General features: G+C 37.6%; 1 protein-coding gene and 1 long non-coding RNA gene across 6 annotated transcripts; one reads left to right on the forward strand and one right to left on the reverse strand.

Moving 5' to 3' along the window:
- Positions 1–7275: 7275 nt before the first annotated feature.
- LOC148860735 (putative folate-biopterin transporter 7) lies at positions 7276–27376 on the reverse strand. The gene is made up of 2 exons (XM_088941101.1): positions 27019–27376; positions 7276–8571 (listed from the first exon to the last, which is right to left on the reverse strand). Exons 1-2 carry the CDS (start codon positions 27266–27268, stop codon positions 7547–7549), a joined length of 1275 nt encoding a protein of 424 aa, XP_088797227.1. The 5' UTR covers positions 27269–27376; the 3' UTR covers positions 7276–7546.
- A 14819-nt stretch (positions 27377–42195) lies between these two features.
- LOC148860736 (uncharacterized) lies at positions 42196–47288 on the forward strand. Of its 5 annotated transcripts, none has more exons than XR_016112348.1 (9): positions 42293–42660; positions 42815–42924; positions 43037–43101; positions 45200–45270; positions 45377–45447; positions 45539–45669; positions 46249–46642; positions 46742–46812; positions 46920–47288. It is a non-coding gene; the product is annotated as an uncharacterized LOC148860736 (long non-coding RNA). The 5 variants fall into 5 exon arrangements; XR_016112349.1 differs by having other exon boundaries at positions 46295–46642; XR_016112347.1 differs by lacking the exon at positions 43037–43101 and having other exon boundaries at positions 42196–42660.
- The last annotated feature ends 24801 nt before the right edge of the window (positions 47289–72089 follow it).

Here is a 72089-nt window from a genome sequence, read left to right on the forward strand (position 1 = left end):
GCTGGCCAGTTGGTTGCACAGGCTGATCTACAAGTGGTGCCACACTCCTTTGGGCCTGGCTGCACGCTCCAACTCGGTCAAGCGTTGTTGGAGCTCCCAGATATCTGCGTCCCTATCATCTGGGACCACGGCGTGCATGGCCTTTTCTTTCTTGGGCTGCATTGGGTAGTCTTTAATCGAACTGGACTCAATGGTAGAGACCACCTGGGGCGACATCCGTTTACCAAGGCTTTCCTTTCCAGAATCCATGTAGTCTGATGAGTCATACTACGGTTTTCAGGTTCATGAGAATGAGCAGAGGAGACAGACCTTCTTGCCGTGTCTCACTTTTCTTGATCGGGCCGTGCTCCCTTCTTGTTCGACCAGCGCGTTTTGGGTTCCTCGGGGCGAGGATCGGCCTTTGTATGCGTCGGGGCAATAGGGGGGACGGTCTAAGTGGGAGGTGTCACAGACCCCAGGTACTGCATCTTTAACACTGAAACGGTGTGACCCTAGTGAGAAAGGAAACCACTTGCGAAAAATACCATGATTTGTTTGAAGCTGATCGAATAAATAGTAGTGGTGGCATCAGAAGTGGAGAGAGGTCCGGTGGAGTAACAACGTTAGAGACGGAGTAGCAATGTTGGAGATGAAGGAGGGATATGAACAATGCAACAGTGTTGGAGAAGTACGGAGTAGCAGTGTTGAAGATGTGAACGGAGGGAGGGATATGAACAGTGTAGCAATATTAGAGAAGGGGAGAGGTCTGTTGGAGTAATGATGTGAGAGACGGAGTAACAATGTTGATAGTTTGGTAGTGGCACAAGTGATGAGGCAGCGAACAGGGTTGGCCGGAAGAAAAATAGAAATCAAGGAAAATGGGAGGGACAAAGGTCTTGCTATGGATACTAGTTCAAGTAGTAGAGGAAGTGAAGAAGAAGAGGGAAAAAAGGAAAGAGGGAGAGGAGGAAAAAGAGGAGAGAGAGAGAAATGAGGGGAGATTGGAACTCACCTCGGCGATGCCACTATTTTTGAGTTTGAAGGGAGGAAGACAATGTATAGTATAATAAATCATGAAAAAGAGGAGAGAGAGAGAGAGAGAGAGAGAGAGAGAGAGAGAGAGAGAGAGAGAGAGAAATGAGGAGAGATTGGAACTCAACTCGTCCACGCCACTCGTTTAGTTTGAAGGAAGACGATGAGCAGTATAATAAATCAAATGAAAAACTTAGTGAGATATGGGAGGCCCTTAATTACACAGATTTGAAGGCTCTTGGACCAAACAGACTTCAAGCCATCTTTTATAAGAAATTTTGGCATATAATTAAAGATAGTGTATCATAGATGGTCAAATATTTTTTCCATAGTGGTAGAATGAGCAAATAAATGAATCAAACTCTAATCACTTTGATACCCAAAATGGAAAACCTTGAATGTACAACAGACCACTATTGGCCCATAAGCCTATGCAATGTGTCATACAAAATCATCGCAAGGATTCTAGTGAAGATCATCTCTCCTTAGCAAAGCACTTTCGTCTCTAACAGGCAAATCAATGATAACATCTTCATAAAGCATGAAATATTTAATAGAGTGAGAAAGAAAAAGGGTAAGAAAGCCTAGATGGGGTGTAAAATAGACATGGAGAAAGCCTGTGATAGGCTTGAATGGAATTTCATTGAAAATTGTATAAAAAAATTACACTTTAGTGAAACTTGGATAAATTGGGTGATGTAGTGCATATCCACAATGACATACAAGTTGATTGTCATTGGTATCCTGGGACTAAAATTTGAGGCACGTAAAGGTCTCAGATAGGGTAACCCCCTCTCACCCTTCATCTTTATCCTGTGTGTTGAATGCTTATCAAGGAAGTTAAATAAATGAATGGAAGATAGGAAGACAGATCTAGACTTCTCCTTTGGTAAAAATGGCCCTCAAATCCCTATTATCCACTTTGTAGATGATTTCATGGTTTATTATAGGGCTACACTGGATGGACAAAATGAGATCTTGGAAATTTTAGACCAATATGAGAAAGCCTTGGGACAAAAAGTTAATTTTAATAAATCTGAAGTTTTCTTCTCTAGCAATCTCCCTTCCAGACTCTAGAGGGTTATCTCAAGGAAATTAAAAATTCCTAAAGCCTCTAAAAAGTAAAAATACCTAGGGGCTCCCATCATTGCTAGAAGAAGAATTAAGGAGTGTTTCCTAAACTATTAGTCAAAAAATGAAAAATAGAATTAAGGGTAGGAAAGCTAACACCATGTCCAAAGTGAACAAATTTATGCTAATTAAATCAATTGCAAGTGCTATGCCATTCTTTCAAATGTCCTACTTTCCATTACCAGAGTCAACCCTAAAGAAAATTTATGGCAATATATTTTAAGGGGATGGAATAGAGAAAAGGAAACTTTCTTGGATCAGCTGGAAAAATGTTTGGAAGCCCTACAACATGTGAGCAGAGAAACTTTATCTTCGAACACACTTTCCGAGAAGCCAACATGCTTCTTGCAAACCTTGGGTTTGAGGATCATCCTAACTTGACTCTTTTGCACTTCTAGACTGGTGATTGAGTAAATTAGGTTGGAGGATCTGCTGGGTTGAGCCTTTGTTAGGCCTTGGCGTTCCCAATGTTTACCAAAGAAAAAAAAAGATAAACAAGACATTTTTGGGTGTCTCTAAGATTTCTAAATTATTGGAAGATGGATGAGGCTGCTTTCTTGCGACCCTGATTTGTGAACTGATTAGTAGGGTGATTTTCATTATCTTTATGAATAACTTCGAATCTTTTTTGTCTACCCTCATAGTGAATTGTCTCTATTTGGTAAAACAATTAATACAATGGATGAACCAATAAATCTTTTCTTTTCTTTTGTTCTTGTTGAAAGAAAAGTGGAAACAATTCTTCCTATTGGACAAATTGGGCTTCTTCTCTAGATGACCTTCCCATTTGTACCATAGGCTCAGTTTGGAAGGAGTACAAACACAAATAAGTAGAGTGCAAAACCTTGTATTTTGTATTATTTTGTGTGTATTTATACTGTACATATTTGTATTTGTACTCTTTCCAAAATAAGCCATATGGATTAATGATGTGGCCAGTTTTGAGTGGTTCATAGGTTGAGGAAACTCACTTTCCTCATCTTCATTTCTTTGGCTATTAGGTCTATATGCTCACAAAGATTACATTATGTAATAGTATAGATTTTCTTTTTCACTTTTTGGTCTTCTTTTTTTCTTTTTGCTTCATGGGACTAGAAAACGGGTGGTAGCCCATTCCTTATGTCCAAACCCCCCAACCTTGGTGGCAACAAGAACTTACCAAAAAATCAGAATTTGCTCCACATAGAAAACACTTCACACTAACCTCACAGCACATCCCATCATGTATTGGAAATATCTCCCTATGAATAACAACACACAGGTATGGGAGATGTTCGATATGTGGTTAGGATGTATTGTGAGGCTGGTGTAAGGAGCACTCTATGAAGGATAGATCCAGACTCCTTGTTGGTGTTTGGAACTAATATCGTTTCTTTGAAAAATGACACCACATTAGTGCTGCGGCTAAAATCTGTTTTTCTAGGCAACACATGATGTTTGGTCATGTGTTTTTCTAAAAAAACGCTTTCTTAGATCATGCACTGGAAATTGGGAAAATGTGTGATATGAGAAAACACCTTTTTTGGTGTATTCTTGTTTTTTTATTGTTGTTAGCAACAATATGCTGACAAGAAATTGAAGAACACCTATATGGCAACAACAATAATGGTGCCAAAATAAAAAGAAGAAAAACATTTTCTAAAAAAATGACATGCTAATGTAGTAGTTGTTTTCTCAAAACACAAACACACACACACACACACACACACACCCTCAGGAAACAATATTGGTTCCAATTACCAACTGCATCACAATCAATTGGTATTATGGAAATTTAGTGTTTTTTTTTGTTTATTTGAAAAGCTGCCAAAAAAAGGTGCTTAATTTGGCCATCTCTAAAACTTGTGGCATTGACATGATTTCAAAGTCGTTTAAACTTCCTTATTGAATGATGCTGGCAATCACTTTTAGCTTACCCACTTTGCAATTACCTAAAAGTATTATTAAAATTTCTCTCCTAAAGTATCTCCATTTCCTAAATTATTGCTTTGAATTAAACCTCATGTCTTCTCCCAAAACACTCTGTTAATTTAACCTATCAATTTTTACTATTACTTTCTCTCTCCATGTCATTACACACATCCTCTCATTTATTTTTCTCCCACTCCCCCTCTCACTCTTCCATTAATTATTTTTAATAAACTAGTATGTGTGCACGTGCTTTGCACATGGCAATTCTAGATGATGATAATGATAGTAATAATATATCTATTTTTTTTATAAATTTTATGTATTTTTATTTTTTGTTTATATATACATATATATTTATTTTTTTTATTATTAATTGGATGTGGATTGAAAATCCAAATATGATTACATAAACACCACATCCAAATATGTGATAATCGGATCTAGTTGTGAAGTTTGAAGTATCATTGATTGGCCTGTTTGCTTGGCTAGATTCTTCTTTTTGTAATATTTAATCTTTTTTGTGTACATTTTTTATTCATTTATCAAAAAAATGTAAGATTTAAATAAGGGGAATTGAACGGGGTGAAAAGTAGTAGTTCAATTTACAATTTAAACCTCATAATTAAATAGAGACTAAATTAAAAAATGAGTATTTTAGTCAAAAGAAAGTTCCATAATCTTATTTATATTTTTTAATAGTACTATAAATATAGAATTATAGATGTATTCAATTTTTTCTATAAGTTTTTTTTTTGTATTTTTGCGTGTAAAAATAATTCTAATATGTCATACTTACTTTTTGTTTAATATGATAAATATATGATATTATACATGTGCCTAAATGTTTTTAATAGTACTATAAATATAGAATTATAGATGTATTCAATTTTTCTATAAGTTTTTTTTTGTATTTTTGCGTGCAAAAATAATTCCAATATGTCACACTTACCTTTAATTTAATATGATAAATATATGATATTATACATGTGCCTAAATGTTTTTTTTAGAAAAATTTATGTATTTTTTCGTTTTTGTTTTTTTATATTTTATTAACTTTTATTATTTATTTATGAAATTAAAGGTTAACATGCTTGACCCAAAATTTGAATTATTGATCTTTGCCAAACAGTAAAATAATTTCATTTTTGGTTAGTTTTGAATTATGTATTTCATTTTCATTACCAATAAAAATAATTCTTGTTTATTATGCGTATCTTTTTTAATTTGATTAATAAAATTACCATAAATGTGCATGTTTTTTTTTACATTTTTTTGTAAGTTTCTATATTTATTTGTATTTGAAAAATTTTATTAACTTACTATGACTTTGTTGGTTGATCAATTTGATTCATATGGTTGAATTTCTTAGCCACCTCTCGGATTAAAAATGGTTTTGTTTTTGAGTTAGTTTTAAAATATATGGATTTATATTGTTAAAAAATATTGACATAGATCTAATTTAGTAATAGAAAATGGGAGTTAATAATTTAAGTATATAAGACTTAATGAGAGAGATTAAATGAGGTGAAAAGTAATAATTGAAATTACATTTTCAACATTACCATTAGAGATGGACTAAATACAAAATTGTGGGTATTTTAGCAGCCATTAAAGATGACATTGAAGATGTAATAAAATGGCTTTTATACCCTTTCTCAAACAAAGAAGTAGAGGGTAATTTTAGTCCAATATATATGTATGCATGTATGTATGTATATGTATATGTATATATAAATCTCTATTTCTCTCATCACATCAATCCATTTTATCTCTTCTTCTCCCCTCTCTCATCCATTATTATTTTAAAATAAATATATTGCACCAAAAAATAGTTATTTATTAAGTTGACCTAATTTACTTAATATAATTTAATTAGATAAATTAGTTAATTTATTAAATTTAACTTAATTGACCTAACATGATAAATCTAATTTAATTAAATAAATTTGCTTAGTCAAATTAAACTTACTTGGTAACACAGCTTAACTTAGTTAATTGGGATGATTATTGGATATATAGCTTCCCTAACTTGATTGGGTCAAGGATGGAGACTACTTTGGCGGGGACAAGGATGGGGGATAGGGAATTATTGGGATAGGTGCTTGAGGATGGGGAATGAAGTCCTTATCCTGAAAGGGAATGACGGGACAAATTAGATAAATTTTGAAAATAATTTTGTATAATTATAAAAATTTCACTGCATATATTAGACAAATTTCTATCTTATCTTGGTGAATAATGACGATAGTTAAGTACAAACCAATTTAGATTACTGAACTTGTCTCTATTTTAAGCAAATCCTTTTCCTAAAGCAAGCTTTTAATTAAAAAAAAAGGGATTCAGGTCCTCAATGTGGAACCTATCTCCATTGGAGATGGAGGTGGACTTATTTTGAAACTGGGGACGATGATGGTTAGTATGGTCCTCACCCTAAACTCATCTCCTTTGACATTCCTAAATTCCACCATGTCAATATATAAAATTAATAAAAAAATAAATATGTAGTAGAAGTAAAAAAAAAAATAATTAATATATAATACCAACACATAAAATTAATCACAATAAAATAATACTAAGATAAATTAAGAAAAATAAAAAAACTGTTAATAAATAATACTCAAACAAGTTAATTAGTAACTACATATGCATAATATTTCTTTAGATGTTTTAAGTTAGCAAAGAATAAAAAATTCTCTAGCAAAAATTAATACAAATGAAAGTTCATTTAAATTCAATTTAGAATAATAAATAATTAACAATAGTTTATCTAACCATTGTAAAAATTAATAAGCACTAATAGAAAAATTAATACAAGCTTATCTGACAATACATAAACCAAAAATAATGCTTGGGTAGGAATCAATTTGGCTTTGCCCAATTAAAATTGTCACAAGGGTCCTTCAACTTGGATTTTGTGTAACAAAGCCCATGCATTGCATGGGCCTCTGCTAGATTATTAGATATGTCAATTTACTTAATATAGCTCAATTACCTATGCTACTTTAGTTTATATTAAAGTAAAAAACACAGATTAATTATACCTATAAATGGTTAATTTAATTTATATATTGATTTAGTTTAGATTGATTAAAAGTGGTTGATATTACTAAATACTTGTCATATACATGGGGTGACTATGGGATATGGTCTGGCGGGCTAGGCCAGCTTGGTTGCGCTTAGCACCTACTATAAGGGGCAAAACCAAGGCAAATCAGGCCTACAAACTTATATATATTTTATGTTTTATATAAAAAATTTTTATCGTATAATACATAGGTTCTGATATGGACATGGAAATTGTTGTTATCATCGTTGACATTAGCTCAATTTTCCATGTACAACACATTTGCACTTCTACTATTGTTAGAGAGAAATATTTAAATAATCTATGAAATACCAATCAGGAAGTAAGACAGCATTGTTTTATAGACCTTGAGGTTCATCTTCAACTCCATAAGTGCAATGCCTTTGGTAACTCTGAGAAGTGATCATTCTATGAAACACCAATCAGAATGCATGAACTCCAACACAAAGGTAGCAGTGTAAAGATGACTTGTATCAGAATGGCCTCCGGTAGATTTGAGAAGTCATTCTCTGAGATGCCAAGGAGTATCATGAGTGCAATGCCAAGGGTCCGGCAGATGAAGTAAGCAAGTTCGATAGAAGACATGACAAAGGCCATAAGAGATCCCTCACAACCTTGTGGGCAGAGCTTTGTCAAGATGATACTAAATGGAAGCCACCGGAAGCCGGATAGGACATCTGACAACCCTAAGAAGATAACCACATACAATGAATCCTCTATGCCTATTTTCTTATAGAACCCATTCACGAACAACACATTAGAGAACTTGAATAAAGCCATTATGACCTGAACAATTGAAATTAGTTCTCCTGGTGGTACTGACTGCAATCGTTGATTATAACTATATGTTATGCTCCATAGAAGAGTAGCTGCTTCTCCAAACAGACTAGAGTATACCAACACCGATGGGTCAAGCTTTAAATGCTGTGTTTGGTGGAAAAACATGGTGCCTTTGAAGCTTGGAACAATGGCATATGATGTTGCATACCATGCAATTGCATATAAAATCTTGGGTTCACACAATGCAATTGATAACTCTAAGAATTTTTCTTGGATACCAGAATCAGGTGCACTCTTGGGGAGGTCAAGTGAGGATTCATGGACAGTGAATGTTGTGAGGAGCTGAACAGATAAAAGGAGGCCAAATGCAACGAACATCCTTTTAGGGGAGTAGTGTTTGATACCTCTGATGCTAAGGAAGTTACCAAAGGCTCCACCCACAGAACTAGCCACTATGACAAATGACTGAAGTCCATTAGATGGTGATGACTGTGACATTTGTCTTCCAACCTCAGTAACAAGGGCTTCATGAACAACTTCAACAATTGATGCACCAAGGTTGCTGACGCATAAAAGGAGAGTAATGGTGAAGATTGATATGCCTGATGAGGGATAGCAAGCTATAGATAGCCATGAAATTGCCTGCAAAAGAACTGTACTAGCAAAATGAATGAAGTTATATATTATGATGAAATTAATAATCACAGATTTGTTTGGGTAAAGCTATGTTTGAATTTGGAGAAGAAAGTGAAATAGGATTATTAGGGCTGCAAATGGTTACCAATCCAATAAGGGTGATCCCGATTCAATCCATTTATAATTAGATTGAATACGGATTTACCTAGTTCAAATCCAATACGGATTTACATTTGTGCTTATATCTAATATAAACATTTATTAACAAAGTTATTTTGAATGTTGCATGTTTAACAAAGTCATAGGTTCAAATACTATAAAACTCGAATTTGGATCAAGGCATATCTTACTCTATCCATTCCATTTGCAACTTTAAAGAATACTTCCTTCCTCTACATCATGGTATTGATGAATGACCAGATCTCTCATATAAGCATCTCCTAATGATAGTTCAAAAAATGAGTGTGGCAGAATGCAAATGTTAGATGGATTGGTAAAACTATATAGGTTTGTCCTGTGTGTAGAAGACAATTTATAGCACTAGTTAGGTAAATGTGATCGGTTACAAGTTGAAGTAAAAAAAAAAAAAAAAAAAAAAAAAACTTAATCAAGTACCCATAATTTAACAATAGATATGGCGCTGAATGGAATGGAATGACGGAACGTACATGATTTGTATAGCACACCATGTACAAGGCTTAGATGATGATGATGATGATGATGTTGATGATGATGATGATGAAGTGGTATAACAATAGTTTTTAATTTTTTTTTCCTCCAAAACTTGCGATATTCCTAGGGAATAGAGGAAGGGACCTGAGGTGGGGAGGTTTCGCCGCTGCTACAAGTCTTTGAGTTTGAACCAAGGTTCAAAGTATTGGAAAGGAAATTTTAAGAGGTGTATCGAGATATGCCTTAGATACACAGGTGTATCAATAACACTAAATATAAGAATCCACCAATGAGTATAGGGACTCAATGAGGTATACATACATTAAATTAATATATTTTAGTGGTTTTATAAAGAAATACATTGTAGTCAATTATAATTTCATTAAGATGCATTGCCACAACTTCTAACTATAATTTATAAATTATAATTCTCAAGTTTCAAGGGATGGGAAAAACCTAATTATCCTATCCAACCATCAACATGCATTGCCACAACTTTTAACTAAAACTATAATTAATAATTATTTCTTATTTAAATAATTAATATTTATTTTTTATTTTAAAAGATTATAAAAAATAAAAATAAATAAACATTGTACAATATATTCAAAAAAATAATTATTAAAAACCACTCTAGAAGCTGCATATTATGGACTCCGTATCAGGTGTGATTAGTTTTAAACTCAGGTTTCAAATCAAGTTTCTGACTCTTCCAATTATTGTCTTAGAGCACTAGGTTCAGTTCATACTAAACTTGATAAAATTTGAAGATATGATGATCAAATCGGCTAAAACTAGTATAGTTGATTTGACCTAGCTGTTAGCAACTAGTTTTTCTTGGTTCCTCACCATACCCCCTTTGAAGACCCCAATACTAGAAAACATAACCAAATCAACTTGAGACTTATTTCAGTGCAATCCATACAGAATCAATTAACTAATAAACTAAACCTCAATTAACAAGGACACTAAGATCAACATTTGAGACTGCAATTAAACATGATCCCTAGTCTTAGGAAGCTATAACTTAGTTATAGGCTAAATTTTGTGTCCAAACTCCAAAGATTAATTGTTTATCATGTGAATTTCCTCTCTGATAGTACCTATATACTCAATGTTCAAACCTTGACCCCATAAATTCAAAGACAACACATTCATTGACTCAAAATGAATAGAGGTAGACAATTATGTTCAACAAATCATTTCTCAAATATGAACCTTACACCCAAGCCCTCATATTCATTCACACCTATACACCAAATTTCATTCCAAAATTCTCTTGTATGACCCATCGTCAAGCTAAGATTCTCATCTCATTAACTAGAACACATAAGTCATAGATGTCTATCATCCAAGCCTCTTATTTGACCAATCAAACCTCATCATCATGCCTAAGCACCCAAATTTCATGACTTAATTCATTCATTTAATTGTTAAATAAGCAAGATTCCATTTCAGACCTTCTTGTCAATTGATAAATCATAACTTAAGACCATGATATGAACTAGATCATTTAATCCACATCTTTAGTCCTAAATCCATTTTTTCCATCAGATTCAAAACATTCAAAAATGCCTACTCACCTATTCTTAATCCACAATTCTCTCGTTAATTAGAGTATACCATTTATAGATCTCCACCATCCATGCCATATTTGACCAATCAAACATCACCACTATTTTTAAAGACCTAGCAAACCTTGTATATCAAATTTCATGACCTAATTCATCCATTTGACCATTAAATAAATGTGGTTCTATTTCAAGCCTCTTCATTGATTGGTGAGCCACAAGCTAAAATCCTATATCCAAACTGAATCTTTTAATCCAAACCTCCAATCAAATATCAATCAGTTCCGTAAGATTCAGGATGTCCAAAAACATCCAACCACCAAATTTCATTCCAAAATTCCTTCATTTGACCTATGACTAAACAAAGATCGTTTCAACCAATCTTGTTTATTAAAGATTATCACCCATATATGTCTATCATTCCATACTTATTTGACCAATTAGACCTTAAAACTAAGTTCTGAGACCCAATAAACCTAGAACATCAACCTTATTTGACCAATTCACCCGTCTGACTGTTAAACTAAAATAATTCCATTTTGACGTATGCCAGATTAAATTGTTACTTTATTTTTCCTAACCTAAGACCTCAAAAGTGTAATAGATGATGTTAGATACATACTTAACCTGTTCAAACACTTGGACAAATAAAATTAATCCTAATAGACTTAAAAACACAAATACTCAAATAAAGCCCCCACTTAAACTTAAGCAAAGATAAGATAGCATTCATTAGTGAGACAAATTTATGTTTTATGCCCTAGAATCCCCAAGTACGAGAATGCATAGGCAAGCACACGGCAAAATCCCATTAGACATACAAAATGCATGAAAATCAACCCCAAAATCAGGAGAATCATTGCAACAAGAAAGAAAGTTTGATTGTAAACTATTTTCATTGTAAATCTTTAAACTTTTTCAAGAAAAAAGCTTTCTTGAACCCTTTTCTATGATTGGATGAGATTTAGACCTAGCTTTCCTTCCTTTCCCTATAAATAAAGACTAAGCTTAATCCCAAGAAAGGGGCAAGCAATAAAGGAGAGATTCTAGAAGAATCTTTAGGCTCTGAAGAGACCTCATTTGATAGAAATCCCCAAGCACTTGAACCTTAAACTTCAAATCTGCCCCTTGTTCTTTAGACTGAAGATTTGCAACCAAAAGCTCCATAGCTCGTTCAAGCATCATTCTCACTTGTTTCAATTGCTGGAAAACTCTTACCAAGGTTAGACATAATAAGTAAGCCTCTTACTCCATTATTTAGCTCAAATTTGTGATTCTTGTTTTTTAGATTAGTCTGGATTGTTTGAAGTTTCAAAACATTGGAGAAGCTACATACTCAACTTCTTCCAGATTAAGATAAAGAGGTTAAGAGGTGAGGGTATTAGGGAAATTAGTACCTTAGACCCAATAACATCACCTTAAATTAGTTATAGGATATTTTAGAAGCATATTTCCAAATTACAAGAATTTTTAGCAATTTCTCTACTATTAGTTTTTGTTAAAAATTGAACCTAAACCATTCTTATATTAGGCTGTTACAGTAACTTGGAGAGAGGGATAACTAACACCTTCCCTTTCCCAATCCTTTTGGTTCCAACATCTATAGAGTGTCTTTTCCATGGAGAAATGGACTCACTATTTCAAAGACAAATCAAAATTTTGAAGAGGTTGGCTAAGCTGAGTTGTTGAGAGAAAACTGGTTTGGGCCAGGCAGGAAAGTAAGAAAGCAAAGGGAAGTTAGAGAGTTGAAAGGTTAAAGAGAAAAGATTACATCGATAGGCATACCTTTAAATATCCAAGTGCTATGGTGCACTTGGTCACATTTCTTGCGGGGATGCTTAGCGTTTGGATGAGGAGACCAACCATCAAGGTCTTTGGATAATCCCACATTCCTTAGTAGGGATACTTATTGGTGAGGTAGAGATGTTGCGTGCCCCACTCTTGTCCAAGGTTTTTTCCTGCTGGTACATCAACTAACTTTGATGTGTGACACGTTAGCTTGTTGATGTAGCTAAGGAGATTGGGCGACTCTAGGATATGGCGCAACAATTAATGGGTCAACACATGACCCTTACAACACAAAAGGCTTGTCTTGGTCGCACATGGCCTGGATGTTGCACATGTTTCTTCCATTGCCAAACCTAACCTCTTGAAAGTTGGTACTAGAGCAATAACCCATCCAATCTGGAACAATCATCACAACAAGTAGATACGTCATGGTGTGCGGTCCCTCGACATGCCTATTCAACAGGGTTGAACAAGAAAAAAGCATCAAGCCTGGAAAGAGGCCATATATCGTGTCCCCATTCCAATTACCCCAAAGAAGTGCTCATAAGGGGGTAGACACATTGGCCATCATCGAGAGGTCATATTGTGGTGGTTTGAGAGGGAGAGTGCCATGCTTCTTCAAGAACGTTAGTTACTGTTCATTTTGGTGAGGTGTGGGTGGTGCATGTACATCATGGTTTCATGATGAATGAACCATTGTTCCATATATTGTTAGAGGAACTATTATGGTGAGGAAAATAGTCTAGAATTAGTTGGTGTCAATGGTTCCTTAAGGAATATCACTGAGGTGGCTGCATTTACACAAAAGGGTTATAGGTTGAAGCCACAATATTGGAATGATAGGAATGTGGATACACTAGACATTGGAGCATGGTGACATGGCACTGGATCATGCATCGGAGGACATGCTCAGAATACACAAGCAGAACATTCGCAAGAACAACACACATCACATAGGCGGGTGCATGTTCGACAACATCATGGGTAAAAGTTTTCATCACTCAACACACAATGCGATCAGATCCTTGAGGTAGAAAATATTGGGACCCCCTTGAAGCGAAGAAGGTAGCTTGAATTGGTGAAATGAAGTGTAGTTTTGAGGGCCCACAATGCATAAGCCCTGGTTAGGTTTGAGTAACCCGAACACAGTGAGGGGAAGTTTGTAGGCTAGCATGGTGAATCTGTTTCCTAGGAAGTGACACCATCAATAGGTAAAGACCTACCACTACATGTTTGGTAGCACCACTAAAAAGTTACAAAGAAGTAGGTCGAGCCTTGAGGTAAAGAGAACATGGGCCCGACCTCCGCGAAGCAACACACACACACACACACACATAGAGGGCATAGTCATTGCACGGTTTAAGTAGCATAAACATAATGGGTGAAGTCCAGGCAGGTCGGCATGGTGAAATGGTTCCATGCCCTTACATGGACACCAGCATAGGTGAGACCCGGGTTGAGGAAGCCCTGACTACGAAAAGGTGTAGCTAATTGGAGCACACATGGATGAGGGGGGGGGGGGCACAGACACCCAACCATAAAGGAGACATTGTCGAGACGGCAACGGATTGAGTGGGGGAGCCTGTCATGGCCTAGCGCAGGCTTAGTGTTACCTACACTTTGTGGGCTTCTGTTGAGTAACATTATCATAAATATTGTCAGTATGATTTTCCAAAAAATTTTTGTATCCTTCTAGCAGACCATCAAAAGGTTAACATACTCTTTGAGGAGGGGTGATCGACCTCCTTGTGTGCCTACCCTTGGCACTTCCAAGACCAACATTCCTCATGGGTACACAATCACTCATGGGGATAGTGCATGGACCAAAACTATACAATGCACATGAAGGGGAGGCTTTGTACGTGGGTCTTGCCCAAGCATGTCCCTACACTTTGCCAGTTTCGTGTCTAAGCTAATCGAGCTACACCATTTCCCACAGTGCATGGAAGTGTTTGCATGAACCAACGGTTGCCTAGCACGTCATTGGCACAATCCTCCTTTGGCACTTAAGCAGCGCCTTCCGTAGACTAACAAAAGCCAATATAGAGCCCCAACCATGCACAATGAGGTCATGATCCAGTTCCATTGACCTTGGTGGAACCATTAATGTGTCGACTTTTGACCCTTACAACACTAAAGGCTTGTCCTAGCTACATATGGCCTAGGCACTGCACATGTTTCTTCCATTACCAAACCTAACCCCATGACAATGTGGCAGCTTAACCACTACGGTATGGCCCTAATAGTTTATATTTAACTTTTTTATTTTTCTTAAACAAGTTGTACAAGAATTTTTTTTTATGTAAGTACTATAGAATTATGGTTTCCTAGTTTATTTTCTTTGGAGAAAGAGTTGGAGATCACAAAACTTGGAGAGGAGCAAGTTCTATGTGTAGAGGAAAGTTCAATGTAGTTTGCAGTTTGTTCAGATTGGATTTGGCCAACCACACTCTCAAACATATTATTGGTCTTCAACCCTAGGATGGAGTTTAGATATGCCCTCCATGCCCAAAATAAAGATATAGGGAGATAAGGATCCCCTTGACAAAGTCCCTAAGAAGGATAAAGGTGACCTTTCGGCATACCACTCACTAGATTCAAAAAAGAAACAGAAGAGGTACAATAATAGAGTAGACCACTCCAATGTTCAGAAAATCAAGAGCTCTCATCACATGGATTATATACTTCCACTCAATTCTATCATAAGCTTTAAGCATATCTACCTTAATGGCCACAAAACCAGTCCCCCTCTTATTATGGTTCATATAATGCAAAGTTTAATGAGTTATGACTATATTATCCATAATATGCCTACCCGGAACAAAAGCATTTTGGAAAGGAGGGATATATTTGTCCAAGAGGGGCCTTAACCTATTAGCTAAATTTTTTTAAACTACTTTATACACAACATCACATTAATTGATGGGCCAAAAATCTTTCACTTGAGAGCAATCAAGTTTTATTTTTGACTGAGAGTAATATGAGTATAATTAAATTTCCTAAAAAAATCTATCATTACACAAAAGAATCTTGAACAAAAGAGACAAGGAAAATTTCATCTCTTCCCAAAACAACTTAAACACATAGGCTGGGAACCCATCAAGTCTAGGGGCTTTAATATTCCCTATACTGAACAAAACATCTTTCACTTCTTCTTCTTTAGGGATTTAGGTAAGGCACCTATTCTCTCATTTAGAAATAATAAGATTAAATAAGACCACAACTTCCTCCATCCCCTAAGTTCCTTGAGAAGTAAATAGATCTTTAAAGTAATTAACAATGAGTTGACTGATTTGATGTTTGGAAACCCACTAACCTTTGTTATATTTTAATCAATAAATTCAATTTTTCCTTTTTTGAATAGAAGTAAAGGAATGAAAAAACAAAGTGTTCTGATCACCAACCTTTGTCTAGGTTTGTCTTGATATCTATCTCTAATATAATTCCTTACACTTCAATTGCTCATTCTCCAATCAAGACAAACCATGGACTAGGGAAGGATCGGTCGTACATTTTCCAATTTCCTCGATCTCTCTCTCAAATTTGTCCAATTTAGCATTAAATTTCTAAAAGTAAACCTTATTCCAATTCCTCAAATTCCTCGAAAGACTTCTCAACTTCTTATCAATTCTAAAAGTTGCATAGCCTCGAACTAAAGAGTTTTACCCATCAAATATCAATTTCTTACAATCTTGCCTCAAAAGCCACATTTAGAAAAATCTAAAAGCCTTGGGATTGCTAATTAGTTGAGGTGAAAGATAAAAAATTAAGGCATGATGGTTTGAGCCCCATTTTGGTCATAGATCAAGACTTGCATTAGGATAAACCACAAGATAATCTAGGAATACTAAGACTCTTTCCAATGTTCTAGTTACAGGACTATTCCCTTGGATAAATCTGTGCCAAGTAAATCTTCCCTTATTATTCCTCATTTGCTATCAATCCTAATCCCTAATCAAATTAATGAAAGCAAGTGTAACTTGAACTCAACTTGACTTAATCCACTACATCATAAGGCCATCTTCATCAAGCCTCCCAAATTCATTTAGGTCTCCAATAAATATCATAAAATAATGCAAACCCACAAGATAGTCATACACATGGGTCTAGAAATCTTGACATTTACTATGATTGGATTCACCATATAAAGAAAACAAAATTCAAGGAATAGACACATGATGAGAATCAACTCTAGGGGGTATTTGTTTTTTGGATTTTGAGAGGGGGGAGGGGAAAGTTGGTCAATGGGATTTTGGTTCCCATAGATCAAGATACCCTTGTTCTTTCTTTAGATTTATGTGGGATTCATGGAAATTTTATTTACTCTGAGTATCACTTACCCAAGTAAATGATACACGTTTCTTAGGTGGGTAAGTAACTTTCCCACCTAATGAGAAAGTTACCTATACTTGTGTGGGACAGAACTACCCCTTTTAAATAATTGATTTTCATAGCTAAAACATTCATTGTCTTATTTACCTGGGAAAGAGGAGAACATGGGTAAATATACTTACCCAGGTAAGTCATTCTAGGAAACACTTATTTGGGTAAGTGCATTTACCTGGTTAAGTAGCTTCTCAAAAAACAAATGGGGCCTAAGCATTATACCTCAATGACACTTAACAAAAATGGAGATATTAAAATCACTTTCCAAACAACCAACAAACCACCAACAAAGCCAATAGGGGGAATCTTAGTTTTGCTAAGAACAATAAGATCTAGGTTACACCTAGCAACTAAGTCCTTCAATCCTCAAACTACTAAGGGGTGACTACCCACCCTCTCGATAGTTCCAACTACAAATCCTCATGGGCCCTTGTAGCTGTTTAGGGCTAGCCAGCCACCACCCAAAACCAAACACATCGAGAGCAATATATAGCACCTTAATTGAATATCAAAAGTGTCTCCAATAGATCCCCTACTACCATCCTAAACACGTTCTTTGTTTGTTAAGCAAGACAAAAACAAAAATAGATAAAAAGTTTTTAACAAGAACACAACTATAAGAAGTTACTCCACCATAATTAGTACTGCTATTCTTGAAAAAGGTCTTACTCGACCCTTCACCTATTTCCTAGATCTGAATACCTGATTCCATTTGTTGACGCTTTACAGACCCACTGCTTAAGTCATGAACTTTTGGAAGATCTAACTTTCTATCAACCATGTCAGATTTCTAATGGATATAGGAAAATCTCCTATCCAAGTACTTAGACTCACTTTTTAAGATTTCTAATTCCCTGTCCAAACTTCTCGCCACCACTAGCAAGATGTTATCATTGCTCTCCTCTTTCCAGTCATGTCTCTCCCAATTCCTAAAACAACTTTTTGAAGCACTACCATCTTCCTCATCTCCTTGTATTACTTGCTCTTGAGCTCTACCAAATTCCCTATGTTAGAGTTGGTAGTATAAGGGTAGCTTAGTCATTTGTTATTTAATTAAAGGTGAATTGTCTATTTTGTATGTGTTTAAGTTGTGTGTCCCATACTTAATGAGGGAAAGAGTTTTCTTTTGTATTCTAATGCACAAATTATGGATAAAAGGTGGGTCGACTAAGATTGAGAGACTGTTCTCTCTGGCCGAACCCTTTCTTTCTCTCCTCTCTTATTTCTCTTCTTCTTCTTTCTTTCTTTCTTACTTCAGACCTAGGACTGAACTAGTGTTAATTGAACCATTAGCATGGATCCAGGGCACTAGAAATCAATTTTCTTCCTCTCTTTTCTCCTTGGATTGCCATTTCAGACTTGAGATTTTGAAATATCTCATCAACCAATTGGAGGATCGATAAGAGGCCAAAAAGGACTGGTTGTTTTTCCTTCTAGGAGGTAACTATGCCTCTAGTTGTTGTTGTGGTGTTCATCTTAGTGTTTTGCTAGAAACCCTCTACTCAATGACTTGAAGAAGGCTGGTTTGTGGACAGGTGTGAATAAAATTCTATAGTCGGTTGATAGCATGGTGTTTTTCTCCCTCTCTTGGATTGAATTTCAACTATGTGGTAGTGCTGATTGGTAGGTATGCATAGGGACTACTTTTTTCTATTTATGACTGAATGTGTGTGACAATAGTAGGGCTTTTGGTGTTGAATCCTATGATAGTGAGTGTCTCATCAATAGTTGTTTAATTGTGGTGTGGTGTGTGGTGTAGTGAGTGCTGAATAGTGAAGGGTGATTTCTTTGTGGTTAATTTTATTTTTATTTACAATGACAACAATCAAAGAGGGTAATGATAAAAAATGGGTGTTATGATTTTCCCTAGTTATCTAAATGTACAAATGACCATTATCAAATTAAATGGTGAGAACTATGTACCATGGGATAAATAAGTGGAAGTGTTTTTGAGAGCCAAGAAGAAGGTGGAACATGTGTAGAAGGAGAAACCCTCATCTAAATCTTAGGAGTATAGTGAATGGGAACAGGATGATGCACAAATTATGACTTGGTTGTGGAATAGCACTTAGCCTAAATTTAGTGTGAATTTTATGTTCTTGGATACAATAGAGAAGATTTGGGACCATGCTAAAAAACTTTATTTTGACCAAGATAACACCACTAGAGTATACCAACTTTATTAGATGTATTTTAACTTAAAGCTGAGAAATTAGTGCCTAGAGGAGTATTATGCTAGTATTAGAAACCTTCACAATGAACTTAATGTGTATCACACTATGATTTCAAATGTTAACATTTAGCAATTATGACGACAATAACTTGAATTGACAAGGTTTTTAGTGGGATTGAAATTTGAATATGAACCTATTAGGGCAAAAATACTAGGCATATCTACTTTTCCCTCTCTTAAGGAGGTGTTTGCCTAGTCCCTAAGGATTTTTATTGAATGCTCAGAGCATTCCACCCTCTTAGACAAGTTTGTTTTTGTGGTGGCGAGGGGGGGAGGTCATGGAAATAGAGGTGGAGGTGGATGTGGATTTTCCAGGGAACCGAGGTGGTCCTATGTTTAACCGTACTGGTGCTCAAGGTGGAGGTCGAGATTCGAGGGGAGGTCATGGTAGAGGACGGAGTAATGGTCCTAGGAGGTGTACATATTGTGGATTAAAGGGACATACTATTAACTCATGTTATGGCTTCCATGATCCACCCAATACTTGGGCCAATTATGCTGTGACTAGTGGTGGTGGCATAGTTATTGAAACCAACAAGTTGATCAAACACCCTCCACATCTACTAGTGCTTTTAGGAAGGAAATGGTGAGTGTCTCTCGTGATGAGTGTGAGAAATTTCTTTAGACATCCTCTCAGTAGAACATAATTACTCTTGTTCATTCAGGTATGGCTTGCTTGGCATCTAAACCTTCACATTGGATTATTGACTCTGGAATCTCTGATCATATGATTAGGACTCCATGTGTGTAGTCTTCTCTTTCCCAGTCTTCCACATCCCAAGCAATTACCCCCACTAATGGTTCTACTTCTCCCATTTGTGGTGTTGGTGATATTGACCACATCTTTATCTTTATCCTCTATTTTATATGTACATAAATTTCCTTTTAACATGTCTATTACTAGATTGACTAAATATCTTAAATGTTCTATAAATTTTTACCCCTCCTCTTGTATGATTCAAGATGTCAAGACGAAGATGAAGATTGGTGGAGGCCATGAAGCAGGTGGATTGTATTACCTTGATAGTGGTGGTTTGAAATTAGCACTTCAGTCTTCTCCCACTCCTATCCAGTAGCATTGTAAATTTGGTTATCCGTCTCTCAAGGCCCTAAAAATACTTGTTTTGTCATTATGTCATATTTCTTCTTTGGATTGTGAGTCGTGTTAGTTTGGAAAACATAATAGAACCTCTTTTAGTCCTAGGGTTGATAGTCATGTTTTAAGTCCTTTTTCATTAATTCATTCAGATGTTTAGGGTTGTACTATGGTTACAAGTACTTTGTAATTTTTGTTGATGATTATTCAAGGATGATGTGGCTTTATCCTATGAAAGATAGAAGTGAATTATTCTCTAATTTCAAAAATTCCATGCTGAAATTTGTACCCAATTTGGTGTCCATATTAAGATTCTTCATTCAGATAATGAAAAGGAATATTGTTAAACACCATTTCAATAATACATAGAACAACACAGTGTAATTCATCAAACTTCTTGTTCTTACACCCCACAATAGAATGGTGTCACTGAATGGAAGACCGACACTTGAAGTGATGTTGTCCTTACATCATGTTTTCTGATCAATCGAATGTTTATGTCTATCCTTGGAAGTCAGTCACCTTTCTTGGTTTTGTTTCCTACTCTATCTTCATTCCCTCTTACTCCTAGAGTTTTTGGTTATATCTATTTTGTTCATAATTTAGGGCTTAGGTTGGACAAATTAGATGAACATGCTACAAAATGCATCTTTCTTAGCTATTGCAGAACCTAAAACGAGTATAAATGTTACAACCCTAGCTTTCGTTGTTCATTTGTGTGTTCAGATGTTACTTTTTTAAATCTATCCTCTTCTCTTTTAGTTCTAATGTTCCCCATCCTCGTCTTGTGTTTCCTCTTCCTATTCTAGTTGACGACTCCATTCTTACAATTCTTGTTGTGTATCAGCCATCGTCTTCTCAAGTGCACGTTACTACTGAAAGACCACCAATTATGCAAGTGTGTACTCACATAGGGTACTAGCTCCTCCTCTAGTTCATTCCTCATTGATAGATCTAGTAGTTGTTCCTCCTTCCAATCTTGATCTTTTCATTATATTGCGAAAAATTAAACGTACTTATACTTCTCATCCTATTTCCCATTATGTTTTGGTTGCTCACCTTTCTACTTCTTGCCGACAGTTTATATCTCTATTATCTTCTATGTTCATTCCTAGAATGTCCAGGAAGCCATTATCTCTTCAGGGTGGAATTAAGCAATGGAAGAGAAATTATCTACACCTGTAAACAATAACACATAGGAGCTTACCACTCTCCCTCCTAGTAAGCATGTTATCATATGCAAGTGAATGTATACAGTAAAATATCTCCTAGGTGGCAGGGTGGATCAGTTGAAGGCTTGATTTGTAGCAAAAGGTTACTCTTAGTTGTATGGTGTTGACTACATGGAATTTTTTTCTCATGTGGGTAAGTTGAAATATTTTTTGAGAATAGAAGTTGCAAGATCAAGACATGGTATTAACTTGTACCAAAGAAAGTATATCCTTGATTCTCTCAAAGAGACATGATTGCTAGGTGCCAAACCGGCTAAAATACATTTGGAATCAAATGTTAAGTTAAATATTGATGCAGGTGAAGAGTTTGAAGATCCTAGGAGGTATAAAAGGTTGGTGAGTGAGTTTAACTACCTACTAACTATTACTTGGCCAAGTATATCATTTGTAGAGAGTATGGTGAGCCAGTTTGTGCAATTCTAAGGATTGTTAGATACTTGAAGGGATCTCCAGGTTATGGACTATTATATAAGAATGGGGGTATTCTTGAGATAGAGGGGTACACAAATGCTAATTGGGCTAGATCTGTTTCTGACAGGAGATCTGTTACAAGGTATTGTACCTTCCTTGTGGGAAATCTGGTAACTTGAAAGAGCAATAAACAAACTTTAGTAGCAAGTAGTGTTGAAGCTAAATATAAGGACATGACACATACTACATGTAAATTAGTGTAGGTTGAATGGATTAATGGATTAGATCATGCCTTGTTAGAATATATATATATATATATATATATATATTATCAATAAATAATGTATTATTTATCGGACGTTGGAGCACAAAGTTATGACTTCTAAAAGTTTGTATACACATTTAGTGTGTGACTCGTGACTTAGTCACTAGGTCAAATAGGTCAACGTTCCAACTACTAAGGTTGAACGATTTTTGACAAATTCATGGGTGTACACGGGGCTCGGAATTATAGCTGTGTGATGGTTCACATGGTACAATTGGTTGAGTCAATAGCAAGTTGAAAACACTACCAAAACCCAGTAAGGTTCAGAAGAGATATTCTTGATTTTACATGGAAAACCTTTATTAGCATCTATTAACTTCAAGAAATAATGAATATGGGTAGGGGTTTTCAATATATGGTCTAGACCACTAAATCAAACTAAATCAAAATGAAATTGGCAGTTTGTTATGGTCTAGCCTTAAACGGTTTGGTTTGGTATGAGAATTCCTCAAACTAATTTTTTTGGTTTGGTCCAATTTTCAAAATTTTAGAAGCTAAACCAAATTGCAAACAACATTAACTAACATGCGTTTAACATTTCATACATTATTATTTGTTTGTTTCAATATTTAACATGTAATTTGATGCCCAAGGAGCTATTTATATTTGAGAAAGTGTAAATATAGTTTATATAATAGTAATAGGTGGCATTTGTTAACATTTTCAATTTTCAATTTGAATAATATTTGTTATTTAAGCAGATATTTGTGTTATTTGGGCTTTTTAATTAGACTAACCCTATAGAGTAACCCAAATTGTATTAAAAACTGGACCAAACTATAATAGAACAATTTGATTTGGTTTCGTTTTTGTACTAAAATGGTTTGGTTTGGACTAAAAATTTCTTAAACCATAATTCACAGGTCTGGTTTGGTTGGGACCATGAGCACCCCTAATTATGAAGCCCCGTGGAAAAAAAAAAGCAATAAATACAAACCTTCTGGGGCATTAATCAGATGAGGTGGTCTCAACTATCTTTTCACCAAAGAAAATTGCAACACCCATGCCAAAAAATTCCAAACAAAGAATCATGGTTACTATAATTCATAGAAAGTTGAAAAATAACATAAAATGGCTTTACCTACGAAAGATGGCTAAAAAAGAGGAATAATAAGAGGGCTAAATAACTCACCATTAACTCCCTCTCCTCTTTCTCATTAACTCACTTAATTATCTTTTCTCATTAATTATGCTATTAACTCTATCCTTTCTATAACCCACCAATTAATTCTCTCTCATCCTCATCTTCAATACTTCATTAAATTGCCTAAAATTTATTAACTTTATCTATATCTATATCCATTTCAGTTTAACTATAATTTTATATACATTAGATATATTTCTATTAAATTGTAATTATCAATAAAAAATATTTATATTGAAATAGAGTTATTCAATGATATATTGCTAGGCTAAATAATATGCTTCAATTTAAAAGATAATTAATTTTTAAGTTAATATCTTTTATATTTTAGAATAAATGCTATTTAAACCAATTAACAAATAAAACTAGTGTTTTAAAAATTAGTTTGGAGGTTGAATAGATTTTTCTTCTAGGTCGCGAGTCAATGGTTCAACCAGGTTGGACAAATCAAACCATGACACATCATCCATCTATATATCTATAATATGATATAATATAATTACATTTTTTGTGTGCATATATTATTTTAGGTTCAATCTGTACTTTTTATTTTAGTTTTTTAACTTTTTATAAATAGAAGAGCCAGGAATTAAAATTTGAATCACAAAATGAGTTCTTTTTTTGTATAGTGGGTTGCAAAGATCATGAAAAGTTACTCAAAATAAAAAATATCACCCTAATCAGACAATTAGGCACAAAGACCCCTAGAAGTTTTCAATACATTGTATATAGTAACCCATGACCCAATGGCTAGATCAAATGGGTCAATGGTTCAACCACCTACGTTGAACCCAAAATTAGAAATAGGGTCAAGTGATGGTTCAAATGCTTTAACCGTCTGAGTCAACGATGAGTTGTAAACATTAAACACAACATCTTAGAAATTATAATCCATTTGTATTCCATTTGAGATAATAAAAATCAATTAACCATAGTAAAAATAATTTATTAAATTACTTAAACAAGATAAAAATGATTTTTTATTATTATTGATAAAAATATTTTTATTAATATAATAAAAAACAAATAAATTAATAAAATTAATAAGATAAAATTAAAATCTAATATCCATTTAAAATTAATACAATCAATACAAAATTATCTAACAATTATTAGTTTTATAATTAATTTTGAAAAATGAACTTAAATTCCATTGATAAATAAAAAAACTAATATAACTAATTAAATTGAATAAGGATTAATAAAAAGAAAAAATAATAAAAATATTAACATTAAATATAGTTTAATTAATTTAAAACCAACCTAAATTCTATTTACAAGTTGGAAAATTGTAAAAACCTCCTTGGGTTTTCTAACAATCCTATGAACCTCATTATATATGTTTTGACCTTAATAAAAACTTCCCATACTATTTTGAAATAAGGTGCAGATACTTTCCTTCCCTTAGCACTCAAAATAGAAAATGTTGATGTAATGTATTAATTTCATTAAATACCAAGTTTATTCATAAATAATTACGAACAAAAAAATATTTTTACCTAAAAATAATACAAAAACAATTAATTACTAACCATAATTCTTTAAAAATAAAAAAAATGTCTAGTATTAAGGTACGAAAAATAATATAGATTTATCTAGATCACAGGAAATTAGCCACTCATTAAAGTGCAACTTACATTGTGATTGATAAACTAGACATAACCCAAAAAATGCTTGAATTGGACTTAGATGAGCATTTTTTAATTGAAATAATAAAGTACCTTCCTCAAATTTTCTTAATAAAACCCCTTCATTGCATGGGTCCCGACTAGTAAATTGCTATGAAAAGAAACCTGACTTATCTGATGTGTATTATCTGAGAAATGTGAGAGGGGAAGTTGCCATTGAAAAAGCAGCATATATAGCAGTAGAAGTGCATTCTTCCCATCCAGATGAGCTAGAAATAAAATCATGCACACCGGGCTGGGTTATCTATCATGAATGAATACACGCACCAATGTTAAATACAGATATGGCCCATAGTGAATATACTAGCATGTTTACTTGTGATAGGTAGCCCAACTCGATGTGCATGATTTAATATCCGGCCAATCCGCACTGCTTTCTTTAACCATTTTTAATTTCTTCTGTTATTTTTAACAAAAAATAAATAAAAAATATAGAAAAGGAGAAACACAGCGGGAAGAACATTGAAGGGTGCTGAAGATGTTGGTTTAGAGTGAAGGAATATATCATTTTTGTTATTTAAAATTGATTGTTAGGTCTGCAGTTTTGATCATGCAATTAAAAAATTATTAATAATAAGCTAGTGGTGTTGACCACTTCATTGAAACTGTATAATGACTTGATAGTGGAGAGTTTTAAATACATAACCAATAACCAATGAAACAATAAGCTTTAAATAATAACCAACTTGCTTGAGAGTGGTTGGCCTGTCATGAGCATGAGGCCATTATCGAGAAGTTTTTGAGTTAGAAAGAGAAATAATATATTGTAAGAACGTTGAATGCAAAGTGAATGAAACCGCTACAATTCTTTTTTTAGTATTTAATCATACGTCTGCATCTCCCTATGTCTTTTTAGGCGATTCTTTACGTTCCTATAATGGGTATTTTAGGGTATGATTTGATTAAAAAATATAAAAGCGTAGCTTGGTACAGGCCAATATGTTCCAATTGGCATATCAGCCGATATCTATATTTAGAACTTGCGGAAATACATTAAGGTCCCGTTTGTTTTTCGGTAAGTTATTTATCTGGGTAAATATAGTTACCTAGGTAAGTTTTTCCTAACCTGGGTAAGTGTATTTACTCATGTATTTAATTTTTCATGTAAATAAGTCAATGACCATTTAGCCATAAAAATCCATTATTACTAGAGTATTTTTGTCCCATTCAAGAATTGCCAATTTTTCCCTTAGGTGGGAAAGTTATTTACCCACCGGGTAAGTGATACCCAAGAAAATAAACTTTACCTGATCCCCACATAAGAACGCCCCCTAAGTAATTCTTCTCCAAAATCGGTGGTAGCAGTAACAATTTAGCTAACTTAGCTTCTACTGTTGTACAAGGAAAAGGAATTTGTCCCCTTCCTATTGACAACCAAACATCTCTGAGAAAATAACTTTCTTTTCCGAAAGTTTCTTTCACTTTATTTTCCTCACCAACGCCTCCCACCCCCACAAGTGGTTTCAACATTTCAACACTATCCTATTTCATCATGCATCACAGAGACAGCTTAGACCATCTCTTCTAATGCAATTACTCTAGAAAAAATTAAGTCTAGTTAGCTCCTGTAGAAGCCTTATACCTTGGAAAGATGTGCCGGCTAGAATCTAAATAATGCTTCAAAAGAGACATATATAGACTAAGAGGAACTCAAGAAGATCATGGGCCCCTAACAGTGAAACTAGGTTGGTTAATTTCTGATTCAATTAACTAGACTCTTTGTTGCTTGACTCCTATTTTCCTTGGGTGTTTTCCAGTTGTCTGTTGGACTCTGAAGTGTCTCCTGAGTTCTATATTAACTAATACATTTCTGATTCTCTAAAAAACATGCAAAAATAAGAAAATAAATGGGGAAAAATGGTTTTAATAAGTTGTGTACTGGTCTCTGATGAAGGTGGGTGGTTTTAAATTGAGTTACCTCCAATAGCAATGTATGGGATTCTATGCTGGCCTCTGATGTAAATTGCATCGGAAACAATCCCGTGGAACCATTTTATGATCTTGGGAATATCTGCTAAGGTCTGCAACAGCTGAAGAGTTGAGGGAGCGGCATTGAGGCTGTCTTTGAGAAAGAAACTCACGCCCATCCATGGGAAGCATTGGAAACCCTGCACCCAGTATCCGAATCCCAGCAAGGGTCGGAGTGGATTTCCTGCGGGCCAACTCATTTCGCCAAAGTCGAAGAATCAGGACCCTTTTGAGAAGATGAAATGAAGCCACCACTTTCTGTGGAGGGCAGAGCGGAGCAAGAAATTTCTTTCCTTGGTATTATTTCTAGTTTCTTTCATCGAGACTCAGTTAGTTGAATTTATATAAATTATGATATCACGTTCGGATTGCAATAGAAATTGAATAACGTTAAAAGAAATAAACTTTTTACCAAAACTACTAATCTATTCTATGGCTGATGAAGTTAAAACTGTATTGATTACTATATCCTATAATATTTTATCATTTAATTATTTTATCCACTAAAAGACGTTTAGGTTGTGTTTGGTCCGAAAGAAAAAGTAGGGAAAGGTAAGGAAACCTTTACAAACCATGTATAGGTTTTCCTGACTTTCCCTTCCTTTCTCCACCTTTTCCTTCAAACCAAACATGGCCTTAATTCAAACACTTCAACCAATATCAAGCAACCCCCATTCAAACTTGATGTAGGGTGATTTGGCCCGACCTAATAATAGAGGGACATGTGGACACGACCTAGCTAACAGAACAACAGCTCACCCCAAATGTACCCAAGTCTGTGACGGGCCAAGCTCGGCTAACCGAACCATCTCGGGACAGGCCCACCTCGGAAGCGAGTCCACTTCGGGACAAGTTTACTTAGGGGCACGATTGCATTAAGATCACCTCGGTTACCAGGCTCCTCGACATTTGTAACAGGTTGGACCCAGGGGCATCAGTTCGGATAATATTGACCGGCCTCCACATGATAACCCCAAAATTCTCGTCACCGGATTCCATGCTTACACGGGATCACGCCTTGTAACAGTTGGCCTTATCTCCTCTGACCGATTCGGACGACGATGATATGCCTTATCGGCTGGCGACGTCATCTCCTATTAATTCGGTAACAGGCCAGGGCACGGCAAAAATCCTGTAACCACTTCGAAAAACCCACGAGGACTTCAGTATATAAAGACCCCAACCCTTCGGGGGCAAAGGTACGCGTAATCACTGCTCTCTAGCTCTCTAGCTTTCTGAATTACCTTCAACTCGCAAGTTACTGACTTAAGCATCGGAGCGACCTCGCCGGGTAAGCACCCCTGGGTTCTCTGACTCTTTCTGTGCAGATCTGCCTAGTCCGTCGTCTACTGGAAGCCGAGTCATCTCCAGGTAGGAGCAGCCAGATTGCGTGGCATCAATTGGCGTCGTCTGTGGGAAGCGCTTTGAAAAACCTTTTCCACCAATCATCCTAAACTCATCTTCAATGGCATCTTCCATCAACGTCGGACAAAACGTCAACATGAACACCTCCGAGGGGGCAACTTTAGGTCCCAACTGTCTGTATCAGATAGTTCACCGTGTCTCTTCTACAGACGGGATCCCCACTCTCAATGTGCCTCAGGTTCTTGCACCAGTGAATGCCCCACTCCCCTTGACGGTGGGTGCAACCTTCGTCGAACTTTTTATCATCTCCCCGACGGTCGGACAGAATCAATTGGAGGACCTGGTGTACTGCATGCGGGCTATGCAAGCCCAAATGCAACCGGTCCAGCAATTTCAGCTGTATCAATAGCAAGTCTTGCACCACTTTTATCAGCAGCAGTTTCCCCTACTGCCGTAAAATCAGCGGACTCAACAGTCGGTTCCACCTCGGCATCTGGCCACACAGCAAGTCAAGCCTCGCCGCCAGGGCGAGTGCCCTCCTCGTCAGGGAGAGACCTCCTAAGCCCAAAACCCCCTCGGGAGTCAGATCTCGTCCTGCGGTAGGAGGGAGAGACAGGTTGCTCCTCCCGCCTCCCAACAAGTGAACAGGTCAGGAGATACCCAGCCTGCCAGGGCCGTATCACCTCGGCCCTCCCAGCTCGAAGTTCTGCTCACGGAGAACCGATTCGATGTTCTGGCCTCGGGTTCCAAACCAGGCCCCTTAGTTCATAGCAGTCGTTGCCAATAGTCTGAGTAGCTCCCCGCAAGAACTATGCCTGATAATACAGAAGTCAGTAGCACCAACTCGAAGCGGTGAAGAAGCACCCGAAGCGGCGTCGCAAGGCTCGCCGAGCTGCAGCCCAAAGCCAACCCGACCAACCCAAAGGAAAGGAAGAAGTGAGTTCGGGAACAACGAAGACTACCCCACTCCTCTCTGTACCATCTCCCCTATCCCCCAAGCTTCTAGCAGTTCCAATGCCCAAGGACTTCAAAGTACCTCCCTTAGACAAGTATGACGGGTTGTTCGGTCCGAATGACCACGTAGATTCATTTAAATCACAGATGCACCTAGCCGGTGTGGATGAACCCTATATGTGCGTGGCTTTCTCCACCACCTTTAAAGGAGTAGCTCGCACATGGTATAGAAACCTAGCGCCCGGGACATTCAAGAGTTGGGCGCAGTTCGTGCAGAATTTTACCTCGCACTTCATCACAAGCAAGAGGTGCCCGAGGTCCCAGGAAAGCCTGCTCAGAATAGTCCAGAGGGAGGGAGAATCTATCCGGAGCTACATTAAGAGATTCAACATTGCATGCTTACAAATTCCTGATCTAGACCCCGCTATGAGACTCATAGAAGTCAAAAGAGGTATCACCCACAAAGAATTCAAGTGGCATGTGGTCGCCAACAAACCAAAAGACGTTACTGAGTTCCTCAAGCTCGTTGACCAGTTCATCGGAACAGAGGAACAGATGAACCAGAAGAGCGAGAATCCATCAGAGAAGAGGAAAAGAGAGGGTGAGTGTTAGACAGTTTTGTATGCCCTTAGCTTCAATCAAGATGATGTACTTTATGAATTTATTGTAAATGAATAATAGTGCATATTTGATTCATGTTCCCTTGGTATGTTTCTGTGTAATACCCTTAAACTGGACACTGAATGAGACTCATGTTAGTTTAGAATGTTCACAGTCAGTGGATCGGTCTGGGGAGACCTATCCTGACAAGGTTGACATTGTGGTGCCACCAAGTCGGTTGGGGTGGCTTGTCTCAGCTGCCGGGGTGAGACCCTAGGCACATATAGTGTAGGATTAATTGAATCTTTGAACTGGACCAGATTTCCAGTATCGCCCTGGACCTTGGAGATTGATGGGCAAAACTGGAAAGTTACACCCGACCCCTAGACTCGATTATGATACTGCACTAGGTGTCGGATTGGACTGTCTTTGATATACCAATCAGTGAGATCCTTAGCGGGGGTCAAAACGTGGGTATGTTGGGACAGTCTGAGAATTCATCTGAGTGGGTGATCATAGTGACAGGATCAGCCCCTTTGTCGGACAAATGTAATGATCGGGGATGCACTATCACAGATGGAAACCAAGACTGCCGGCAGTCGATTTCAATCGTTGAGATTTAGTTTGCAAAATATATTTTATATGAGATATAAAAGTATATATATTATGGTTTCTAAATGATTTGCAAAAGGTTTTAATTCCCGGGATTCATATAAGCAAAGAGTGCAAAACTGTTCCTTGCAGCCGAGGGAGAGGTCCTCTCTTTTCGGGCAATGTATGATCATTATGGGCTGAGTGGTTAAGTGTAAGACCATTGAGGATAATACCTGATGGGCTAATCTTGCATCTGCCCACAGTCCCGGGGTGTTACAGGGTGGTTTGGCCCAGGGACCACTTAGGGTAAGTGTTGGGCCCATAGAGACCATGAGATGGTTTTCAGGGGGTGCACTGTCAATAATAGTGTATTCGGCCAGGCCTTGTAACAAAGGCTGAGCCGAACCCATGTGGCTGATGTGTAGATCAATGTTAGGGTCCCACGCCATTCAAGGAAGCCCAACTGGGCAGCAGATTGGAAGGCTAAATGAATACATAACCTTAAATGGGCCTTAAGCCCATTTCGAACTGGGCTAATTTGATTAGTCACTTAAGGGGTGAATTCTGAGATGGATCAGCTGATAAGATTGGCTCAGACCCTATCCACTTAGAGAGTCCAAGAACTAAATAAGATTTAGATCTAGAAACCTCCTAATTAGATTAGGAGATGGCTGATCTAATCTACAGATAAGATAAGGATTATCCCTTATCACTTAAAGGGACTTTAGTCCAAATATGATTTGGGTTAGCAACTCCTAATGGGATTAGGAGCTAATCCTTTTGAGATTATAAAAGGAGGAGGGGGCGGCAGCCTTTAGACATGCAATGCAAGCTACACACTCTTGTCTTCAGAGCTGAGATTACAAGAAGAGAGAATTTTGCACCCTGTAAATATTCTCTTGCCGCCTTTTTCCTGCAGCCGCTGCCTACAATAGTACTATCTCCAGTTCTTGGGAGAAATCAAGATTGGATCTTGATTCCAATCTTTTGGAGAAAAGATTGGTGGGAGTTGTATTCACAAGCCATCCAATTGATTCTTGCGAGGGGTCAAGTTATTTTGGAAGAACACTACTGATTTTGCTCCACCCTGCACTGTGCCATTATCAGTGGGAGCAGATTTTGGATCATTCCTTGGTTGTGAACACCTCCATTGGGAGATACTGCTTCTCTGTATCAGGTATTATCCCTCCCTACTCCTTTTGGTTCAGATCTGGTTCAGTTTATGGTTCAAGAATGATCATTGAAAATATGATTTTCTAAATAGGGAATTCGATTCCCAGTTGAAGGGAGAGAAAAATTTTTGAAATTCGCCCCCTTATTCTGCAATCTTTGGGCATCCATGTGATGGATTTCCTATCCCTTCAATGAGACCTCAACTAACGGGGACAACAAGAGGAAGAAGGATGAGCCAGCTCGGGGAGGAGGAAAACCAGATCAGCCTTTTTGAGCTCCTCTAGTTGAATGAACAAATTACATGCCCTTGAACGCGAAGCGAGTAGAAATCCTCATGGCGATCAAGGACGTTTCTTACGTGAAGTAGCCACCTCGGATGAGAGGGGATCCGAACACCAGAAACAGAAATCTATACTGCCACTTTCATAGAGATCACGGTCATAGCACCAAAATTGTAAAAACCTCGGCGACGAGATAGAAGAACCCATCCGTCGTGGATATCTGAAAAATTTTGTACTAAATGATAATAAAAATCAAATAGGTCGGTAGGTGGAGCAAGGTAGAGATGCTCCTAAGTCTAGCAATAGGCAGAACGAGCAGCCATTGAGACAGCTACACGAAGAGAGGCCAGTTCGAGGGGTAATACACATGATCACTGGCGGATCGATTGTCGAAGGCTACACCTCACCCGCGGCGAAGACATCAACTCGTGAGATTGAAAGAGAAGAACAGAATCCTCCGAAGCGGCTGAGGTTAGAAGAGCCCATTTTCTTCACCGAAGATGACGCGCGTAGAGTCCAGTACCCCCATAATGACGCGCTCGTCATAAAGATAAGAATTAATGATTTCGAGGTGAAGCGCTTCTTGGTCGACTCCGACAGCTCAGTGGACATACTCTTTAAGGATGCATTCGACAAGCTACAGCTTCAGGGGAGCGACATCAAGCCCACAAACACTCCCTTGGTAGGCTTCAGCGGAGAGGAAGTCAGGCCCCTGGGAAGAGTTATAGTACCTGTGGAGGTCAGTACCTGGCCTATCATAGCGAGATTCGACCACACTTTCTTAGTGGTCGCAACTCCCTCCCCGTACAACGCCATAATTGGTCCGTCTATCACCCACGCTCTATGCGCAGTGGTGTCCACCTATTACCTGGCCATGAAGTTCCCCACGAACTTCGGAGTAGGGGAAGCACGAGGCGACTAGCTCGAGTCTTGCAAATGCTACGTCGCTCCCCTTAAAGGGAAAGCCAAGGCAGCAGGCAACCTCGAGTTGGAGCGACCTACGGAGTACCATGAGGAATGAGCTTCACCAATAGAAGAGACGGTTCCTATACCCGTTTCAGCAGAAGATCCAACCAGGACTCTCCAAATTGGCACATCGATTGAGGAGCCTCTACGTTCTTAGTTGTTAGGCCTGTTAGATAGAAGAAACGCAACCTAGCCCCGGAGCGTTGGAGAGCAATCGACGAGGAAGTCGGGAAGCTTCTCGCAGCTAATTTCATCAGGGAGGTCCATTACCTGATCTGGGTGGCCAACTCCGTTCTGGTAAAAAAGGCCAACGGTAAGTGGTGCATGTGCATCGACTATACCGACCTAAATCGAGATTGCCCGAAGGACTGCTTCCCACTTCCCAAGATCGACCATTTGGTGGATGCGACCTCAGGGCATGAGTTGTTGAGCTTTTTGGGTGCTTATTCGGGCTACAATCAGATCAGGATGGACCCTGTTGGTGAGGAAAAAATGACCTTCATAACCGAGCTAGGCCTGTATTGCTACAAGGTCATACCCTTTGGACTGAAAAATGTCGGGGCAACATTTCAAAGACTTATAAACCTACTGCTTGAGCCGCTAATCGACAAAATAGTAGAATGTTATGTAGACGACATGGTCGTCAAAACTCAAATTTCAAATGATTTAATAAAAGATTTACATTTTTTTTTGAAATTTTGCACAAGTTTAATATGAAGTTAAACCCTAACAAGTGCGTCTTTGGTGTCACCTTGGGTAAATTCCTGGGTTACATCGTTAATCGACGAGGTATGGAAGCCAATCCCGACAAAATCAAGGCCATCTTAGATATGAGACTGCCCCGTAAAGTGAAGGAGGTTCAGAGGTTGAACATAGCTGCTCTAGGCTGCTTCATGTCTAAGTTGGCATATCGTTGTCTGCCTTTCTTTAAGGAGATTAAAAAGAGCAAAGACTTTGAATGGACCAAAGAGTGACAGCTCGCCTTCAACGAGATCAAAAGGTATCTGACCAGTATCCCGGTTCTAACCCGACCCGAGGAGGGAGATATTTTGAAGTTGTACCTCTCTGCGAGTGACGAGGTGGTAAGCTCAGTACTGATATAAGAAGTAGATCGTGTTCAACGACCCATCTTCTACGTTAGTAAAGTTTTGCAGGATGTAGAGACGAGATATCTAGAGATCAAAAAGCTGGCGTACGCGATAGTCACCACAGCTCGGAAGCTTCGACTACTTCCAAACTCATACTGTCATTGTCCTCACCAACAGACCCCTAAGGCAGGTCTTACTCAAGCCCAAGGTCTCCGGTAGGCTGAAGAAGTAGGCCATTGAACTCAGCGAGTACGACATCCAGTACGAGCCTCGAATAGCAATCAAGACCCAAGACTTGGCTGACTTCGTCACGGAATGTGCCTTCAGCACTACAATTCCTGAACTGATTGAGCCCGAGCATAGAGGAGAAGATTCAACCAGTGTGGTACCCCTCCCAATCAGAGCAACGCCAACCTGGGAGGAGGAGCATTGGATCCTCCATGTGGACGGATCGTCAAATTAGCAAGGTAGCGGGGCCAGTATCATTCTATGCAGGCCAAGTGGGGTGAAGCTAGAGTATGCGCTTCACTTCGAATTCATCGCGTCCAACAATGAGGCGGAGTATGAGTCATTGATAGCCAGGCTTGCTCTAGCATACGAAGTGAGAGCTAAGCATATCGTCATCTGCAGCAACTCCCAGCTCGTGGTCAACCAGGTCATCGGCGAGTACGAAGCTCGCGAGCCAACTATGGTCGCCTATTTAGCCAAAGTCAGAGAGGCTCTACGTGATTTCCAGTCGTACTTCATCAGATAGATCCCGATATCCGAGAACGCTAAGGCCGAGGCTTTGTCCTGGTTAGCCAGTACAAGCGACAACACCATGAGGACCGTGTACATAGAAAACCTGCCTCGGCCTAGCATTCTCAGGGGGGCTGAAGAGGTCGCTCTTGTTGCACAAGCAGAGCCGAGCTGGATTGATCCACTCGCGAACTACCTGCTTCACGGGACTCTCCCTGTAGATCGTAATGCAGCTAAAAGGGTAGAGCGACAGGCAGCCAAGTACGTCATAATAGACGGGCGGTTGTACCGAAGATCCTACATGCTCCCCTACCTGCGCTGCTTGCGACCCTCAAAAGCCGAGATCATTCTCCGCGACACTCATGAAGGTCTGTGTGGCGGACACTTGGGGGGCATGGCTCTCACCCAGAAAGCACTACGACAGGGTTACTACTGGCCAACGATGAAGGCAGATGCATTGGAACTCATCAAAATATGCGACAAGTGTTAGAGGCACACCAACGTCCACCATTAGCCTGCTGCTGACCTGAAGTATCTTAGTAGCCCATGGCCCTTCGCGTAGTGGGGAATCGACATCCTTGGACCATTCCCGCCAGCGACAGGACAGGGGAGATTCGTATTGGTAGTAGTAGACTACTTCACAAAGTGGGTGGAGGCCGAACCGTTGGTGACGATCACAGCACAAAGCATCCAAAACTTCTTTTGGAGAAGCATAGTGTGCCGCTTCGGATTACCTCGAGTGCTTATCTTCGATAATGGCAAACAATTTGAAGACATCAAGTTCCAGAATTGGTGCAACCAAATGGGGATACAATAGAATTTCACCTCAATGGCACACCCCCAGGCAAATGGTTAAGCTGAAGTTACGAATAGGGCCATCCTCTGTGGATTGAAAGCACACCTAGCCCGAGCTAAAGGGCTATGGGTAGACGAGCTACCCAGTGTACTGTGGGCTTATCGAACCACTGTGAAGACTGCCACAGGTGAAACCCCCTTTAACCTCACCTATGGCACGAAGGCAGTGATTCCAGTCAAGATTGAGGTGCCCACACTACGATTGGAGGCATATGACAAAGAGGCAAATGATGACGAGCTACGCACCAACCTCGACCTAGTTGAAGAGGTACGAGATACATCCAGACTACGACCTACTAGCAGAGAGTGGCTCGGTACTACAATGCTAGAGTCAAGAAGGGAAACTTTCACGTCGGAGACCTGGTACTTGGTAAAATCATGGTGCTTGAGCCCAGTGTTGGTAAGTTCGGACCAAATTGGGAAGGACCCTACTGCATAAAGTGGGTGCTCGGGGAAGGTACATACGAGATCAAAACCTTAGAAGAGAAACAAGTGCCTCGGGCGTGGAACGTTAACAACCTAAGGTGGTACTATCTGTAATCGTCTAACTAGAGAGCGGACTGTAAGTCACTCCCAGAAGTCTAAGGACTAAAAGTGCCAAGTTAGTAAAATACCTCGGCATTGAATAAGCCCCAGTCGCCTCTTCGGCATGGGAAGAATCAAGAAGGGTGGACAATAAGTCGCCCTCAAGGCCTAAGGGCTAAGGTACCAAATTGACGAATTCGTCACTATATAAGTCTCAGTTGCCTCCTCGGCATGGGTACCCAAGACCCAGTCGCCTCTTCGACATGGGCATATAAGTCCTAGTCGCCTCTTCGGCATAGGCAAAATACCTCTAAATGCATAAGGCATAGACAACTCGGGTGTAAGCCCTACGATGTCTAGCCCACTTCGGCGTAAAACAACAGGTTGGACCGGTTAGGGACAATTGACATTTAAATGAGTAGCACGTGTGCGAGTAGGACACGATCTCTCATTGGACCATTGCTTCGAGGTTCTCAACCTCTCATTGAAACTGCATCCTCTCCTCGGTCATCTTTGCGATCAGCTCCTCTTCCCTCGCGGCCATCACGGAAATATGCTCATTGTACTTGGTATTCTCCTCGGTGAGCGAGGAGATCTACGCCTTCTGGTCCAGAATTAGCTGCTTCTGGCACTCAGCTCCCTTCTTTGCCCGAAGTACCTCACCCCGGGCTAGATCCAGGTCGCAATGGAGCTTTCACACCTCCACCTTGGTGTCCCGAGCCTGCTTTGACTGGATCGTGGACTAGCAAGCAAATGCATGAAAGGCGGAGTTAACCTATCAAAAGCAAATTGAGGTCAATATAAAAAAAAAGGAAGAGAGAGAGAGAAGTCGAAGGTAGAATGCTTACCACCATGCAGTGACTAAAAGCTAGTCCCAGAAGTCATTTTGGGAGCATCTCAGCCCATCGCGCGACCTCCTTCGGAAAGACAGTGTCCTGGCTCTTCCGCACCGCGAACACATGGTTCGTAATACTCTCCTCCTCATCAACAGGAGCGAGCTCCGGCTCGGCAGTAGGCTCTTCTGGCGCAGACTCACCCTCCGGTTCCGGAGTTGGACTTCCTCCTCGCAGCCCTCCATCACATCAACCTTGGGGTCTGTGGGTTGGCCCTCCTCCCTTGGGAGTTTGGTGGAGATCAGTTCAGCAACCTGGGCCTCGGTTGCTCCAGATGTCGAAGTCTCCTCCCGACGGGTTCTCTTCGCCGTCTTTCACTTTTTCCCCTTCTGGGAGCTCATCAGAAGGCTTCCTACATCAACCTCTAGCATCGTAGCTACAAAAAACAGACAGTTAGTCCAAAAGCTTAAAGGATGCTTTGAGCAAGTATCTAAAAAGAAACCTACCAGGAGGGATCAAACCAGCTCGCACCAGCACCTCCTCGGCCAAGAAGTTCTTCATCTCGAGGCTGAGGTCCCTCCAAGAGTTAATCACTGCCCTGGTCTCCGTGTACAAGATCACCCTAGGGTCTTGGGTAGCTACCCTCCAGTGGGTTGATCATGGCATGTGATCTATTGTTCCCTTTGATATCCACAAGTGCATTAAAGTCTTGTTTTGGTGTAAATGAAAAGGTGTTGGATGAGAAAAGATGTTGCATGATAGATAAAACTCTAGATATGTACATATGCCTCAATGACTGATTAGATGTGATGGATAGACTATAAGATCAAGAGTACATGGCACTTCAACTAATAGATCACTAGAAGATGAAGGTCAAGGAAATGGAGGTGGAACTTCAAGAGAACATTGAAGTCAATATTTAGTAATTGTATAATATTTTTAACATTATTATAAAATTTGGTTTTCAATTTTATTTGAATGTTATTTTTGATTTTTTCCAATCTCATTGTGAACTTTAATTTTTAATTTTATTATGTTACTCTATTCCAATTTTATTATTATTTTTTTCAATTTCATTTTATTATCATTAGTAAGTGTGCATGTGACAATTTTTTGATGGTAATGATGATAGAAAATAATATGTTTCCAAAATTTTCTACATTTTTTTATATTTTTATACTTTTGTGTGTTTTCATCTGTTGTTGTTGTTGTTTAATTATGACATCATGGGTTTACCCATTTGACCCAAAAGGTTGAACTGCTGAGTTGCCACCAAATAGTAAAATAACTCGGTTTTTGTGTTGGTTTTAAATTTAAATTTTATTTTTACCATTAATAAAAATAATTATTTTATATCACACTTATTTTCTTTAAATAGTTAAATAACGTAGGATTCAATGAAAGAATGAGAGTTAATACCCTAAATATAATATTAAATGAGATGGAATTGAATAATAAGAACTGTAGTAGTTCAAAACACATTTTGTGTCCTTACAATTATAGCAAGATCATATTGAAAAATAAGGTTATTCTAATCAAGAATATGATTCAATAAATGTTAATATGAGTTATTAATACCTTATATATAAGACTTACTGAGAGGGATTTGAATGAAGATAAAAGTGGTTGTTCAAATTACATTTTTGTTCTTATAATTGGAGAACAACCAAATCAAAAAATGGGTAAATTGCTAAAACCTCCACCAAAGATTTTCACTATTGCTAAAACTTTTGCTTAAGTTTGGCAATTGGAATCACCTCCCATGAGCTTTTTGACATAGTTGCTACTAAACTCCCTTTGTTAGAATCCTGTAACAAGAGGCATGAAATGTCCAAAATACCCATACAGTTTACTTTTGACCAAAATGTTAATTTTCCAATTTTTCCTTCATATCAATCACTACCCCAAGCCCCTTCCAATCTCTTTTTCAAAGTTGATTTATTTTTCAAATTTGGTTGTTCAGAGTTAAAATTGCAACTTTAAACTCTTTTTTTTTTGTTGTTGTTCATAAAGTTTATATTGTTTTTACTGTAAAAACTAGCCTCAATAGTAACTGGATGGGTACTTTGGGCATTTTCATACTTCTTGTTAAAGGATTTTAACAAAGGAGTTCTACTTGCAACTATGTTAGAAAGTTTAGGGGAGGTTTTAGCAACGACTCAAGGGAAATTTCAATAATTTACCCTTAAAATTTGAAGTATTTCAATATAGATATATGAACAATTGTACACGTTAAATTTCAAATGGAATAAAATTTTTAGATTTTTTTTTTCTAGTTTGTTATCTATCTTATTAATTTTTAAGAGATAATGGGTTGGATGGACCTTAGTTTGGTTTTTCTTTAAGTTATGTTTATGACTTGTGTTAGTAGGTAGTGGGCCTTAGTTATGGGCTTGTTTTCTCTTTTTATTGTTTTTTTTTTTATTGTTGTCTTTAGTGATGGATGCCCTACTAAGGGCACTCATGTAATTGTTCTTATGTTTTACAACAAAAGAATAAAAGAGATCATTGGGGGACGAAGAGTGTTTTAGAATTCTCTATCTTCTTCCTTCCCTTTCTTCCATCTTCTTCCTCCTTTACTTTTCTCTCTCCCATGTTCTTCAATCTACTTCTCTTCTATTCTTTTCTTTTTTTTTTATTTTAGATAATTATAGGCGGGGTATACAATTTGGTATCAGATAAGTGGTCTAACCTTCTCTTCTCTTCTTTTTAATCCCATACATAGGTTGTATGGAGAGTTGATTGGTTAATTGGTTAGCAATTATTCAGCCCAATTGGAGGAGGATTTGGAGAAGATTGCAGTGCTTGTTTAGGTCCTAAGCAAGTACTTAGAGAGTTTCCTGAAAACCCTAGCTAACTGGAGAGCCTTTTGATTATGGGGTATACAAGGAGTCTGGAAGTGGCACTTGGAGATAGAATAAAAGCATTCTAACTATTTTTTGAAATTGACCCAAGTTGGGAAAGTTTCTCAAGCCTCTAGTAGGAGTAGCTAGACTTTCCCCCTTTCTCTCATTTTGTTGGGTCTAGTGAAAACCCTAGTTTGGTTGTTTGAAGTGTAATTTTTACTTAGGACAGTAAGTCTTGACTAATAACACCCTAATTTGATTTTTGTTTATGTTTGCTTAGCCAAATGAACGAATTGGAGGTGAGATGAAACACTTCACCGATTCTTGGTTTAGTCCAAGAGGGCCAATAAAGACTTTGTTAAGGGCAGTAACCTCAGTAAAATTGGATGGAACCAATTTTTTAGCTTGATCTCAATCTATGAAGATTCATGTTTGCAGTAGGGGGAAATTGGGGTACATCACTAGGACCAAGAAGAAACCTATGGAGGATGACCCTTCCTATGAGAGGTGGATCTAGGAAAACTACATTATAGTAGGTTGGTTAGTGATTTCCATGCAACCTTATATTAGTTATTATTACCTATTCCCAGAAGTTAAATGTTGCTAGGGCCTACAAGATGAAAAATGATGTCAATAATTTAAGACAATGGAAGTAATCTTTGATTGTTTATTTTTCTACGTTGAAATCTCTTTGGTAGGAGTTTGACTTGATGGATATAGTTGTGTGAGGTGTACTAAAAATCCTAAGCTCATTGGAAGTTACTGGAGAGAAATCAGGTCTTTGAGTTTCTCATTGGACTCAATCTCGAGTATGACATTGTTAGATATAATATTTTGAAGGGATGAGAAATCCATCATATGGATGGCCGAACCCTGCAGGAAGGTTGGGCAAAATTTCAAAAATTTCTCTCTCCCATTTAGAAATTGCATTCCCTATTTTAGAAAACTGCATTTTCAATGATCATTCTTGAAACAAAACCGGACCAAATCTGAAACCAAAGGAAGGGAGAGGGAAATACCTGATATCGAATTAAAAGGAATTCCCAATGTGGGTGTTCACGCCCAAAGAGGATACCAAATCCGCCTCCATTGAAGATGACACAGCGAATGTAGAGGCAAGATCAGTAGGAACGACTTTTCAGCAAGAACCTGGGATTCTTCACCAAGAATCGAGTAGGGTGATGTGAGCACGACTTTTAATTATTTCTTCACCAAGAAACAATATCAAGAACACTTATTGATCACTCCAGCAGGTGGAGATCGAACTGGGATGGAACTAAGAACTAGTTTGGTTCTCTTTATATGGCGTAGGACCCTAGCATTGATATACACATCAGCCACATGGGTTCAGCCTAACCTTTGTTACAAGGCCTAGCCGAATTCACTATAAGTCACAACAAACCCTAAGTCCATCAACATGGGCTCTTAATGGGCCCAACATTTAAACTAAATGGTCATTGGGTCGAGCCATTTTGTGAAAACCCAAGGACTGTGGGTAGATAGATTAGCCCATCAAGTATTTACCCTCAATGACCTTACACTTAACCTCTCATCTCATAATGATCAAATGTTGTCTGACAAGAGATGACCTCTACCTCGATTACAAGGTACAGTGCTGCACTCTCTACTCACATGGATCCCGGGAATTAAAACATTTTGCAAACCAATTTGAAACCATAATATATAAGTATATCTTTATATAAATATATTTTGCAAAACCAAATTTCAAATACATTTGAAATCCATTGCCGACAGTTTAGGTTTCCATCAAAGAGAGTGTATTTCCCCGATCATTCTGTCATTATGATCACCCACTCAGGTGAATTCTCGGACTACCCCAATATACCCAAGTTTTGATCTGGTAAAAGATCTCATTGATTGACATATTAAAGACAACCCAATCCGACACCTAGTGCAGTATCATAATCAAAGTCTAGAGGTGAGGTGTAACATTTCAGTTTTGCCCATCTATCTCCAAGGTCTAGAGTAATACTGGAATTTGGTCCAAATCAAGGTTTCAAGAAAACCCACACTGCATGTACCTCAGGTCTCACACTAATAGCTAAGACAAGCCACCTCAACCAACTTGGTGGCACATCAGTATCAGCCTTGGCAGAATAAATCTCCCCAAATCCATCCAACGGATATGAAGATTCTAAACTAACACGAGTCTCATAAATGTTCAATTTATGGATATTACACAGAAACATACTATAATGACATGAATCAATTATGCAATTTATTCATTTACAATAAATGATAATAACTGATTGGAATTAAGGACATACACTATCTATCATATTTTGGCAAAAGATGAAATTAGCTTATCCCGAGCTTATGCCATGGTTAGTAGTGAGGAAAATTGGAGACGGTATGTTATAGAGGCCTCAACGGATCATTTTGCAAATGCTAGCCCCAAGAAAATAGATTTCTAGCGGCAGTTTTCGACCTGGCCGTTTGGCGAGTGCCGCTAGAAAGAAAGATTTTTAGCGGTAGTCGATTAAAACTGCCGCTAAAATATTCCTCCCGCCCTCTCTTTCTCGGTCGTCCCTCTCTCGCCCGCTAAAAACATTCGGGCCTCTCCCGCCCTCTCTCTCAGTCATCCCTCTCTCTCTCTCTCTCTCTCACAGTATTCCCTCTCTCTCTCTCAGTCATCCTTCAATCAGGTTTTGATTAGGATTGGAAAATTGCAAGTAGCATTGCTTGGCGTGCCTCTGGTTATGGCGTAATATTTCCCAAAACAAGATGTGCATCATCTTTCCAAACTTGATGTTGTAATTTTTCTCATACTGAAATCTGACTTGTAAAATAATAGTGCATGAACTTGTTAATTTGTTCTGACGGCTCTCTATTTGATGTGCATAGTAAAACCTTTGCTGTCTGTGGTAGGTTTTTAATCATCAGTTTTTGCCTTTGTGTATCTGTTAGGAGGCTGCTGCTGCAATAAAGGCCGCAGGCAAGGCATGGTATCAGACGATGATTTCAGACAGTGATTATACCGAGTTCGAAAACTTCTCAAAGTAGTTGGGGGTTACTCAGTAATTATCTAGGCTTTCGGCTTTGGAATTTTGTTAGAAGGGTGTTATGTTATTTGGTTCCAGATTTGCTACCTTTAATTCCATACTTCTTCATTTCTTCTTTTCGAGTCAGGATGATGACCCTAAGGGGTGGGGGCTGAAGCGGGGCAAACCTGATTGAAAATCCCGATCAATCAGGTTTGATTAGCATTTTTATGTTTAAAAATCCTAATCATGACAAAATAATTGTAAATGTACAGTTACATTAAATACCTATAGTTATACCGGTAAAGATGAAAACATTGACAAAGTTGGCTTGCTAGTTTGCTTTTCACATGTTCTGAGGTTTCTAATCACTTGTCAGATATGGCTTCTCCAATCTATTAAGATAACACTATCCTATACTATGATTTTTCATCTAGGAATTTCTGCAGTGAGAGTTCAATAGATCCATGCTTCAACTTTAGTCTCTTTCTGCAGCAAGGAGTAATCTGATATGATTAGAAGGTTTATTGCTTAGTTTCTGCAGAAAGGAGTAATCTGTACAATTCCTAACAGCAGTGATGCAGCCTGAAATGGTGTTGTATGGCCCAACAGGTTGAAGGATCCAAGTGAGTACTTCCTTTGGAGGAAGTGTACATACTGCATAGACAGACAAAATTAACAGAATCACTAGATATAACACTGACACCTCAGCTTAAATTCATATCAAGTCTGAAGATATGTAATATAGACGACATTATGTAGAAAATAGAAATATATTTTTGAAAAACTGATAAAAGTATTGTATCAAAGAGAAAGGCCATCACCCCTGTTTAACAAGGGGCTGTAAAGTGGGGAATATACAAAAAAGAGTGTTTATGTACCGCTAACACAAGGAGTAAAAGTGACAGAAGCATGCCATTAAATGCATGAGAAACTAAAACATTCAGGTATATATTAAGAAAGGGGAGTAAACATCCACGATTAGAATTGATAATGACAACCACAGATAGTATCTTTATCAGTTTTAATAGGTAATAAGATTCAGTTCTATTCTACATTTGGTACCGCTAAGACCATCAATGAGAGCAGAAATTTAAATGTTAATATTAGCTTGGTTAATTTTTTGATCAGCAACTTAAATGCTAACAGTGTTTTCTACAATGTGTGTGTGTGTGTGTGTGTGTGTGTTCATCTTTTGCTTCTGCGCCGCTTGTTGAATTGTTGCATATCAAGTATAGGATTTCTATAGCTGCTCTCTTCACAGTGGATAGTATTCTCAGAAATTGGAAGCAAGTGCCAAGTTCATTTTCTTGGAACACAAAGCCTTTGGTCAGCTAGGTTCCACCACCAATGGGGCACATAAAACTGAATTTTGATGGCTGCAGCTTGGGTAATCCAGAGTTTTTAGGTATAGGTAGAGTTTTCGGGAACAAAGCTGGGAACATCCTAGAGTTCTATTCAGGACATCTAGAAAAAGGAAATTCAACTTGAGTGGAGGTGCATGCAGAGCACTTACAGGTTTAAGAAGAGGGCAAAAACACTAAACATGAAAGAAGTCAAAGTCAAAGGAGATTCAGAACCAATTATTGGGTGGCTAAGTGGCAAACAAGAGGTAGCCTGGAACTACAGATTTATGTAAGAGAGCTAAAAAGAATGATAGAGGAGCTACAAGTCAAAGAAATGGGTTCCATGGGCTGCTAATGGATTGCCTGATGAATTAGGAAAGCAAGGGGCATCAAGGGATCAATTATACTGGGGTCAAATTGGTTAGAGAGGCTTCCTGGCATTCAGGCTGAATACCTGGACTCATAGGTCAACAAATTTGGTGTCTGACAAGAGCAATCTATATTGGGAACCTGCACTTGGGGGTAGGTAAATTGTAAATATGGTAATATGGCTTGTTTTGTTAGAGGTTGCTGGCTGCAAGTAGCATAGAACTGCTTTTCATTTATCATTTTATTTTCCTTTTTCCCTTTATACAATTATACTGGTGTTTAAAAAGGCCATTGTCCAATGTTGGTCCAGCTATCTAGGGTCTTGGGAGGGTTATATGGATCTGTTTCTGAGTTTATGGTTACTGATTTGATTAGCAGTTCTTTTGATCTTTATTTGTTCAACATGTGTTCGTGTAAACTTGTCAAATGCTAAAATATTGTTATTGGTTGAATGGCTATGGGCCATTTTGGGGTATTATCTGAAACTTCCAATTTGATTTGTGAAGTTGCTCCTCATACCTCACTATGCTTGATACCTCATTTCTGAAATCTGTTTTTCTGGGTAATATCTGATGATTGAAAATAACTTCTTGCAGGAAAAGGGCGACCAACTATGGACTGGCCCACTAGATTGAAAATTTATGACTTGCATATCTGCATGAAGACTGTAAGATTTCTTATATAATCTTCTCATCATAAACCACAAATTGATTTGTAAGATGTTGATATGACAGTCATGTATTTATACTAATTGCAAATATTTCCAACTATAGGTAATCCTAAGATTATTCATTGTGGTATCAAGGCAGCTAACATTCTTCTTGATTTTAAATTTGAGGCAAAGGTAGGTTTTGTATCGTTGATTTTGTTAATGATGTGATACTGACTATCCTTGAAACTCTCTGAAAAGGCACTACAAAAATGTATATTTCTAGATTTCTGTGCTCCAGAACTGTCGCAGAAAGCAATGGGAAGCTTTTGAAGGATAATTCAACAGATTTCTGTGCTCAACCCCAAGGATAATTCAACTGATTTCCCTTCCATAGTGAGATATCTATCTAATCAGGTGATCTTCATTTTTTATCTTTATTTTTCCTATTTTTGGGAGCCTAGTATTTTCTTAACAGTTTTAACAACTTTAAGAAAATCAGAAAAAATGATCTTTTGATTTATGATACTATTCATGATACAATTTGATTCAAACCCTCTTATGATTTACTGTTACCCCATTGTGTATTCCCATTGGGTAAAAAAACAAAACAAAAGCCCAGCTCCACACTGGCCCTACAAAAGGAGGGAATTCCAAATTTTCAATCTTGATTAATAAAAACAAGCTGCTTTCTTTGAACCAACCAAATGATCTAACACATAAGCTTGCCATCCATCAATCCAATAAAAAGAAAATTGACAATAATACCCATTAATTAATAGAAAATCAAATCTTTTGATTTCTGATTTCCCCTGCATTTGGCTTGGGACCCATCCGTAATACAACAAGGAGCACCCAGACTTCACCAAGGGCCCAACCATTGCATGTTCGATTTGTACAACACTATCATGCTGAACCCTCAAGCCTTGGTGCACTTCCTGAACTTCCAAGAAATCCCTCCGTCTTTTCTTTAATTCTAATGTGAAAATGCTGCAGAAAATTGAATCTCTTGGGGAATTTGAATTCATCCCAAATTATATAGGTCCAGATCAAGCTGCTTACTGCTTAGATTCCGCTATTCTTCACCAGATGAATCGACTGCCTGCTGTATTTATAAACCTGGTAAATTAATGGCAGAACTATATATTTCTTTGTTGGCATTGCAAGGGCTTGTTCCTTCTCTCTTAAACAGACACCACGCGGTCATGCCAAACTTGACCAGTCCTTGGCTTCAATCTTCTTCCTATATATACCCAATTCAAAGCTCCTCCATTCTATCTTCAGCTGAATAAACCCTTCTGTAGTAGTGTTGAGTCTTGATTGTTTGAAAGATGTATTCAGAAAATGCAGAACAATACAGTCAGAGTAATCCCCTGCCATGTTCAGAACTGTAAGAATTCTGGGTTATCTAGCTCTGATCTTCTTTTACTCTCCAAATTCGTCCAATTTAAGTCTTCACAACCTGATGTCTCTCCACCATTTTTAACAGGTTGTGTGACATGTTGGTGCCCATGCATTACCTTCGGCAGATCTCAGAGATAATCGACAAAGGAACCTCCTGTGAGTATAATAATCAAACTGTTCTGATGATGATGAAGTGGTGAATTCTGGGTTTCTGGGTTTCCGAATTTGAAATGATGCTAACAATAAAGATGGGATGAGTGCAGCTTGTGTAACCAACGGAGCGCTTTACACCATTATCTTGTTCGTGATTGGTTGTCCCATCTTGGACTCATGCTTCTATCGCTCAAAGCTGAGGCAGCAGTACTTGTTGAAGGAGAGCCCTTGTGTCGACTACCTGGTTCATTGCTGTTGCGAGTCATGTGCCCTGTGTCAAGAGTATAGAGAGCTCAAAAACCGTGGATTCGATACCCATGGTGCCACCCAATTTTTGTAAAGAAGTATTTGGGAGAAGCCGAAGAAGTTTTTGTAAAGAAGTCTTTTGAATGGTGTTTGATATTTTTAAGAATAAATGGACGGAATTTGTATTTTTGAGAATGAATGAATGAATTAATGGAATTTGTATTTTTGTTTTTTTTGTATTTCATTTTAATTTGGATGATTGAATATAAAATGGGTTATTTGAAGCAAATTAAAGTCTTGTTTAGTAATTAAAAATAATTATAAGTTATTTTGAATGAATTTCAGGTTATTTAGCGGCAGTCAGTGCATCTCTTCAGCAGCAGTAAAACTATAACTAGTGGTTTTTTGAAGTTTTACCGGCTGTTAGGAAAACTGCCGCTAGAACTTTTAGCAACAATTGTTTTAGCGGCAGTTTTCCAACTGCCGGTAAAACCTTTAGTAGCAGTTTTTAAGACATTTAGCGGCAGTTTTACTGCCGCTAAAAGTCAATTTTCTTGTAGTGTGGGATGAAGCCAAGGGCTGGTACTAAGAAAAAAGATAATAGTATGTGAGTATTTCAATAAACTTAAGCATACAAAGGATATTTGTTGGAAACTACATGTAGAACTTATAACTCCTAGATTCAAGAATAACAATAATGGTAAGAAGAGTAAGATTAAGAAGAGTTGCAATGCCAATGTAGCCACTTTTTTTGAGGCTGAAAAGGGTTCTAGTGATAAGAAGTTAGTGGGGGGACAACTAGTGGCTGCCAGAGTAGAGTATGAGAAGTATGGACTATTCATTAGCCACTTAGAGTCTACTACTACAACTAATACATCTTTAGGAAATGGCTCCTCAACTACATATGCCCATTCAGGTATTCGTGCTACTAGGAATCATGCTTCTATATCAACTAATCGTAGAATCCCTTAGATAAATGATTCTGATGCCTTTGACCATATGACTAGTGTGTTCCATTTATTTTCTTCTTACAAACTTTGCATCTGATTGAGATAAGATCCCTTTCTGATGGCTCCCTTGCTCGCATCTCTGGCAAGGTAAACATCAAAGCTGTAAATACCCTCACCTTATCCTCAATTCTTCATGTTCCTAAATTAAATACTAACTTGCTTTCAGTTAGTAATTTGATAAAATTTTTGAATTGCAATGTGACCCTTGTTCCTTTATACTATGTTTTTCAGTCAATCGTATGATGTTCTGTCATTATCGTTTGGGTCATATTTTTCTCTTCATTGAGTCTTTTGTTTTCAGCTTTATTTAAGGAAACTAAGGTGTCAATTTTACATTGTGAGTCATGTGAATTGTTAAATCACTATAGAAGTTCTTATTCTACAAGTAATAAAAGATCTACATTTCCTTTTTATATTGTGCACTTTGATGTGTGGGGGCCATATCATTTACTTTGCATGGATGGTTGTAAATATTTTATTTTTTTATTAATAACTTTTCTCATTACACCTGGCTTTACCTTACGTGATTCCATGATGGCGTACCTAAACTAGTGAAGCAGTTTCATAAATTTGTGCTTACCCAATTTGGTACTCGCATCAAGATATTCTGATCAAATCATAATGCTAAAGAATATTTTGAAAATGATCTTGTTTCATACTTTAAGAGGTTTGGGGTTATACATTAGAGTTCTTGTCAACATACTATAGAACAGAATGGGGTGACAAAGAGAAAGAATTAACATATTGTTGAAGTAGCAAGGAGCATCCTTTTTGCTTCCCATATTCCAGTGAGATTTTGGGGTTATGCAATCATGACAGCCACCTACTTTGTTAATCACATGTTTTCTTGAGTCTTATAGTTCAAATCTCCCTTTGTTGTTATGTTTCCTGAGTGTGAAATGTTCCCTATTTTCTTGAATTTGGTTGTACATGTTATGTTCATGTTCCTATCTCTTAGAGACATAAGTTTGAACCCAAAGTCCAAAAGTGCATTTTCTTAGGGCATACCTCCACACAAAAGGGTAATTATTGTTTTGATCCTACTAGTGGAACCAAAGGTTAATGTATCGGACCGTATCCCACTATATCGATAGGTACAGTCTGATACACACTCATATGGAGGTGTATCAGTGTCTAGTTTGACAAAATTGTACATTGAGTACTTTTGGACTTTTTTCATCTTTAAAACAAGTTAAAAAAATAGTATTATGAAAACTAAAATAAATAATTTAAGATTTAATTTTTCCAATAATTTAATAAAAACTAAAAATTATAAAAATAATATATTTCATCTACCTTAGATGATTTATATATTTTATTTATACATAATTATATGTTAAAAATGAAAACATAGTTATTATTTGAAAAAAAATCGAGTTATTATATACAAATACTAAATAAATAATTTTCCCCAACAAAATTAATGGAAAATAGAAAATTATACTTTTAAAAACTAAAATGAATAACTTCATATTTAATTTTCCCAAAAATTTAATAAAAATTGAAAATTAAATATAATTTATTTTATCTACCTTAAATGATTTATTTGTTTTATATATAATTATGTGTAAAATAAAAACATTATATGTTAAAAATGAAAACATATTTATTATTTAAAAATATTGGTTATTTAAATAAATTAATAAATTAATAAATATTTCCAAAAAATAATAAAAAGATGAAAATTATAATTATAAAATTGAAAGAGTGATAATTATTGTACAATGTTTGAATGTTCTACCAATTTTGTTTATTGTAATATTTCTCTTCATATAACCTATTGAAGTGTACATTTTTCATGTGTTTATATCTTATTCATAGATAATTCAGCTTTTGGTTTAGTATGATTAATGTATTTATGCGATTTGTATGCATTTCACTAGTGTATCCAAGCATTTCTATATCTTTTGTTCATATCCATGTATTTTCAAAGCGTATATGTATCCGTATCCGAGTTATCCAATACGATACCTGATACCGATACTTTGATCCTTGAGTGGAGCTCGTTTTGTCTGCATGGATGTTATTTGTAGACTTACTTACTTTCTATGGTCATTCTCCTAAGGAGGAGCATTCCATTGAGTTATTTGCTTCATCACTTCCTTTGTCTACTCCTGTTGAACTTGGGGTTGTTATCTATGGTTCCTTCTGTTCTAGTGGCAGGGCCTTTATCTTCCAACTCTTCCATTCTTGCTCTTGCTTAGGAATGGCAACAGGGTAGGGTGGTGACGGGGAGCCTCTCCCCATCCCTGTCCCCATTCCCCGTGATTCTTTATAATGCTAACCATTTTGTTTTTGTTTTTTATTTTATTTAAAAAAAATAAAATAAAATAATTAACATTTACAATCGTATTAGAAAATATTCAAACATATTCAACCATATTTTAAAAAATATTAATATATCGATGTATGTTTACATATTTACATATATAACGTATGCATACATATATACATTTATATTAGTGGGGATCCCATGAAACGGGGGTCGGGGTCCCCGCAGGGTGGGGAGTGCTCTCCTCGTTCCCGCCCTGTTCCCAATAACAGGGATGAAAATTTCCCCATCCCTATCCCCACGGGGGGAAATCATCCCCATCCTTCCCCCATTCGGGGAAAATCCCCACGAGGATCGAGGAAATGGGGAAAATTGCCATCCCTACTCTTGTTCCTCCTCTTATTAGTAGTCCTCCTGTATTTGGTTTCAATGCAAACAAAATTGTACTGATGCAAAACTATGGCAATGCAAATGATTTGAGTGTAAATTCTAACACACTTTTGTTTCAAATTTTAAACTAATTTGGTTGATTGTAGTACAAATGAAGTAAATTAAGACATTAAGCAGAATAAAATAAAACCCAAAATAAAGTTAAACTAGAATTTGCATTTGTTTCATTTGCACTCCCATACATTTGTACTAGTGCAAATGAAATTGCATTGCAGCCAAACGCGGCCCTAGTTTTTACTACTCATCCTATTCTTTAGAGGTGGTATCGGAGACAAAGACTATGGCATAAATAGATTGTTCCCCCATCTATACCTGAGCCTCAAACACTCTTAAATCTTGAAGAGATGATGAGTCCCTCACCACCTGCTCTAGAACCTCCCTTCTCAAACTTGGACCTACCTATTGTTGTAAGAAAATGTAAGAGGAAATGTACAACACATTGTATTTCCAAACACCTATCTTACAACCTTTTATCCCCATTTTATTATTCTTTCTTGGCCTCCATTTCTCCTAAAATTATACCCAAGTCAGTTATAGAAGCCTTGTGTAAGTCAATGGAGGGAATGGGAACTAAAATAAAAGAACTTCGCAAAAATAATACTTGGGATACTGTAGATTTGCCTCATGTGAAGGAAGCAATGGGATGTAAGTGAGTGTCATCCTATACCCAAGTTAGTTATAGAAGCCTTGTCTAAGCCATAATGGAGGGAGGCTATGATAACTAAAATAAAAGCACTTCGCAAAAATAATACTTAGGATATTGTGGATTTGCCTCATGGAAAAGAACCAATGGGATGTAAGTGGGTGTTCCCTATCAAGTACCATTTTGATGGGACCACTAAGAGGTATAAGGTTTGACTAATAACTAAGGGATATACTTAGGCATATGGAGTTGCCTATATGGAGACTTTCTCACTAGTTGTAAAAATGACCTCAATAAGAATTTTGTTGCCATTGACAATGAATTATGACTAGCCATTACATTAGTTTGATGTTAAGAATGTGTTGTTAAATGGAGACTTAATTGAAGAGGTTTACATGCCACTTTCCCATGTGAAGATATACCTTGATGTACATTATTAGAATAGTTCTTGTTATACAATATCATATTCTTATTATTTTATTTGTTCTTTTTATCTTTCAACCTTGTAAGGGTACATATTTTTTATCTCTTTAGTATAAAAGAGGCTCTTTGGGGTGGGGGTCGACTATTCTTGACACCCTTAATTTTGTTACATTTTTTGCTCTCAATTCGGTTTACATGGTATTAGAGCAGGTTGCCCTTTTACCTTCTTTTTTTTTTTTCTGATCCACCTTGTTTTCTTGATCCGGTGAGAACTTGCACCTCTATCGATTGGTCCTGGACTATCTTGATCTTTACATGAACCATTTTTTTGCTTCCTGCACATCTAGAAAGAGAGATTTTATTAGAACTCTCTCGTTTGACATCCATTTGCAGCAAGATTTAAAAGGAGTTGTCACCTAGGCCTTTTCAACATACTCTAAAAGTTTCACTGAGATCTATGAAGTTTTGAGAGAGATTTGAACTTCTCTTCTAGGTGGCTGCATCCAAACTTTCCTTTTCTGGACTATGTATCCAGTTTTCTTCTTCTACTAGATTTTGGACAATCTCCGATGAAAGTAAGGGGTTTCTTTCTTAGTTTTTTTACTCTCTTGGATTCAGTTACTATTCACATCACTATTTTGATCAGTTTTTACTTTAGTCTAGTTCCTTTAGACTTCAGTCGAACCCTATTTTCTGCTATTTTCTTGTTGTAATGGCTTCAGGTAGAGGGGATATTATTCCTATGAAGATGAATGGACAAAAATTTGGGATGTGGAAGTTTCATTTTAACTTTTATGTTGAAGGGAAAGGTTTAGAAGGATACATGAATGAAACAATCACTAAACCAACTGAGACCAAGGCCAAGGCTTTACAACAATAGAAGATGGATAATGGTAAGCTTGTTTCTTGGATTATGAGTTCTATTGATTATCATATATTTGTACCTATGAGGAAAATGAAAACAACCTATGAGATGCACTCATATCTAGAAAAAGTTTATCAACGGTCCAACGTATCTAAGTAGTACCAGATAGAATAAAAAATATTTGCCTACAGCCAAGGAGATAGGAAGATATAGGAATATTATTCAACTTTTCTTGATTTGTGAGCTGAATATGAGATTGTCCATACTGAATCTTCAGACCCAGGAGAGTGTGTGAAATATCTCCAAAAACACTTTGAGAAGAGGAATGTAACTTAATTCTTGATGAGACTTAGACCTGAATATGAGATAATCATGCCCAACATTCTGAGTAGGGGAACACTTCTAGATATGTATTTTATTTTAGAGGAACTTATAAGGGAAGAGACTAGACTTCTCACTACAGTCGGATTTGATGGAAAGATGACTGAAGCTGGGACTAAAATAGCCTTTGTTGCTCATGGAGGTAAGAAGTCAACCTCCAAGGACTTCTCCAAAACTCAATGCTATGAGTGTAAGGGTTTTAGACATAATGCATTCTCACTGTAAGAAGAAGAATGTGTGCACCTATTGCAAGCAACATGGTCACATCATTCCAAACTGTCAAGTCAGACCAGCAAAGGGTTCTAAGAAAAAGACTCAGCCTCGGGCCTATCAGGCAACAGATGGACAAGCAACTAACATTGTATCTACCAAGGGTGATTCTTCAATGAAAGGTGATTCAAGTGGTGTCATGGATAAAGAAAAGGTTCAGCAATTGGTATCTTTTGCTATTTCCTCTTCTTTCTCTACTATTGGTTTGTCTGGTAAGTTCTTTACATATTGTTCTTCCCCTTCACATGCTTGGATTATAGATTCAGGTGCCACCAATCATATGCGTGGAGCCTACCTCAATCACCCAAATCCATCCACTAAAATTCACCATGAACATATTATTACTGCCAATGGTGAAAAGTTAGACATCATTGATAGTAATGATTTGCCCCTTAAAATGTCACCCACTAGATCCTTCACTCTCTCCAAAACCCTGTTAGTACCCAACCTTACTACTAATCTGATTTTTGTTGGCCAACTTGTTGATGAAAGAAATGTTCTCACATTTTCTCATGATGGTTGCTTGATACAGGGCCAGTATACTGGGAAGGTGAAAGATAAGGAGCATAGGCTGGGCCATCTATTTACACTAGAGTTTGAGAAGTCTCAATTAGGAGCATCCTCAGCTTTTCTTAGTTCTTTATTTGATTCTCTGTTGAGTTATAGAAATAACATTTGGGATTTATGGCATAAATGATTGGATCATCCATATTCCTAAAAATTAAAGTTTTTGTTTGACTCTGGTTTGATTAAGAATAAAATTCCTCTTGATCATACTTTTGATGTTTCTTGCATTGTGTGTTGTTTGAGTAAAAGTCATGTTTTACCATTTCTTCACACTTCTGGACATGCCACTAAACCTTTTGAGATAATATATAGTGATGTTTGGTCTACTTCTATTACTCCATGATTGTGATATAGATACTTTGTGATGTTTATAGATGATTGTACCAGATATACTTGGATTTATTTTCTATAGCACAAATCAGAAGTCTGGCACATTTAAATTATTTCATACTATGGTGCAAAATTGCTTCAAGTGCAATGTGACTATCCTCCACTCAGATTCAAGGGGAGAATATAGAGACAAAGACTTTTAGGCCTACTTGAGGAATTATGGAATTCAGTCTTAGCACAACTGCCTAGATACTCCACAACAGAATGGTGTGGCTGAACGGAAGAATGAACATGTCCTCAGTATTGTGCGGACATTACTACATGAATCTCATACGTCAAATTCATTTTGGGTAGAAGCAGTCAGTACAGTTGTGTATTTAATCAACTATATTCCCTCCTTTGTTCTCGGCAACACTTCTCCCTTCCAAAAACTTTTTGGTCATCCCCTAGATTTCTCTAGTCTTCATGTTTTTGGTTGTCTTTGTTTTGTACATCTTCCTATTCGTGAACAATCTAAGTTAACTGCTCAATCTGCTATGTATGCCTTTGTGGGATATAGTCCTGACAACAAAGGATTTTTGTGCTATGATCTTGTTATTCATCGTATTCGGATTTCCTGAAATGTTGTGTTTCTTTAACATATTTTGTTCTTTGCTAGGGTTGCTAGATTGTCTGCTCCTTCCATCTCTATTTTGCAGGACTTTGATTCAGACAACACTACTACTTCCTCGACTGAGAGATTTTCTCGTCTTCATCCGCAAGTAACTACCGGTTCTTGCACCTACAACCCTCCTTCCACCCAGTCCAGAGCATTCCTCTTCTGTACCCCCTATAAGTGACACTTTAGCCCAAGATCCTCCTATTTCATATAGTAGTTCTGTTATTCCACTTCGTCATTCTACTCATATTTCTCGACCCCCTAACCGCTATGGTTTTCCTTCAAACCATAGTTCATTTTCTGTTGTACTTTCTTCCATAGATATTTTTCCACGACTCTCTCACTCTTGTTTCACTACATTTTTCTTACTCTCTCACTCTCTCCTTCTCTCGTTCCACAACTTCTCCCATTAAACCCTATTTTCCTTCGCATTTCCTTTCATTCTCCCTTGAACAACAAAATTGGTATCATTATTCATGCTGCCACCACTGATTCCTACATTGAATGACATTGCTACATTTGTTTGAGGGTATCTATCCAGATTAAGCATCAAGGCAGAGGGGATTAAGAAAGAGAGTTGAATTTCAAGCTACAAGTTACGGTAAGTGTTCCATCTCCAAATCTTAAACCATAATAATTTTATTATTTTTAGTTTCTTTTCTTAATTTTTTTATTTGGGCTTTCATTTAATTTTTTTATTCAGACTTTGTTTAATTCTTAGTTTTAGTGCTGAATTCCCATTTTCATACTTGAAATTTAGGTCATGTTTGGTTCATTACTATGGGCTTCATTCTCTTAATTCTTGCTCATTCTAAGTAAGAATGGGCAAGAATGAATAACATGAGAGTGTTTGGTTACAAAATTCATGCCTAGGGCCACATTCTTTTTAGAATGAAAAATCAGCCCCATAGCACAAAAATTAACTAGCCAACATCATGAAAAATAATCATGCCCCATCTTGCTCATTTCATTCTTTGAGGAAACTCTACCTATAAAACTATTGCCATAGATGTTTACTTTTGCGAAAGCACTTTTACAAAAGTACTTTTATGAAAGCACTTTTATAAAAACACTTTTATGAAAGTACTTTTATAGAACTTTTACAAAAGTACTTTTATAAAAGCACTTTTATGGAAGTACTTTTACGAAAGCACTTTTATAAAAGCACTTTTATGAAAGTACTTTTCGAAAGTAATTTTATGTTTATGAATGCACTTTTACAAGTACTTTTATGAAAGCACTTACGAAAAGTACAAAAGCACTTTTAGGAAAATATTTTTATAAAAGCACTTTTATGAAAGTATTTTTTATAAAATCATTTTTATGAAAGTACTTTCATAAAACATCTATGCCAATTGGTAAATAATGACTATTGGAGACCTAGGCTGGCAGTTTGTGAATATTGGCACAATTTTTTTTTTTTGAAGAATGAAAATATGCAAGCATAAGACACTTGTCAGTCTGAAAAGAATTCATTTTTTGGAAAAAAGCGTTTGATTCATAGCAATATTTTCTCATTCTGCCTATTTTTATCCATTCTTTTCCATTTTAGAATTTCATCTTGGGTATAAGAATGAGAAAGAATGAGAGTTGAACCAAGCATGGCCTTAATGGCTTATGGTTTGGGATTTGAACTTGATCGATTGTGGTGGTGGAGACTAGAGAGACAAAGTTTAAACTTAGTTTGGATCTAGAAAAGGCAGGCTTTGCTTTAAATTTACAATTCAACTTGTTACTTTGTTGAGGAGCTATCATAACCCGGAACTTAAGAAATTGTTCACTATTTACCAATTTCTCGTTGTCTTATCATACTATGTTAATAGAAAATTGTTCACTATTTTGCTTTCCAGGGAAAGTGATAAGGACTTAAAGGCTCCTAAACAACATCCATTGGGCTGGTATATTTCTTATGTTAAGTAAGATTTATCTTTGTTAATTTAACTACCATGTTTCCACAAGTTTCTGTTCATGGCTTTTTTACTTAAAATGGTAATCTTTTTTTTAATATATAGGCCACTTGCAGAGTTTTCACGAATTCCTATTGTTGTGACCAACCAAGTCAAAAGTCAAAATGGCAATGATTCCTTTAACTATCCCTTCCAAGGTGTGATGTGATAATTTTGTTTTGCACATTTCTGCTCAAAACTTCTCTACATCATATTTCATTATATGCAGTGCGGAGCAATGATGAGAGCACGAAGGACCTTCCAAGAATGGAATCCCATCTTGTTGTTTTAGGGATCCACTGGGCTCATGCTGTGACATCTGTATTAAAACTAAATGATTATATGTTCTTGGTTTAAGTGTACAAAGAACATATAATCATTTTAATGATATAGCTTCAGTCAAGAACAAAGTTTTAGGTTCTCTATGTTCTTGGTTAAGTGTACAAAGAGCTTTTATTGGTGTTCAGTTTTTATCTTTTTTGCAAGCTGGACCTTTTTTTAACTGATCTCTCAGATCCTTTTGTAAATTCCCAATGTACATAGGCTGATGTATTTGGCTTTCTTTTTTGCCATACAATACTTTACCTTCAAAAAGAATTAAATGATTATAAGCTTCCACAGCCCATGAAGCAGTCCCTTGAAGTTTTTGAAAATGGGCTCTGTAAATTTGTCATAGCATACATAAGTAATTGGAATCACCTATTCCTGAATCGGAGTCAGATTCCGATTATTGCTTTACCCCAAATATATGGGGTCAACTGCATGAATCCTGTTTCACCATTCTGTTTTCTTTATTTTCTGTTTAGCCCCTCTCTAGGTGTATTCCAGCCATTGTTCATAACTCCATTAGTTATAAATAGATAAGGAAACAGAGCAATCAACAATTTTGACTAACCAATAGATATCTACATTTTCTATTATTTTCTCTCTTTCTTACATCAAGTGTTAATAGATTTGTCAAGAAGTAGCCAAATTCTGGACACTTGGGGAAATGCCTGGACAATTTTCTTTTTCTTTTTTCCTAGCAAGTTGTATATTTCTGCTTTAGGTAACCATTGACATCCTTTACAAGATTGGGAGTTTCTTCCACATCATATTTGCATGAGAAGGTAAGAATCCATGCAAGGGATGGTTTCTTTGTGATGAAGAGTCTTTACGTGCTTTGATTCTACATGTTTATTGTTAACTCAGGAGATGTGTTAAAATATTAACTAGACAGGAGATCAGGGTCATATTTCCATATGATCTTTTCTAATTTTATTTTACTTTTTGTAGGTAAAAGGTTTATTAAAGTGGAAAAATCTCTAGTATCACCACCTCTTGCATTTCCTTTTGTCGTTACTTCATCAAGGATTTCATTAGTAAGTGATGATGGAATAGAAATACCTGGACCAGAGATAAGCGCAATCCAGTGTCAAGGTCTGTTATTGAGATTGATCGTATTTATCTTATTATCTAAATGTGGAGGAGTCTTCTTCTAAACAATGAAGTTAGTATATAAATGGTTTAATATGAGAGAATAAATGCAAGGAGATATCCCATTGAAAAAGAAAAGAAGGAAACAAAGATCTATGGCAGATTTTTATGTCTATCAACTACTTTCGTATGTGGCATCTGATGTAACCGTTTCCGGTCACGTATCATTTTTTCATGATGTGTCAATTTTTTAGCTGAGTACCTCGTCATCTCATCTGCTCCCAAATGGCCTGTGACTCAGAGGCTGAACTGGAGCTCCTTGGTGGCAAGCTGCCTGGTGGCGAGTTACCTAGTGGGGAACTGCCTGGTGCCGAGCTGCCGGGTGGTGAGCTACCTGGTGGCGAACTGCCTACTGGTGAACTACCTTTATGAGCTGCTTGGAGGTGAGCTACCTTGATGAGCTGCCTGGTGGTGAGCTACCTTGATGAGCTTTGTTGCTCTTTTAGAGGCCTGCAAGGAACCAAATGTCAGAGGACCCGGGGTGGCTAACCCGGCGAGGTCACTCCGATGCCTAAGTTAGCACTTAGTGGAGAGCTGAGAATGATATTAGAGAATGAGTGAGCTAGAGAGCAAAGGTTATCCATCCTTCTCTTTTTTCCTACCTTCGCCCCTGGGGGTGAGGTCTTTATATACTGGAGTCCTCGTGGGTTAGGTGGAGCAGTTCCTGGATTCCCACTGTGATGGGACCTGCTTTCGTGTTAGGTGGGGATAAAGCCACCAACTGGTAAGGTTACCCATTTCCGCCTAACTCCGGGAGTGGGTGAGCTAATATAGCTGTTACAAGTCACAATCCCATCAAATGCGGGATACGATGGTGAGTTCCTCGGGGTTGTCAGGTGGGCGCGAGGGCCAGGCCACCAGGTCATGCCAGGGCCAGGCTGTCAACTCATGTTAAGGCCAGGTCGCGCTCGTGCCAGGCTACGCCTAGTGGGACACCATCAACTTAACAAAGGCAAGTTGTTGCCAAAGTGGTCCCAGGTGTCACCTAGTTGTTCTGAGGTGCCAGGCTACATGAGGGTGAGCTGCCTGTGGCGAGTTGCATGATGGTGAGCTGCCTATGGCGAGCTCGAGCTGTCTAACTGTCAAGGGGCTGCACTTAGTTGGCATGAGGTGCCAGGTGTCATAATGTCATTGGAGGGTCAAATCCTCCCTCATCATTTGGCCCCCCCTCTGGAGCTAAAAGTAACTCGGCGAAAGGAATAGATTTCTCCTTTTGTCCCGTAATTCGACGAGCTCGTAGGCACCTCGTAAGGTGTCGAGGTCTCTGCCAGTTCAGTATTTTAGCCCTTTGTCTCTAGGAGTGACTTGTAGTCCACTCTCCTTGGCTTTGCCCATGCCGACAAGGCGGCTGGGTCTTGTAGTAGTAACTTAGCCCTTAGGCCTTTGGGAGCAATTTGCAATCCACTCCTAGACTTTGCCCATGCCGAAGAGGTGACTGGGGCTTAAGCAGTATTGTAGCCCGTAAGCTTTGGGAGCGACTTGTAGTCCACTCTGCTTGATTTTTCCCATGCCGAAGAGGCGACGTGGTCTTAAGCAGTATTGTAGCCCGTAGGCTTTGGGAGCAACTTGTAGTCCACTCCTAGACTTTGCCCATGCTGAAGAGGCAACTGGGTCTTAAGCAGTATTGTAGCCCGTAGGCTTTGGGAGCGACTTGTATTCCACTCTTCTTGATTTTTCCCATGCCGAAGAGGCGACTGGGTCTTAAGCAGTATTGTAGCCCGTAGGCTTTGGGAGCGACTTGTGGTCCACTCTTCTTGATTTTGCCCATGCCGAAGAGGCAATTGGGTCTTAAGTGATGAGGAAGTCTTTATCAGTTCACCAATTCGTGCTTGGGCCAGGCCGCCAGGTCGGTTCCCGTGTTAGGTCGTGCCAGGTCGACGCATGTGCCAGGCTGCTAGGCAACGCGTAGGCCGCGCGTAGGCCGCGCGTGGGCCGCGCCAGGCCTCTAGGCCGTGTGTAGGCCGAACTAGGCCGCCAGGTGGGCGCCTTAGAGCTATGAAGCGAGAGCTTGAGTTTCTAAAAAGGTGAGGACTTAGCTTTCTGGGAGAAGAGGACTTAGCTTTTTGTAAGATAAGAACTTAGCTTTTGTAGGATGAGAACTTAGCTTTTTGTAGCGTGTTCCCACAGACGAAACCAAATGATGTAACCGTTTCCGGTCATGTATCATTTTTTCATGATGTGTCAATTTTTTGGCTGAGTACCTTGTCATCTCGTTTGCTCCCAAGTGGCCTGTGACTCAAAGGCTGAAGTGGATCTCCTTGGTGGCGAGCTGCCTAGTGGTGAACTGCCTGGTGCTGAGCTGCCTGGTGGTGCTGGTGGCGAACTGCCTGGTGGTAAACTACCTTGATGAGCTGCTTGGAGGTGAGCTACCTTGATGAGCTGCCTGGTGGTGAGCTACCTTGATGAGCTGCTTGGAGGTGAGCTACCTTGATGAGCTACTTGGTGGTGAGCTACCTTGATGAGCTTTGTTGCCCTTTTAGAGGCCTGCAAGGAACCTATCGTTAGAGGACCTGGGGTGGCTAACCCGGCGAGGTCACTCCGGTGCCTAAGTTAGCACTTAGTGGAGAGCTGAGAATGATATTAGAGAATGAGAGAGCTAGAGAGCAGAGGTTACCCATCCTTCTCTTTTTGCCTACCTTCACCCCTAGGGGGTGAGGTTTTTATATACTGGAGTCTTTGTGGGTTAGGTGGAGCAGTTCCTGGATTCCCGCTGTGATGGGACTTGCTTTCGTGTTAGGTGGGGATAAAGCCACCAACTAGTACGGTTGCCCATTTCCACCTGACTCGGGGAGTGGGTGAGCTAATATAGTTATTACATGTCGCAATTCCATAAAATGCGGGGTACGATGGTGAGTTCCTCGGGGTTGTCAAGTTGGCGCGTGGGCTAGGTCGCTAGGTCACGTCTGTGTAGGCCGCCAGGTCGAGCTAGGGCCAGGCTGCCAACTCGTGCCAAGGCCAGGTCGCGCCTGGGCCAAGCCGCCAGGTCGCGCTTGTGCCAGGCCACACCCGTGTCTGGCCACGCCTGTGCCAAGCTATACCTAGTGGGACACCATCAACTTAACAAAGGCAAGTTGTTGTCAAAGTGATCCTGGGTGTCACCTAGTTGTTCTGAGGTGCCAGGCTACATGAGGGTGAGTTGCCTGTAGCGAACTGCCTGTGGCAAGTTGCACGATGACAAGCTGCCTCTGGTGAGCTACCCTATGACGGGCTGCCTATGGCGAGCTTGAGCTGTCTACCTATCAAGGGACTGCACTTAGTTGGCATGAGGTTCCTGGTGTCATAATGTCATTGGAGGGCCAAATCGGCCCTCATCAGCATCCATATTTTATGGTTGATTCCACCCTTATACACATTCACCAAATCCATGGCTTCACAATTTAGTTCTCGTCTTAGTTTACTTGATGGTTGATTGAGATATAAAAACCTCATAGTTCACTTGATGACAAATGCAGGATATGATGACATCTTTGACTTCAATGGGTAATGGCTTCCCTGATATGAGGATCATTATACTTTGAAATGACACTATTGCTGAATTCAAGCTAGATTGACTTGGAATGAACATATTGCCACTTGATGACAAATGCAGGATATGATGACATCTTTGACTTCAATAGGTAATGGCTTCACTGATATGAGGATCATTATACTTCGAATTGCCACTATTGCTGAATTCAAGCCAGCAATAGTGGCAATATTCGAATGCACCCACTGATAAGTGATATGTACAAGAATATTACTTTGGTAACAAAACCTGATGAAACTATGACATAATTGAGATCTTCATATCCAGAACAATCTGAAATGGCCTGGGGCATCTGCTCAGCTAGTTTGAATTTCCCTTAGGCATATGCTGAGGTTGTGGTTGCCAATTCCAAACTTTGTTTTTCAAATTTCAGCTTCTCTCCATAGTTCAATTTCTGCTTTCAGTGCCTGCATCAACTTGATAACTTGCCCGGGACACTGCCTGACTGGTTTTAGACTTTTAATCACTACATGCCCTTGCATTTTCTTATAGTTTTTCATGAGATCCCATCTGCCGCAACACTTCCTTGCAATCCCCCAATTTAACACGGACATGCTAATGATGGAAATAAAAAGCAAATCATGTTATGTTATGAATTTTAACAAAGGGTTGGCATGCCCATGTTAAATTGGGGAGTTGCAAGGAAGTGCTGCAACCACAGTTGCAGCAGATGTGCTCTCTAACTATGCATTGTACCATAAATTATTTACAAACAGCTGTCTTTTCAATGGGTAATCAAGCACCAAGGTCAAATCTGATTCATCAATCCGTATTATACCACCAATTCCCTCATATACAGACCATAATCTAGTCACTTAAATTCTTCACTGTTATTTTTAACTCAAAATATGATTAATAGTTTCTTTTTAAGGGGATTGACAACATTACTTAAAGTCCTTCCTTTAATGTTCAACAAGTTGTGGTGAATTTTAATGCATGATGTTGTGGTCCATGCAAATCAATTGCGCTACTGTGAACTATCTGAGAAATACCCTTCTCTCATGTTCCTATCTGTGGATGTTGATGAACTAGCTGTAAGTAATGCCTATTCTTTCCAATCAGATTCCTAGCCTTTGAGCAAGATTTAAGTTTTTTCCTAATTAGTTTATTTAGAATAACCTTTTTTATCCAAGTTTTGGGATACTGATTTCCATTCTTGTATTTGGATGGGATCCTTTCCCTTTTTGGGCTGCATGGATATGTTATTTTTAATTTTGTTTTCTAGCTCTGTGACATTCAATTTAGTTTGATACGTAATTTGTCTTTTTGCCATGACTTGTGCCTACTCACAAGTATTTTACTGCAGTTCAATATGTTTTCACTCAGAACTTGGTTCCCTTTTTGTATGAAATCTAACATTTAATACATTGACCTTGGAGGTACAATTTCGGGGTCTCTCATGTTCTATTCAAGAAGGTGTCTTCCTCTTGGCAGGCATTCAAATTCCTCTAAGAATGTGAACTGGGTTGTTCCTGGCTCCACAATTTCTGCCCCTTCTGAGGTAAACCAACGGGTTCTTCTCGAAGAGATTGTGGGTTTACTACCCAATCAGAAGGGAGTCACACCAACCAAGTTCTTACTTGGGTTGCTCCACACTGCAATGATTTTACATGCAAGACCCTCTTGCCGAGAGATATTGAAGAAAAAAGTGGGTGCCCAATTGGACAAAGCTGCATTGGAAGATCTTCTTATACCAAATATGGGCTACTCGGTGGAAACACTTTATGACATTGACTGTGTCCAGGGGATTGTTGATCACTATATGTTGGTGGACCAGGCAACATTTGGGTCTTCTTCTCCTTGTGTAGTTGATGAGGGGCAATTGATGGATGGGTGCCCTTCACTGACCCCAATTACAATGGTGGCCAAGCTAGTGGACTAGTATCTTGCAGAGGTGTCATCTGATGTTAACTTGAAGCTCCCAAAATTTTAGTCCCTTGCAGCTGTGATCCCTGACTATGCCAGGCCACTTGATGATGGCATCTACAAAGCAATAGATATATACCTCAAGGTAACAAAACTTAGGTTGAGTGTTCTCATTAGCATCTAAGGTGGTCTTGTTGTACAGAGAAAGGAATCTCTTTTGCACTCTACTTTAATTGTTTAAAGTACTGACCTGGTGGATGGTGCATTGGTGTTTAAATACATGGAAAGAAACACCTTGGCCCCAAATATGTTACCTCAGTATTTGGTAGAATAGGTGGAGGTTTGGGACAATACATTCATAAAACCACTTTTTACAAGTAGAGAAGAATCAACTTCATAAAGAGGAACTCTCACTACATAGATGAACGAAAGATTAAGCAAATATGTCAAAGCCATGAGATTGCATTTTGTTGGTTCTAGTATATTGGAGAAAATAAGTTGGTGGTTTCTCCAACTATTGCTTGGACAATGTTAAAAATACAGTTTTTTTAGTTTCAATGAAAATTTAGGTTATTTTTTGTTAAGCTTTTTGCATATTGTTTAGTTCTTTTATGTATAGGTGTTCTTTCTATGTTGGCCATTTTGGTCGAACATGAATCTAAGGAAAACATTTTTTTATGTACACTACATATCATTCCGGGATCCCTCCGATATGCCCCTACAATGGGTGTATCAGGGGTCTGACCAGTTCGGGGGTTGGACCCCTAAACGGGCCCCCTTGAACCAGTTTTGAAAAAAATAAAAAAAAAGGTATCGATTCGTATTTTGAACCTTGTGTGCAGGTGTTCTTTTTGTGTTGGACATCTTAGGCAAACAGGACTACAGGGAAATATATAAAAAAATACCACCTATACTGACAGACTATATCTATTGGTATATCCTGAACCTATACTGACGGACAATCTCTATTGGTATATTTTGATCCTTTATCAACGCGCAAAATCTGTTGGAATAAAGTGAACCTATACTGACGGATAGGACCCATATTGTGACGAATGAACCCGTTGGTATAGCAATATATGCCATACCCAGTACCTACGATGTACATAGATGAATAGCTTGATCGACAGTTTAGAAAGTCATTGGACCGATGGACAAAATCCATCTGTATAGGTGTATATCGACGATATCTTACCAGATGCACTAGTTGACCGTCGGAGTAGCACATTTAGGGATATACCTATGGTTTATAAACATATACCGACGGATTTGGCATATTTCTTGTAGTGGCTCTCTGATCTATCTCACTATGACCCAGCCTGATATTTCACATGTTGTTCAGGTCGTCAGTCAATTTGTCTCTACCCCGCAACAACCTCATATTATTGTTGTACACCGCATCATCCGTTATGTTAGAGACACAACCTCTAGAGGACTATTTTTCTCTACCCCAACATCCATACAGTTGAGGGTTTATGCTGATGTCGATTGGGCTAGTTGTCCTAACACTTTCCAATCCACTACTGGGTGGTTTGTCTTCATGGGTGACTCTCTCATCTCCTAGAAGTGTAAGAAGCAATAAACTGTCTCTATGTCTTCTACTGAAGCTGACTATAGAGCTATGTCTTCTGCCTATAGCGAGATTGTTTGCTTGAAGTCTCTTTTCATGGATCTTGATACTCAATTTCCTATTCCTATCCCTCTATGTGCTAACAACACTAGTGCTATCAAGACCGCATCTAATCATGTCTTTCATGAGAGGACTAAACATATCGAGGTGGACTATTACTTTATTAAAGACCTTCTTGTTGTAGGCTTTATATCTCTTCCTCATGTAGCCTCTCACATGTAGGTTGTCGACATCTTCACTAAGGCCATGACTAAAAGTAGACACCTCGTTGTTGTGGGCAAATTGATGCTGATGTCTACGCATTAGTTTGAGAGGGAGTGTGAACATATAGCTTGATGTACATTATTAGAATAGTCCTTTTTGTACAGTATTGTATTCTTATTATTTTATTTCTTCTTTTTATCTTTCAACCCTGTAAGGGCATTCTTGTAATTGTACATATCTTTTATCTCTTTAATATAAAAGAGGTTATTTGGGGTGGGGGTCGACTATTCTTAACACCCTTAATTTTGTTCTCTTTTTTGCTCTCAGTTCGGTTTACACCCCATGTATGTATGGTAAGGAAATGCAAAGCAAAGTATGCAAACTGAAAAATCACTTCATGGCCTCAAGCAATCCCCATGAGCTTGGTTTGATTGATTTAGAGTTGCACTTGTTGAGTTTAGCTATATATAGACACAACCTGACCATACCTTGTTTGTAAAAAAGAGAGACACTCAGGTTATGTTGATGATATTGTAGTTAGAGGCTTACAAAGATGTTGATTAGTCTAGTAGTATTGATGATAGGAAATCTACATTGGGTTACTGTGCCCAATATGCCCGATACGCCAGTATGGGCGTATTGGGTGAATCGATACATCTTTTGGCACTTTTTTTTTATTTTTTTGCAATTGGTTCAGGGGAGCCGATTTAGGCCTCCTCCACACCCTGAACCGGTTAGACCCCCGATACACCCACTATAAGGGCGTATCAAAGGGGTCCCGAAATGATATGTATCGGCCAATATGGGCCAATATGTGTCGATACTTTGAACCTTGATTGTTCCTTAGTTGCAAGGAATATTGTCTCCCAGAGGAGTAAGAAAGAGTCAATGGAAGCCAGGTCTTCGGATGAGACAAAGTACACGATAATGGAACATGGAGTTTCAAAGTTGTCATGGTTCAGGTCACTTCTAGAGGAGATGGGTATCACACATTATAAAGCCCTTAATGCTTTTCTGTGATAATCAGGCTGCAATCAACATAGCTCACAACCCAGTTTAACATGATAAGACAAAACATATTGAAGTTTACCGACATTTTATAAGAGAAATGGTAGTTTCTAGAGAAGTTTGCCTTCCTTTTATTGACTCAGAGAAATAGTTAAAAGATGTTTTAACCAAGGGTGTCTCCAAAGCAAAGTTACAACATTGTGTAAACAAGATAGGCATGATTGATATCTATGCTCAACTTGAAGGGGAGTGTAGTGATAATAGGCCGAATGGGCCTTTGGTTTCTTTGTTTTTCTTTAAGTTATGTTTATGAGTTGTGCTAGTAGGTAGTGAGACTTAGTTATGGGCATGTTTTCTCTTTTTTTATTGTTTTTTATTTCTGTCTTTAATGATGGACACCTTACTAAGGGCACTCATGTAATTGTCCTTATTTTATACAACAAAAGAATAAAAGAGATCATTGGAACCGAATAGAGTTTTAGAACTCTCTTTCTTCTTCCTTCCCTTTCTTCCATCTTCTTCTTCCTTTACTTTTCTTTCTTTCATCTTCTTCTTCTCTTATGTTTTTTCTTTTCTTTATATTAGATTATTACAAGTGGGATCTACAATTATATTTTTATTATTTTTCAATTTTAACAAAAAGAAAAAAAACCAAACTGGCACAACCCACATTACAACTGTACCTGCAATGATCTTGTTGGGATAGGTTTTGGTTCAAAACACCTTATGGCTTGAATTGAACCAAAGGGGAACCCAAGTTTCCTACTCTCTTTGGTGTGGGACATGGTACACTTCCAATGAAATTCAACAACATAACACTTTACATGCTCCACCATCTCACATGTGTGGATTAAGTTAAGCAAAAGGTTTGGGGTGTTATGTCTCCAAATTCAATTTTTGAAACCTTAAAAAAAAGAAGAATGTGAAAGAAAAGGAAACTTAACTATCCAGTTGACAAATGGGAGAGACTAAACAAAAAAAGGGGAAACTCAACCTAGGGCTTGCTTGCCAAACCCTAGATAAGTAGACACCATTAACGATCAATTTGTAGGAAATCGTTTTGCAAGAAATAATGTTTCTTCTTCACTATTTTGTTTTCTTCTTCTTTGGGTGGCATTAACAAGAGATTTGCAAAGACAACTTATAGTTTCTTCTTTAACCTTCTAATCAAAGGCTACAAGTCATGTGTTGTTGTTGTTTGAATGGTACAAAATGATGAATTAGAGGTAACACTTCAATCAATAGATGGGAGAGGCTAAACAAAAAACGGGAAACTCAACCTAGAGCTTGCTTGCCAAACCCTAAATGAGTAGACACCATTAACAACCAATTTGTAGGAAATCATGTTGTAAGAAATTCAATCCAAGAACAAGGGCAAAAATTGTTTTGCAAAATGTTTCTTCTTCACTATTTCGCTTTCTTCTTCATTGTTTATCCTCTCCCATGTGTCAACTGGACAGTCAAGTTTCCTTTTTTTTCCACCTTTTTCTTTTTTAGGGTCCAAAAATTGAATTTGAAGACATAATGCCTCAAACCTTTTGTTTAACTTAATCTACACATGTGAGGAGATCGGATTTAGTGCTCATTAGAGCGTGTTCACACCATTCTTATAACCTTTTATAATCATGCATTGAGAATATCTTCATACTTGTATGCTTTTTTCATGGGGAGATAATCCCAATACAAGGCCATAAGGGATTGTGCAAGCGGTGTGAGCTCAGTCTTGTGAGGACAAAATCTGATTTCACATGTAAGATGAGGGAGCATATAGAGTGTGACATGGTTGAATTTCATTGAAGTGTACCATGTCACACCAAAGACAGTGTAAGAAATCCAGGTTCACCTAGGTGACCAATCACCTATTGAGGGTTAAGACTTGTAAGGCCCTATTTGATTTCACTTAAATTAAGTACTTATTCAAATAAGTACTTACAATAAGTGTTAGGACCACACCACAAGTGGAAAATAAGCACTTATTCCTATCTAGCAAATAAGTTAGGAATAAGTGCTTATTTCGAAAATAAGCAACATTGGATGGCTTATTTTAAGTACTTATTCAAATTATTTGGGATGATATAGTCCTTAAAAAAATTCCTATTCCCCAAACTACCCCCATGAATGGAGAAAACTCTTTATCTTCTCCATTTTTGTAGGTTGAGTAGCATAGTGGAAACAAGAAGCAGAGGGGCAACCGATGACATCTAGAACGGGCAAAAACCAACTAGTGGGTGGGTCATTTCCCAATTTCAAACATTCCTCTTGCAAGAAAACTCCATATTTCATTGTATTTGTGAAGTTTTTTAACACATGGCTTTGTTCTCTATGTTTTTTTCTAGATTTGAGTTTTTGGACAGAAAACTCATCAACAACTTGTTGAAAACCACAAGTAAGGCTTCCTACTCCCAATACGTTGGTCGTTTCATCGCTATTTAACTTGTTTTTGTATATTTTAGTGAAAACCATTTTTTCTATTTTTCAATGATATAAACTAAATAATGATGCAATGTTGTATGTGTGTTTGGTTGTATATTCTGAATTTTGATTTGTTATTTTTTGGAATATTAATATGAATAATTGATGATATTTTTTTCTTGTGGTGTTCTTCCATATTTTTTGCTTCTTGCATAATGCATTTTTTTTGGAACAGTATGCAATTTTTGATTTTTTTATTAGTACTTATTATATAAAAATAATTAATAGGGTTTGGTGAAAACATTCATTATTTATTATTATTGTTATCATTATTATTTGTATTAATACTAATTATTATTATTATTATTATTATTATTATTATTATTATTATTATTATTATTATTATTATTATTTATCACTAGTATTATTGTTTTTATCATCATCATCATCATCATCATTATTATTTTTATTATTATTTATCACTAGTATTATTGTTTTTATTATTATTATGATTATGATTGTTAGTGTTATTGATACTATTCTCATTGTTATTAATATTATGAAAGTACTTTATGAAAACTACTCTTTGAAAGTACTTCCTGTAAGTATTTTATGAAAATTACTCTTTGAAAATGATTCTTGAAAGTACTTTAAACCTGCCCTTTGAAAGTACTTTATGAAAATGTATTTTTGAAAGTACTTTATGGAAAATGCTTTTCGAAAGTGCTTTATGAAAGTACATTATGGATTGCTTTTTGAATGTACTTTCTAAAAGTATTTTATGAAAATTACTTTTAGAAAATACTTTTCGAAAGTACTCTTCAATAAGTGCCTTTCAAATGTGCTTTGACATATTATATTTCATTTTGAAACAATATTTATTACTTATGTTATTATTATTATTATTATTATTATTATTGGCACTCATGTGGATTACATGTAGACCCTTATGTGTTTCGAAGTAGTGATATAGCAAGTTCCTTTAAAATATACAATATAATATGCAAAAACCAATATTTATATGGGTGTGTGAAATAAGGGCAAAATGTATTTTTTGCTAAAATAAGTACTTATTGGGAAAGTGGTTCGCCAAACATTCTCACCCAATAAGTACTTTTTATACTTTCATACTTTTGAAAACTGAGTTGCGTTGAAGCTCAGTAGACCATCATTGCTAGCATACCCACCAGGTCCAAAGCATAGCGGCTTCTAGATTTCAAAGTGAGCCATGTGATGAGACTGAAAATAATCATATTTTTGTCCCCTAATTTTCATATTTTTACATTACTTTAGCACTTAAATGGACTCATTACTCTTGTATTTCGATTCAGGGCAATAAAGAAGGCAATTGGAAGAAAACATGGCAAATCGGGTGATTTTGCACAGTTTCGGCGACAGTCATTAATCTGGGCCTAACTCTCAATTCCGAATTCCAAATTGGACAATTCAAGAATGAAAGGAAGGCCCACAACTTTTATGTTTTGGGTTTTAACAGATTCGGCCCGCATCGAGTACAAAAATGAGCCCGAAGTCGGAGCAAGTTCGTAGCCATGCCTATTTCACAACTTAAGCCCAACTCGCAGAAGTACCTTGAAGTAGCCCAAGTTTTAAAGCAGTCAAACTCGAATTCAAGGGTCAAGAGTCCAAATTTCGAATGTAATCTCCAAGGAGAGAGTCTTATCAGATCTAAAGTCTTGAATGTAATCCTAGAGAGATAAGAAGATTGGGATTAGATCATTAGATAAGAGATATGATAGGATTAGTTCAAAGAAGATCAAGACTCCCTAAAGATAAGATGATCTCTTAGAAGGACTTGGAAAACAACCCTCTCCTTTGGCTATATAAAGAGGGGGGCGAACCAGCTCTAGCATCACTCACTCCCAAATCCAAGAGATCATCAAGAAGACCCAGAAGCTCAAGAAAACAGTTCGACTATGGAGAAGCAAAGCATGGAGATTGCACAGATCATGAGCAGCTAAGCTTCTTTTTCTGGTTCAAGGGGGGAGGTTCGATCGTGTCATTGTGAGGTTCTGTAGTTAATTTATTTTCTTGCTTCTTAATTCAAGTATTCATTGATTCTTGTGCATATTTTTATTGGATGTTGATGTTAAGTAGTTTGACAAACTGAATTAATGTTGATTTTCCTACTGCTATCCATGATTTTGGTGATCTGTAATTGTCACAGACAATGGTACAAGTAGCAATTAGGTTGATATCTTTTTGGGTCAATTGTTCGTGATAGCCTTTGACCAATGTTTTAACATGGTTCAACCTAAAGGAATCGATGGAACAAGATTCAGTAATTGCAGCTATCTCGATTATTGTTATTTTGGTTTAACTGTTTTCACAAATCTTAATGCTATCACTGTTTAACATGGAATGCTATTGTACCCAGTTGAGTGGTGATAAGTGTTGATCGAATGCTGGGTTTGGTCAACTGAATTAGGAAAACACAAGGTTTATTATGGCTATCCTAATAAATCTAAGGTTAAATGCTTGAATGGCAAGAATGCTGAAATTTACCTAAGACTGATGGCCAATCGATTCAACCCGAACCCTTGAACCAGAATTTGGTAAGACTGATTTTCTCTTGTTTGTTTAATTTGTTATTGCTTTCTTATTCTTTTAAACTTTAGTTATTTTTCCACTCAATTACTTTATCCATTCGGTTAAGAGATTACTGATTTGCTCCCTGTGGGATTCGACCTAGTACCACTTTTTACTGCAATTATTTGATTGTGGGACTAGTACTAATTTTGAAGGCTTCGACAACCCATCACCATGCATGGAGTTTGGAGAGCTAGAGAAGATGATGAAGTTTGGCAAAGGTGAAATATTGCCAATGGTTGGAGAAAACAATGGAGAAGGGCATAAATGGTATTTTAAAATTCAACTAGGGATAATTTTGGAAGAAAATTGAATAAGTGCTTATTATATAAGCACTTAAAAAAGATATCGATTTGGGCTTAATAAATAAGCCCTTATTTTTAAAATAAGCACTTATTTCAGGCTTATTTTCTAAACACCAATAAGTGCTTAATGGTGTGGTTTCAACCCAAATAAGCACTTTTTAACCACTCCCAAATATGGCCTAAGT

Source organism: Nelumbo lutea, chromosome 4, assembly GCF_056320005.1.
Source record: "Nelumbo lutea isolate HS-2025 chromosome 4, American lotus-T2T, whole genome shotgun sequence".
Classification (NCBI taxonomy): domain Eukaryota; kingdom Viridiplantae; phylum Streptophyta; class Magnoliopsida; order Proteales; family Nelumbonaceae; genus Nelumbo; species Nelumbo lutea.

Coding starts and splice junctions, on each gene's coding strand:
- LOC148860735 (XM_088941101.1), bottom strand. CDS start 27,268: ATGAGTTGGCCCGCAGGAAATCCACTCCGACCCTTGCTGGGATTCGGA. Junction 8,572..27,018: donor CCCATACATTGCTATTGGAG/GTAACTCAATTT, acceptor TTGCTAGTACAG/TTCTTTTGCAGGCAATTTCA.